At 57.8% G+C, this 70,281-nt stretch overlaps 1 protein-coding gene across 1 annotated transcript; it reads right to left on the bottom strand.

The window, feature by feature from the left end:
* Positions 1 to 1,533: 1,533 nt before the first annotated feature.
* On the bottom strand, positions 1,534 to 45,176 carry LPCAT1 (lysophosphatidylcholine acyltransferase 1; the record flags this gene model as incomplete). Its single annotated transcript, XM_080716195.1, has 14 exons — positions 1,534 to 1,718; positions 3,312 to 3,453; positions 5,418 to 5,516; positions 7,483 to 7,636; positions 8,038 to 8,163; positions 8,767 to 8,849; positions 11,020 to 11,074; positions 12,114 to 12,148; positions 14,163 to 14,221; positions 16,727 to 16,787; positions 18,130 to 18,242; positions 23,245 to 23,459; positions 27,446 to 27,588; positions 45,036 to 45,176. 14 exons carry the CDS (start codon positions 45,174 to 45,176, stop codon positions 1,534 to 1,536), a joined length of 1,611 nt encoding a protein of 536 aa, XP_080572321.1.
* Between the last annotated feature and the right edge of the window lie 25,105 nt (positions 45,177 to 70,281).

The following is a 70,281-nucleotide window of genomic DNA, read 5'->3' on the forward strand; positions in this document are numbered from 1 at the left end:
GAAGGCAATGTCTGGGCCCTCCCTCAGAATATCTTAGTTTATTAACCTCCGTCATTGGTCAACTGTAGACTTTTCTCTTGAAAAATCAATCTCTCTGCGCTCATAAAGGCGGCCCCTGCTGGCTACCAAGGCTGCATTGAATTTCTCCCGCCCCTGACAAGCCGAGCCCCAGCTTTGCAGAGCGCCTCCCCGGCCCACTGGCCGGCGGTGCAGCGCCGCGTGGCCAAGGCCGAAGGCTTTGCTTTTCAACGTCTCTGCCACGAACTGCTGAGGGCTAGTGATGGGCTCCTGTACTACTGGCCGAGGTCACGCTCTGTAGCAGCGCCCCAGTGCAACTCCAACTCATCTTAGGAACAAAAGCAAAATTCCAAATGAACCCGACCCATAGGCCGCGCTCAGGGGTAAACGAAACCACTGTGCCACAGAGCAGGCTTCTGTCGGAACCAACGGAGATGAGGAACGCTAGCGGCAGGGCCGCTGCCCGCTCGGACACTGGCAGGCACCGTGCTCAAAGCAGGACACGCCCTGTCCGTGGGGGGCACTCTCTCCACCCCATGTGTGCGGGTCTCCTACAGGTGAAAGGTGGCAGCCGGCTCTCCTGGCGGAAGGCCAGCCGGGCTCAGAGGGCGGCTGCTGTGCCATGTTACCATAGAAACCAAGGCAGAGAGGGAGGGGGCAGCCGCTGCCCTGCCTGCATGGGATGTGAGATGACAGTCACAGAAGCCACAGCGTCCAGCGTTTCCCTCTGACTCTTGACCAATGTTCAACGCTCGGATTGGAGTGAAAGCCACAATGAAGTAGATATGGTCATATTGAAACTGAAATACCAAACCGGTAATGTTTATAAAAAAGAGGTGTTTGAGAGGGTTAAGGAAGCAGAGAAGGTGCTCTGGGCTGGACGGGTCCCCGCGGCCCAGCCTCCTGTGGGCTGTCCTGGTGGAGAGGCCGCTAGAAGTGGACAGCAGAGCCCAGACCGCCTCGGTCTATCAAAAGGGGCCAATAAATAAATATCCTCTGACCCTAACAGGAAAAATGAAGTAGAAAACAATTTTCTCTTTTTTAAAAAAAATGTTGAGTGTTGTCCAAAGTACCCAAATGAGGTTTATAAAATACTCACGAGCTCCTGACAAAGATAGAAACATTTAAAAGTCAGGGGTGCTCCTGCCACGCTGCAGACGGCGGAGGTGGGCAGGGCTTTGCTGGCCCTGCAGCCCAGGGACATCCTTCCAGAGTGGGAAGAGCGCTCGCCGCCCAGCAGGGGCGGGAAAGGAATGTGGAGAAGACAGGACTGACAGAGCCCAAGCCGAGCAGGGCGGCAGCCTCACCGGGTGCGCCCCGACACCAACGCCGCACACCGCAGCCCGCACTGGGCCTGAGCCTCAGGCTCTTCACAGAGAAACAAATTAGCCACGACCCCAAGTCTTCTGGGACTCGGGCCTGAAGACCAGACGTTAGAGCACAGGGGACAGGGAGCCTGGTGTTGACAGCAACGGGCTGCGGGTGGGCGGCCTCGGCCCTCCGCAGTCTCCCGTCCTAGTCCAGTTTCTCACGGCACGGCTTCCTCCCAGAACCCGTGCTCTCGGGGCTGAAGTCAGTACAGAAGCCGTTGGGGGTCAGTGCTGGCGGGGTCGGTGTGCAGCTTTCAAACTGCGTCCGGTCGGGATACAGATACTCCTCTGCATAGTCGGGGTGCGCTTCTGCAAACCTGGAGAAGTCGGCTGCAAAGACAGAGCGCCGTGTTCAAGAAGCTCCGGGGGAGCCAGCCCCTAGAGCTGGGGCCTCGGCTCTGCTCTTCTGGGGAGGGGAGACCACTACGGGCAGCATGGCTGAGTCCAACACAAGGCCCCTGGCCCTCGGCAGCTGCACTTGCCGGTCCTGGCCGAGGGCACGTCGGGAGGAGCACGCTGGGCTCACGAGGCCTCGGCGCCAGGGACCTGGGGGCCTCCGACCCCTTCTGGTGAGGGAGCACCCTGGATCCTACCCGTCGCACCCAGAGAGGTCCGGAAACACCAGAAGGACTAACACAGGGTGCTGCGGACACCGCGGCTTGGTGGAACCTCACATCTCCATGGGGCACGGTCTACAGACTCAACCGTGAGGGGCCAAGCACGCCAAGAGCAGCGAAGCACTCACTGTGCACAAGCACTCGCAGTCACATGCCCACTCACGCACGCATACACAAGCACTCGCACACTGTGCACGGTCTCACACACACTTGCAGACACACTGGTACTCACCCACGGACACGTGCACACACAGAGCTACAGTGGCACATATGGACCCCACATAGTACTCATGCACCCAGGCTCACACGTGTGTACTCGCACACGGACAGGACATACACACGTACACACATTGATAGACTCCCACACCCTTGCAGATACACACTCACACATGCAGACAAAGACACACATTAGTTCCTGAAGCTAGGTATAATTTTCTGGACTGCTTCGGCTCCCTGAGCAAATGCCTTTTGTGTGTGGTGCTGGGGATGGAACCCAGGAGGCACTCTAACCCGGAGCTACACCCTCAGTCCTGGGTTGTTTTCTTTATTTTGAAACAGAGTCTCACAAGTTGCAGAGGGCCTAAGTAGCTGAGGCTGGCCATGAACTTGCGATCCTCCTGTCTCAGCCTCCCAAGGGCTGGGATTACAAGCGTGCACCACCACGCCCGACTTCAGCTTCCTTTTTTTAATTAGCAAAAACGCACATTAACTTGGACATGAAGGCTTCTCATGTCCCCTGGGGGCCTTCACGGTCACGCCGCTCCGGCCTCTCGCTGAGGAAGGGCTTTCCCGACTGGCTCCCCATCCTATAGTTCTGTCTGCGGCCCTGTACTTTTCCTTTCCTCCAGCTGGGATGGCTGTACCCTTTGGGAGGCGGCCCAGGGAGGGCCTCAGAAGGCTCGTGGGGCCTCTAGCAACTCTGCAGCGTCCGCCTGCCTCCTCAGCTGAGGAGCTGTGACCCGCTCTTCAGGACCTGCTCAGCCGCCACCGAGAGGCAGGTTTTGTGGGAGAAACACACAGTGCCTAGGACACCCGGAGGATCCTGGAATGCCCGCCTCCCTGCGCTCTTTCTCCATGGACCCCACGCTGGGCGAGACCCAGGGCCTGGCTGCCGCAGTGTCCCAGCAGGGACCCCAGCGGGTCGGCCGAGGGGCCAGGCACAGCTGTCCTCCCACGGGCTCTGTCAGCTGCCTGAGGAAATCAGCCCCTAGAGCCCATGGCCACCTGGAGGGTTCTAGAAGGACCCCCTTTCATGTGCTGGGGCCACTCCTTTTGTATGAGGCTGTCCGCTGCCCCCTCTACTTACCGAATGTGATGGCCCCCTTCTCTTCTTCATCGATGGCCTGGAACAGGTCAGTCACAGTCAGCTCAGCCACCCCCAGGGCAGTCCTGAGGATGCAGGACAGGGTGTCTTCCTCCAAGCTGCCGGCCTCTGGAGACCCATACATCTGCAAGGCAGATGGCGCCAGGTCTCAGATCGCAGCCCTCTGCAGCCCTGACCCCTCCGCCCCTGTGTGTCCTTGGGCCAGGAGGAGAGTGGATACGGAGCCCGAGGGGGCCCCGAGCCACAGGCTTGCTGGCCTCCGCCTTCTTAGCAAGGGACATTGAACACCTTGGCCCAGGACAAGGACTCTGCGGATTCCTGGCTGTGCCAATGGGCCAGGCCAATGGGCACAGCGCCAGGGCGACAGCTATGAGGGAACAACAGGACTCCAGCCCGGAAAAGCCAGGAGCCAGGCTGAGCAGCGCACCGCCCATGCCCCCTGGTGGCCACAGCACCAACTGCAGCATTCTCAGTGGGTGGTTGGTTGTGTGTGTGTGTGTGTGTGTGTGTGTGTGTGTGTGTGTGTGTGTGTGGTACTGGGGATGGAACTCAGGGGCTTTCTACTCCCAGGCTACACTCCAAGACCTATTTTATATTTTATTTGGAAACAGGGTCTCACTAAGTTGCTGAGAGCCTCACTAGGTAGCTGAGGCTGGCTATGAACCTGTGCAATCCTCCTGTCTGTCTCCCAAGTACCGGGATTACAAACAACAAGTACTGGGATTACAAACATACGCCACCTCACCCTGCTCTCAGAGGGTGGTTTTTAAAGATGAGAGAACTAGATACATGTTTCTGTGTTCAGGAGAGCAGCTACAGGCCATACAGGAAGATGCCGAGCAGGTGCGCAGGGTACAGCTGGCAGACGGGCTCGAGTGGTTTCCTCCCCACCTTTCTGAGCTTTGGGGAGTCTGCACCACACGCGTTAAGGTGTCTACATCAAGGAATGATGCCAAGATGGCACAAGCAGTGGCCCACACACGTGAACAAAGCTCTGGGGTCTTGTGAGGACCTGTGTGAGAGCGTGGCTATCTGGGTCTTAGGGCTGTCAAAAACGACGCCGTGTTTCCACAGCCTGAACTACGAAGGGAGGTGTGGCCCTGTCTGTTGTGAGGCCGCGGGCGGTGGACTGGGCGGCCTACGATAGGTGCAGGCTGCAGAAGGGAAGGTAGGCCCAGCGGGTGAGGAGCTGGAGAGGACGGGAGAGCCCAGACCTGTTAGACCAGGGCGCGCCACACCTGCAGGGCAGGGGGCGACCTTGGGGTAACGGTGGGGGCAGAGGCACCCCCAAGCAGGACAAATGTGCCGTATCTATAGCACGCCCAGCTGTGAACTGAGCCGGGAGCCTCGTGCGCCCACCAGTGGGCACCGTCCTCTCTAGAGCGTGTCCTGCTGCTCCGCGGTGTGGTGCCAGCCCCGAGGATCAGCCCTCGCTCGGCAGGAAGGCCGCTGAGCGCCCACCCGTCACCCGCTGCAGATGCTCCACGGGCCTCGGAGTGGAGGCCACCACCGTCCAAATGCCATGCCAACCAGTTCACCCCGCAGCACGGACTCAGAAGCTACCCCAGCACACAGGGTCGTGCCCCGACTGCCGTGAAGCATGCTGGGTCAGAAGGAAGCAGGGTTCTCAGAGAGTGGGACACAGCAGCTGCCCACTCACACTGGGTTCAATGGCGGGCCAACAGGAGTTGCTCCTGCTTTGAGTGCCCGACAGAATCCTGTCTCCAGACAGGCACAGCTGGCCCAGGGCCGTCCCAGCTGAAGTGCTGGCAACGCCAACCCCGAGCTGCTCCAGGGAGCCTGTGGGGGCTGGCTGGTCCTTAGCTCCTGAGCCCTGGTCTGTCGGCAACAGGCCGACGGGGCCAGGTGGGGAGACCGACGGGCGTGTGGGCTGCAGGTGTGGGGGCATGTGATGCCCCAGCCTGGCCAGGTGTCCGGGGTGCCCACTCCGCCCTCTGCTGTAGACTGCTAATGCCAGGAGAAGTAGACGGAGCTCTGGAGCACTTGGGCCGGCAAGGCCTCTGCAGAAGCAGCAACGGGCACAACCGGACGTCCTGTCTGGTGAGGACACGCGTGGCCGCACCTCACCTTAAAGGCCAGCTGGATGGTGTCCAGAGTCTGGGACGGCCTGCACACGACAGACAAGGCGACCACGTACTCCCGCACGTCCATCTCGCCATCTCCGCTCTGTGGAAGAGAAACACTTCAGCTGAGAGCTGGCCGCCTCGGCTGCCGGAGGCCTGTGCAGTCCCCAGGACAGCGCAGCGCACGTGGAGGGCAGGCGCAAGTGTGCCGAGCATCGCCGTCCCCCTCGCTGTCCCCTGCGGAGCACACACCAGCCTTGGCACACTCTGCCACAGTGGCCCCCGTCTGGCTCTCAAGGCCTCGGGTCCAGGGCCAGGCTCAGGAGCACAGGCACCAGGGACGCGAGCCCCCTAGATGCCTGGCTGTCATAGCACCCAGCCACTCAGACAGCCCGATCTGTGGGACAGCACCCCCTCAGGAGACCACAGCATCTGAAAGAACAGAAAATCAAAACCAACAACCCATGGGCTGCTGGGTCACCTCGGGAGGGACAGCTGACCACCAGCCACTGTCGCACACTTCAAAGCCACGCAGGGAAAGCCCTGGGTATAGGAGTCACCGCTGTGGCTGGTGGTCGGCTGTCCGGGAGCTGTGCTCTGCCGGGAGCACCACTGTGGTGCATGTGGGGTCTCATCAGCAGGGCTAGGCTGCAGGGACCTTCGCAGGGAACACACTCACGCGCTTGCCCTGGGTTCTGCCAAAGGCCACAGTACGGCTGCCCCTGCTGCCACACTGAATTCACCAAGTGTGCACACACGACAGGCTGTGGCTCAAGAGAGCACACGTGTTGTAACAAGACAGGCCACTTTTCCTCACAGAGTGTTGTCTACAGGACAGGTTGCGTTTTAATATGGGGCATGTGTCACCGCTTAGCACAGGCCACTTCTTCCCACAGCACACGCTGTGTCTTCCTTTGCACAGGCCGTGGTGTGTGTTCCAGACACGCCAGGGCAGTACATGGGACACTCAGGTGGAAGCTGCTCACTTCACACACACCTGCCATGTGAAGAGCTCTCACGCGGACACAATGGCCCAGGAAAGCCCAGGCGTGTGAGCTCCGGTGCGCAGGCAGCCCCTGCACGGCTCCCACCTACTGAGCCCCGGCACCCCACCTTCGAGGGGCTGCGCCACGCAGACGCAGGTGCGTGAGCATGGTGAGTGGTGGGAGGGGACTAGAGGCCATTTCTATTTGGCCAAAAGTAACCCGACTGAAAAACAAAACCACAAAGCTGGGCGTGGTGGCGCACGCTTGTAACTCCAACATTTGGGAGGCTGAGACAGGAGGATCACGGTTCATAGCCAGCCTCAGCTACTTAGTAAGGCCCTCTGCAATTCAGTGAGATCCTGTTTCAGAATAAAGAATAAAAAAATATGGCTGTGGGTGTAGCTCGGAGGTAAAATACCCCTGGGTTCCACCCCCAGTATCACAAAATAACAACAACAACAAAACAAATAAAAAACCCCCAAAAACAAAGCCACAGGCACAGTCCTGAGTGAAGAGAAATTCAAGTTACATTTCTGCTCTCAATGAGAAGCACAGGGGGAAGGCGCTTCACAATGAGAAGCGCCTTCACCCCGGGACGGCGCGGGGTGAAGGGCCGCTTTCAAAACTGTGTCAGCCAGTGTGGTGGTGCACATTTGTAATTCTGATTCAGGAGGATCGCAGGTTCATGGCCAGCCTCAGCAACACAAGGCCCACTGCAACTTACTGAAGGGCTGGGCGTGGTGGCGCACGCTTGTAATCTCAGCATTCGGGAGGCTGAGACTGGAGGATTGCAGTTCGCGGACAGCCTCAGCTACTTAGTAAGGCCCTTTGCAACTCAGTGAGACCCAGTTTCAAAATAAAGAATAAAAAATTGGGCAGGGGGTGTAGCTCGGAGGTCAAATGCCTCTGGGTTCCAGCCCGCAACAAAAAAAGAAAAAAAAACAATGAAAGAGGGCTGGGGGTTTAGGTTCAATCCCCAGTACCACACACACAAAAAGATTGTGTAAAGCATGTTCAAAACAGAGAATCCTTTATATTCTGAAAGTCAGAGAATTTGCCACCAAGAGCCCTCAAGCAGCCCACCTCATCAAACAGCGAGAACATGTCTTCCAGTGCCTCGGAGACGGGGACTTCCAGGTACGCGGCAAACTCGGCTAAGCCCATCTTTTCTCCCTGCTTCCTCCTGGCGCTCTCTGAGTATTTGTCCAGATCTTTCTCCAGTTTTTCTGGTTTCAGCCTAAATAAGTCGTAAGGGAGGGCAACATGTTTTAAGATCATAGAAGCTGAATGTAAGCGTTTTGCTGTCAGATTTTGAGCCTCACTGAAATAGTAATTGACACAGCGAGCAGCGAGTCAGTCTTCAAGTTGAAGAGCTCCTACTGGCAGGCAGGCGCACGACGCCTTTGGTCTAAGTGCCTGAAGAGGCGCCTGCCCTCACCTGGGCCACCCTCGGCCTTGGTTCCCAGGATGCTGACCCTCCCCTGGCAAGCATCGTGAAGGGTCTTTAAGGTCCTTCTATGTGGACTGAAGTTGGTATTTGGAACAATAGAATGAAGCCGGCATCAGCCTGTTAGGGACAGCTTGGCTGCGGCACACCCTGTCCCAATGGTCGTTCAGGAGAACACGGGGGTGGCTCACCCGAGGCCCCGCACGAGCCTGGCAAACTCCAGCAGGCAGGTGTCAGCAGGCAGACGAAGCTGCCCGTCGGCCAGGGCCAGCTGGCAGTCCTCGAACGTGTAGTCAGTTACGGAGACGCCCAGGGCCCTGCGAGAGAGGGTACCCGTGAGCGCCGCCCTGGTGGGTGGAGACTACACTGCACCCCACAGATCTCGCAGGAGGGCACCTAAAGGGCAGTGGAGGCACCTAACACCAAGGACCTGCTCTACGGTGTGTGGGGAAGGGACAGAGGGCACACAGGCGGCCAGAGAGAGGACGCTGGAGTACCGTCGCGCCATCCACGCCCCAGGACCTGCGTGAGAACAGAGGTAACTGCCAACAAGCTCGATGATCAAGCAGGCGCGTGACTCAGGAGATGAAACGTACAAATGCCATGCCTCATCCCGAAAGGTGGGTAAGGACTCTGCTGGATGCCGCGTGGGCAGGACAGAGGGAGCTCGAGGGCCTGGGCCCCGAGGGCAGAGCGTCAGCGCTGTGCTGGGCACGCTGGGAATGCGGCGCCGGTCACTGACTCCGACTCCGATGGGGGTGTGAAAGTTGGGAGAAGAGACAAAACGTCCCTGGGAGATGGGTGGGGACATCGCCAGATAAACAGCGCTGGAAAGCAGACGGCCAAGCACGTGCCGGCTGCTTCTCGCAGTCACTGGGCGGCACGAGTGCCCGCGCCGCGCCGGGACGCAGCTCACTCACTCGGCCATGACGCGCCGCACGTTGCTGGCGTAGAGCGCAGGGCTCCTCCTCTCCTCCTCCGAAGGGTGGTACACGGGAAGAAACTGGGGACGGAGAAGCTGCGTTACTTCAGGAACGCTACCAGACACCGGGAGTGACGACTCGAGTCTGACCAAGTGAAACCTCGGCTGTTAGGATCGCTCACGCCTGCACGCCCACACACATGCACCTGCAGCCCCAGGAGGCCTGCGCCCGAGCTGGAGGTCTAGCTCCTCAGCTGAGTCCTGAGGTGCACCAGAGCTGCACGGAGTGTGCTTCTAGAGCACTGAGCTTTGTGGCGGGACCGTGCAAAACTACACTTCTACGCTGCGTGCAAGCCGACTCATAGCAGCCTGTGGTCAGTGGCTACATCTTGAAAATAAAGCATCCGGGAGCCCTGTGTACAGCTTTAAGTGGCCGAGTCCACGTGCAGCTGCCCTCCACACAGGAAAAGGCAGCGCCAGCCCAGGTCCCTCCTCGTTAGTAAGGACTCGTACGGAGACAGGAGGCTCCCGAAACCCTACAGTTCTTACTGCACAAGCCTGCTCTGCCTCTCACTACCACAACATGTGTGTGTGTGCGCATGCACACGCGTGCACTGCTGGGGACTAAACCCCGGGGCATCCTACCTCCAAGTTACACCAGTCCTTTTCATTCTTGCTTTGAAACAGTCTCTCGAGTTTACTGAGAGTCCAAGTTTGCTGAGGCTGTCCTCAGACCTGCGATCCTCTTGTGTCAGCCTCCCAAGCCCTGGGATTATGTGTATGCGCCCCACGCCCGGCTTCTGCGATGGAATCATGATGCAGCTGTAGGTTTGCTGGCTCTTCACTTTAGCACAAGGATCGCGTGTAAGCAACATGAGCAGAGGCAAAATTTTTCTTCTTCTTTTTTCTCTTAAAATGAGAAACCAGGTCTGAAAGAACGGTTTAAACCTGGGCAGCCCGGCCAGTGCCAGTGGCAGGCATGTGCTAGCCTGGGCTACGGAAGCGCCGTGCCGGGCACAGCGGGCACCTCCACGGAAGTCAGGGGCCTGGCTGGAAGCAGGCTTCCACACTCCACTCAGTGCTGTTCCGCCATGTTTGTGGGACGGGGCAAACTGTTTCCTCACACGTGTAGGCTGCCCTTGACTCCAGGTGTATCATACCCGATCAGTTCACTTTTAAGAAGAGAGCACATATCTCATCCATGCAGATAAGAATCCTGCAGGCTGTACACAAGCAACCCTATTCAGCTTAGCCAAAGAGATGGGTGCACATTAGGGCCTCTTCAGGCCGAAAACTGCGATACAGGTCACATTCCTAAGTCCTGAGCAAGACGGTGTAGGCCAAATTCAGCAAGATGAATTCAGTGTCAGGTTAAATTAAGAGCCAAAAAGAAAAAAAGAAGGAAGGAAGGGCATGCTCTTAAGCTACAAGAACTAGAGCCGGGCATGGTGGCGCACACTTGTAATCCTAGTATTTGGGAGGCTGAGACAGGAGGATCACAGCTTTCTAGCCAGCCTCAGCTACTCGGGTGAGGCCCTCTGCAGCTGAGTAAGACCCTATTTCAAAATAAAAAACAAAGAAATAGGGCTGGGGATGTAGCTCAGAGATAGAATGCCTCTGGGTTCAATTCCCAGTATATATCTATCTATCTATCTATCTATCTCTCTCTCTCTCTCTCTCTCTCTCTCTCTCTCTCACACACACACACACACACACACACACACGCACACACATACACACACACAGAGAGATAAGAACTAAAATAAAAACATAAATTTACTTCTGTATTTATTTTTAAAATTTTGTCCAATGGTTCAAGAGATAGTCATTGACACAAAGTAACCCAGAAACCCCACTATGAAGCCTTGAGAAATTGAAATGGAGCTAAAGACAGATGATGTATAACTCAGTGTAGAGACCAGAAGATAACACTGTAACACTGTTCTAACATTATCTGTTTATAGATCTGGACAGACCCAACAAGACACTGAGCAACACTGTATCTAGTACAGCCAAAGATAGATGACGCTAGCCGGGTGTAGAGACCAGAAGATAACACTGTGTAAGGCTTCTCTAGCATCATCTGTTTAGAGATCTACAGAGCCCACACAACCTGAGCTGCTATCCTTGTATCTACCTCCTTCACTAGTGCATCCAGGCAGACCCGCAGGCGCCCAGCCTCACTGCAGCCGCCTGGTGCCCGGCGCCGCGCCCGCAGCTGCCCGCCGCCCTCTACCGTGGCTCTACTCACCTCAATCTCCACTCGATTGTGAAGCTGGCACAGCGTGCGCCACAGAATCTCCAACCTTTAAGACAACATGGAACAGATTGAGGACGCTGGTTAGAGGTTCTCCGGGGCTGCTCCCAGCTCTGGAGCAGTGTGCAGAGGCTTCCTCTCCAGAGGGCCCTGCGGGGCCCAAACCCAAACGTTAGGACAGGGCCCACAAAGAGGCGACTTTGACTCAGGAGTGCTCTTCACTTTTGTTTGGTTTTTAATGAAATACCTGCTTTGTTTTTTGGTTTGTCCAGTAAGCCAGCCTCTCCCATCCGCCCTCTGACCGACCCAGGGAACCTTGTCTCAGGACACTATCCAGCCCCGGCCTGGCAGCAGACTCACAAGCCCGAAGCCATGTCCCTCCCCACCCTGCCGGGCTCTCAGAGTCCCTGACCTAAGTGGCATGGCCACCGCTGTCTGTGGAGTGGGAGCAGGGAGCCATCCGGAGTCCCAGGCCACGGGCCCAGCCACTCCCACCAACAGCCCACCTCCTGACTGCGTGGACTCTGCCCACCATGCTCCTGTGGCGTCCAAGCCAGAACAGGGCCCCGCAGGAGCCCGTTCCCAGCCCCTCTCCGAGCCCACTCTCCAGACCTGCCAGCCTCATGGCTCCCTTCTCAGCAGCCTGCCCCCCAGGCACGGTGAGGCCTGCGTCCACACGCGGCCTCCTGAAGGCCCCATGGAAGGGCCCCGTGCCTGCCCTGAGGCAACGCTCATTCTGCAGGGCTGCTCGTCACAGCGTGCCGGGGACGGACATGCACTGAGCCCCACGTCCAAGCAGAAGCCCCCAGCCTGACACCAGGGACCGCCAGGTGGACCGTGCCACTGGCTCAGCCGACAGGCTGATGGGCATGCAGAGCTCAGTTATCTCCCGCTGGTGTGGATGACCAGGAACCCAAGTCCCCGCGACCCAGCAGCCTTACAATGCTGGCACGCCGTCTCCACGGCGGGCGAACCCAACCACCGCCAAAGGGCAGTGTTCAGATTTGGAAAGGTAAGAGGGCATGGGGTCGCCTGCAGCCCTCGCTTCCGCGGACAGGACAAACAAGACGGAACGGCATCTGACTTACGCTCCAGGGCCCTGCCACGTCCACGTGATGGTGTCCTGGAGAGAGCAGAGGAGACTCGGTTACGCTAGAGCCAGGCTCCGTGCCCTACCTACCTGTGGCAGAGGTGGGTCCGTCCTCCCACCTCGACCGCCAGGGAGGAGGGTGCTCACCCCGCCCCTGCCCGAGGTCCTCAACTCCCTAGCCTCGGCTCCAGCCTGCCCCTCCCCTGCCTTGTTGTCAGCAGGTGTGTGCGGCTCTGTGTTGGTCTGTGCACGCTGACACGCTGACGAGTCGACAGCTTCATTCCAATGCTGTGCCCAGGACCTGTACCCCAACATCCATGCTGTGACTGCCAGACACGTTCCCGCAGGGTCAGCCCCAGGCTGGGAGGAAAGCCCTGTGACTAGCAGCCCCACACAGGCCAGGGTCGTTTCAGAGGCCCCTCCCCACCTGCCTCACTGGCTGCCTGCCCGGGGTGCCTGGCCAGATGCCCCATTTCACCCAGACACCAGCCACCTCGCGGGCCTCTTTCCTCTGTCCCTGGGGTGCGGCCACCCAGCGCTCCTGCCTCCCTCCACTCAGGAGGTGCTCAGACTGCTGGCGCCAGCTTCCTGCAGCCGGGCATAAGGCACCGCCATGCTCCTCTGATGACGGAGCTGTGTGCTCCGGGATACAGCTGCTTCAAACACCGTGACCAGACAGCCCTAGGGCACGAGATCTGGCCGGCCGTGCATGGGGTGCACTCTCAGGAGAGGTAGGGAGGTGAGTGCTCGCCCGAGAGCAGGCAGGCCGGCGTGCATGGGCAAGCCCGGGGCTGCAGCTGCCTGCACGGTGCCACACTTCAGCCCCAGAGCCACGACTTCCAAACGTTCCCCTCCTGTGAACTTTCCTCTGTTGCCATAAGGACAAACTGTCCTGAACAGAGGGAAGCCGCCGGGACAAGCGGTCCTCTGCTCCTCCAGAAGCCGCTCCACGGGGCAGTGGGAGGGGAGCCGACCCGGCTCCAGGACTAGATGCCTCTGGGACAGAGGGCGCTGGCCCCAGGACTGCTGCGGGGGGTGAGGCGTGGCTGGTGTGGAGTGGATGTCCAAGGGTGTGCTGGGGCCTGAGCAATGGCTGACTGCCCCTAACCTGTGCGGAGCGTCCACAGGGGCAGAACCTGCTCTGAGACCTTGTCCAGGCTCTCCCTGGGTGGGCATGGTGACACACACCTATAATCCTGGTACCTGGGAGGCTGAGCTAGGAGGCTCACAGGTTCAAGGCCATCATGGGCAACTAAGCAGGCCCTCAGCAACTTATTGAGATGTTAATTCAAAATAAAAAGGGCTAGAGGTTATTATTATTATTGTTTTTTTTTGGTGGTACTGGGGGTGGAACCCAGTGTTTTTCTACCTCCGGGCTACACTCCCAGACCTATTTTTTTTATACTTTATTTGGAAACAGGGTCTCAGTTGCTGAGAGCCTCACTAAGTAGCTGAGGCTGGCTTCAAACCTGTGCGATCCTCCTGTCTCAGCCTCCCAATCACGGGGATTACAAGTGTGCGCCACCACGCCCGGCTAAGGGCTAGAGGTTTTTAAAAATGGTTGTAGCTCAGAGGTAGAATGCCCTGGGATCAATCTCTAGTACCGAGAAAGCAAACCCAAGCCCTCTGTGCTGAACAAAGGCAGCTGGTAACAGCACCTTGCCCGACAGCCCCCACCTTCCAGGAGGGAAACGTTCTTGGTTGAAAATCTCCTGGAGTGTGACCAGGCACTGTGAGCTGTGGACTTTGGGGAGAAGGGTCATCTATTACCAAACCTCCAGGGCTGGCTGCAGAGAAACAAGGGGCCCCTGCTGCACGGCCTGTGACCCCGGTACCGTGCGTACCAACACTAGGGACAATTCCAGAACCACGGGCTTCGTTAGCTATGCCCCTGCAGAATGGGCGGTCATCTGGAAAGCCCAGGCTCGCCCTGCAATGGCGCCTACTGGGCTAGGCCCACTCCTGCCCTCTGGGCAGAGGCCGCAGTGACACGCGCAGCGACCGCTCCACATAGCTGGCTCAGTGCTGCCCCGACAACACGACTCACCAGTTTGTTAGGGTATCGGAGCACCACAGGCTGCACAGGAACTCCGGGGATGAAGGCGCCTGCGTAGAGAGGAAGAGCCAACTCACTGCCCGACCGCAGGTGGCACGGCGAGGCGCACCCTGCCAGCTTTGCTCCCGAGCGCCTAAGCCAGTCAAAGGGGACTCTATACAGCCAACAGAAACATCTGGACCAGGACCTACGCCGCCTGTGAATGCCCAGGGAGGCCATGTCCCGGCACCAACCAGCACTGGGCCGAGGAGCTCTCTAGAAGTGTGGAGACTGTGCGGCACTGGGGACGCGAGTGCCCACACCTTGGGTCCCTGGCACCTGCATGTGCCGTATACAACGTGGGCTGGTGTCTGCTCCTGCTGCACACTGTCCACCTCGGGTCTCCGCCTGCTGTCCTCAGCATTTGGGTGAGACAGCTCGGTGGAGGCGGGGGACTGCCCGCCCTGGACCTGTGTCTGAGGACTTGGGAAGAACCATCAGCCAAGGGGCCTTGGGATGTCAGCTCCCACAGCTGGTGGACACTCCACCTGCCCAGTCCACTTTCTACAGTGGCCGTGCACTGCTCCCTGGCGGTACAACAAGGCTCCACAAATTGTTATACGTCTATTTTTAGTTTCTGCCCAAACAGCTTAAACACCCCAGGAAAACAGAGATGTCCCAAGTACTCAGACTTAAGGTGCAGATGGACTGCCCATAGCGAGATATCAGGCATTTTCCCAGGCTGCTCAGGGGTCCAGCGCCTGCTCTGGGGAGGGGAGTGAAGTTTTCTTGTGGTTTCTGGGACCCCTCGGTCTTCAGTTTGGGAATTTGGGGTTGGTCCTGCACGGCTCTGGGAGGTGGCCCGGTTTGCTCACACCCTACCTCACGCAGGCCGTCCACATAGAGCCTCAGTGCCTGCCTTCACCTGTGGGGCCCTGGCCTGCAAGCCGGGCCAGACCTTCCCTCTGTGTGTGGCATAGCAGGCGGGGGCCTCCTCTGCTGCCCCAGCTCAGCTGGTCATCCACAGTGCCGTCCTTGAAACCCAACAGTAATAAAAGAAGGCTTTTTTGCTTCAAGTTTCACATGTCCAATGTTGGAACCTGGGTGAAATGTTCATCTGTACTTGGGCATCAGGAGGTGGCAGGTGAGCCATGAAGACACAGCCCCGGGGCTGCCTCAGGCTGTTGGGGAGGAGCCAGCTGAGCGCCCTGCAGCATGGTGGCGCGCCTAGCGACTTCAGAACAAAGAGGACTCCCGCCTGCTCCGCGCCTGCGCGGCCCGTGTCTCCTGCCTCAGCCCTGGGCAACACTGGAGACACTGCTTGCGGAGGGGCTGTGGCTCCAGGTGCGGCGGCTCCTGTGGATGCTGGGTCTGGTCCCCAACCACAGAGCTCTTGCACCAAAGCCAAAGCACAGACCCTTCGTGAGACTCCAAGAAGCTGGCATGGGCTTGGAGGGAGTGCAGCTGGGCACTGCTGGCCCAGGCCCCTAGCGGGACAGCAGCAGGTCCGAATGCAGGATGTCGGTGAGGTGGCTCACCGTGGGTACTCAGGCAGACCACCCACCCCTGTGGACTCCTAGGGACGGGTCAAAGCCTGGCCGCCTGGGGGTGAGCTGGCCACCCTCACAGAGCACCAACAGCAAGCTCCTGCCCGGCACGTGACTTCTGTCCTGCGACACGTCAAGACCTTGCTGGGTTCTGCGTGCCCCCTCCATTTCTAGACTCTTCACTTGATGGGTGAATTCGAGTGTGAGGCTGGTGGTCCACCCCAAGGAGCCACCTCTCAGATACTCTTTCCAAAACCCAGGACTGTCTGTCCTGGCGACCAGCAGCCCTGTCCCTTTGCACACGCCCTTCATGGGTCAAGACCTGAAGGGCACTTGTAGGTCGCTGTCTGCAGGGCCCTCGGGGACGTGGCCAGTGTCAGCCATCATGGGATGTGCCATGACTCGGCCCTGCTCACCGGCGTGCTTCCTGCTAGGCTGCACCCACCCTCACTTCTGGACCCACCCTCTGCCCACAGTGTGCGAGGCCCACCTGAGCGTGGGCCACAGGAGCCACAGTGGCACAGGGAAGGGAGGACTCTGCCCACCACCCTGGGGCTTGGAAGCTGGGAGGCAGGGCAGCAGAACGCAGCCCAGCCCCAAGCAGGACGCTGGCACCTCCGCACAGACAGGCTTGCACACCGTGCAAACACACTTCACAAGACCCACCCACCCACCAGCGTGCAAGGGCGTAAGGCGAGCGGCACCCAGGAAGACATCCCTGGGAGCCCGCAGCCTGCGCCCCGCGGCCAGGGGGCCTCCTGCACTCTAGGTCCTCACCACCGTGACCCTGAGCGAGGGTGACATCTCTGCCCCATCATGAACACTGGCCGCCGCACTGTCTCACCTCCTGCCCTGCCAGGCTGTCGCGGATGCTAAGGTGACCCCACAACTCTTCTTAGGAACATCGCTAAGAGCCCCAGCGTACGTGAGAACAAGACATTTCTACTGCCAACACACAGTACTGAACACACCACTTTAATATTTCCCCCTTCTAGAGGAGAAAAATAAGTAATAAAGAAAGCAACATACCAGGCTTGAAGGTAATTAGGCAGGTCCTGTTTGTACAGGTTCCTTCTGGGAAAATCATTATCTTGAAAGTAAAAAAAGAAAGTCAGCATTAAACGGCACAGTCATCGTTTGGAGGTCAGAGCTGCCAATCCTTCCAATACACACTCGATCCTAAAGCCGTCATTTGGCTCTTTCATCACGCAGGAGAGGCTCGGACGCACTGGCAGCACGTGCTCCACCCAACTGGCTTGCACAACCCACAAGCCTTAGAAATACACCAAGCCCGTGTCTTCCCACACCGTAGCGCCCGGGAAGTGGGGTGACCATGGCCCCCGCCCCCAGGTACCAGGGAACCAGGTGCAATGAAACACAATACTACAACACTAGCACCTACGGAAAGCTGGAGTCATTCTCAATAAGAAAGAAACGCAGGAGAGGTCCAGGCATGCGGCGGAAGAGTGCCGGGCTGAGCCCGCATAGGAGGGCCCGGCCCCGGGGAGTGGGCCTCAGGGACTGTATGGGCAACAGGGACCACCTGCTAAATCAACAGTGAAGAAACCCTGTCCACACTGGCATTGAAACGTCTCTGAGTCATACTGACTTGCAGCAGTGTAAACTAAACAGAAGCTGCTCACCTGCTGGGAAGCACAGCTCCTGTGGCTGCCTTCCACCCTGGGCTCCTCGGGGAGGCAGGAGACCCCTGAGCATGCTGGGAGGCCAGCAGGTAAGCTCAGTGGAGGAGGGGTGTCCTGCACTTGGGGGGCAGCAGCTGGGGCGCCCTGGAAGTCACAAGTCCCAAGGGGCTGCCCATGACACCGTGCCTGAGCACCCCGAGTGCCAGACCCTGCCGCTTCCCAAGCAACCAGAAGCGGTGGGGGTGAGCTCCCTGCTTATAAATGTCTCAATTCAAAAGAACAAATTGGAGTGTGGGCCAGACAGACCCAAAGGACTTCAGCTAACGTGTGGGCTGTGCTGCAGCCCACAGCGAGCAGGCCAGGCCTCACGGACACACAGAACAAATTGGAGTGTGGGCCAGACAGACCCAAAGGACTTCAGCTAACGTGGGCTGTGCTGCAGCCCGCAGCGAGCAGGCCAGGCCTCAAGGACACACAGAAGGAAGCCTGTGGCTTTGCACCTCAGGCTAAGCGTTAACTCAGAAATGCAGCCGCACTCAGGAGGGTGGATCTGCTAGGCTCCAGCCAAGTAGGATGTAGAACCGTCTCCTTACTTCCTTTAATTTTAAATCCCAGACACCAAGAGCAAAAGGACCCAATGTTGAGCATATTCTTGAACTCACTCTCCAACAACATAGAGAATGAAAGAACCCCAACACCCAGAGTGCCCTGGCTCCTCGGCTCCTGGTCTCCCCGTTCTCAAAGCCACGCCTTTGGAGCCAGCACATCAACACAAGCAGTGCAGGTTACCTGTGGCCACCTTCCGCCCGACTGCGCCCGTCTCTTGATCTCCTCCACCGTTTTCCTGCGAGAATCCTGGTCCGACCGGGACACGAACACTGGCCGTATGTACCTTATCAGAGCTGCAAGAGGAGCCGAGGCTAGGTGTCGGCACGACAGCCTCGAGGCCGGGCCCTGGGCACTCGGCCCAGTGGGAGCCCCAGAGACACCACGGGCGGCATAGTGCCCGGCGGCCGCCCAGCCCCGAGTTCACCTGACAGTGTCAGAAAGTAACAGAAACGGAGGTTCCTGGGACCAAAGACCAGGGCAGAGCACAGAACAGAAGACCGAGACCCACCACGGGACATGCACGGCCACCGCGTAGGCAGGGTAGTGGACAGCGTCCCAGGGCTTGAGACGCACGGCTTGGGGCCTTGAAGCACTGTGGGTTGAAGTGCATCTCCTAAGACAGGGCAGAGCTGAGAACCCACGGTACCTGTGAACTTGAGCCTGCTTGCAACTGGTATCTGCAGAAAACCAAGTTAAAGGGAGCTCACCCTGGCTTGTGGGGCACTAAGCCAGTCAATGTGTCCTTATAAGCTAGGAAGAGAGGGGGCGTCGAGGCCGCGTGGCAGGGAAGCAGGGTTGTAGTGATGCGCCTGCAAGCCAGGAGGGCTACAGATGTGCGGCAGAGCTGGACGAGCCTTCTGCAGGGCCAGGCTGCCGCCAGCTGATTCTAGACTTCCAGCCTCCACAGTGGGAAGAGAACAGTCCTGTGCTCTGCCAGGCAGCCCGCCAGGTGCACACAGCCCAGCTCTAACCGCTGCACGGCGGGCCAGGTAGAGGAGCCTGCACTGCAGGGACCAAACGGCGGCCTCCGTGTCCTGAGGGCCAGGCAGCCACCAGAGCACCTGCTCTTCACAGGAGGACTTGGGAGTGGAAACAGGTCTGAAGAGGTATTAAAAGGAGCCATCTTCAGTGTGTGAGATGGCAGCGAGCAGGTGCCATGGGCTACTGCCCTCTGAGGCTGCCTGGCCGCACAACCTGCCCCATGAGGGCCCAGTGGCCGCACGCCCTGCCCCACCGAGGGCCCGCCTGTGCACTCAGCCTGCTGCACCCCACTTGGCTGTTCTCCTTGCCTTATTGGGCCACCTGGTCACTGGCCAGTCCTGCTTGGTTCCAGGCTTAGCTTTGCCTAGCACTTCTAAGAATATTTCTCCCTCCCCCCAGGTCTTCCCAAGAGCAAGGAGGAAGCTTTTGAAGGAAGCAGAGAACACCCCTTGATCTCATAGTCATCCATGGGATCCAGTGCCTGCCATAAGGTGGGACACAGGGCATCTGTCATCTTGTTTCCAGGTCTGAATCATCCCGCTGGGTTGACATCCCCGCAGCCTCTCATCCTCACGCACTGCCGACTCCTGACCACCAGGAACACTTGTGTGAGGCGGCAAGGGGAGCGGGATGGGGTGTGGAGGAGGGCCACGCAAGGGTAGAGGAGGGATGGGGCACGGAGGAGGGCCACGCAAGGCGAGGAGAGGAGCCGCTGGCTCCGCCTGCCCGCTCCCCAGGAATCCCACGGTCTTTCCAGAAGCAAGCTGCACATCCTGTCAGCGTCGGCTCCACTGGCCAGAGTGGAGGCCTCAGAATCCTCTGTCTATGGTGGCAAGATTAGGAAACTTGATACAAAGGCACCCCAGCTCTGAGTCCAAGGACGGGCGCAGGGAGGAGACAGCCGCCCTCGGGTTCTAAGACGAGGGTGTGACCATGTCCAACGACACACCAGGCTGTGGTGGACCTTGGCCCGAGGGATGTTGCTCCAGAGGGTAGGAGGAACGGTTCCTCTCCAGCAAGCCACGGCTGCGGCCTGCAGTCATGGCGGCACCATCTTGTCCCGTGGCTTTCCAGCCCCAAGCCTGACCCACATGGTGGGCAGGCGTGTGCACAAGTGCTGGGCAGGGTCCAACTGAGGCGTGGGAGCCGGTGGGTGGTCACTAGCTGGTGACAGGTCCAGAAACAAAAATACTGAGCTTCTTCTATGTTCATCACTTCAAGTTGTGAGCTGTCAAAGGGTCCAAAGAACGAGGATGTCCACAGGGACATTCGTGCCCAGGGGCACCCAGAGAGCAGCGACCTGGCACCCTACCTTCAGACAGCAGAGGGAGAAGCCCGGCTGTGCCGCGTTCAGTTCTAGGTAAGGAACTTCTACGATTTTGTTTGGTTTTGTTTCCTGAGCACAGCCCAGGCTGGCTCCAACCTCTGGGCTGAAGAGACCCTCCTGCCTCGGCCCCCGAGGGCACTGTGCCTGGCTGACCAAGGGTCCTAAGGAAGTTGTTTGCTGCCGTCTTTCACTCTTAGGCCTCTGGACTGTCCATAAAGTGACCGAGACGTCCACAGGCTGCAGGAAGAGCCTGGCACACGGCACACAGAGTACCGACCACTCTTCCTGGCAGCAGCAGGGTCAGGGCCCCGCCACCAGCTCTTCCTCAAACTGCTGACACCTGCAGCCAGAGACTCGACTCTGAACAGAACAAAGGCCACCTGAGCAAAGCCGGACGCAGCCTCCTGGCCCCTCACCCCGGCCAAACACCCACGACTCGGGTTCTGACCTTCCAGTCACCCAGGAAACTGCAAACTTGCCAGTCTCCACCTGACTCCTGCAATTTACCGTGACTTCCCAGCACATGGTGTACTGCCCTCACTTAGGAAGCCAGGCCCAGGCGCTGGTTGTGTCCTGGTCTCCAGAGTTGTGGACCCGCTCCAGGCTCACCCAATGGGCTGCCCTGCTTGTCATCTGTGCTCCTGGCTGGTGTCCTGGAGGTAGCCACATCACCCCACTGTCCACCTTCCTGCTGGCCTCTCTGCTAGGTTCTGGTGGCCTGGGATGAGCGTAAGCAAGATATGACACCTGTCACATTGGGTGTAGACCACAGACCCCCATGCTGGTGCAAGCCTGTCTCCATGGTGTACAACACTGAGTGCCTGGTGTCTCATCCTGCATCCACGCGGCCGCCACCTGATCCCAGGTCCATGTGTGAAGACCCGCCATCGCCATGACAAAGGCTACACTGCACCTTCCAGGTGGGCTCACCGAGAGGTGGAAGGCGGTGGCCAGGGCAGGCGCTGTGTCTTGGGTGTGCTTTGCTGTAGTGTGAGGGTTCCAAACCCCTTGGGCAGCTGCCTGCCACCGGCGTGGGGCTCAGATGGCGTACCAACCGCGAGCCTGTCCCTACGCGGCCACGGTTTCCTTGAGGGGACCCGCTGTCTGTGGTTCACCCCGGCAGGCAGGTGAGCTGCAGCAACTTGCTCAGTAGGGCACCAATGGAATGACCTTCAGGCCTGTCTTCTGCCCCGTCCCGCACTGCCAAATCAGAGTCTTCGAGGCTCTAGCCCAGCCTGGCCTCACCCTCCAGGCCACCCTGAATCACTGGCATGGCAAGATGTGACCTCTCCCCTCCTCAGCCACTCTCAGGCAGACACTGCCAAGGACAGCACCCAGTCTCTAGAAGGGACGTGGCTCTGCACCCGGAGCTGAGGTCTACTCAGGCCACCCAAGACCGGTCTCCGTGACACACTGGTGACATCAACACCAGCACGCAGCAGCGCTGGAGGACAGAGGACAAGACCCCTTTCCCATTCTCTTCCGTGTGCTGTCTATTCACGCAAACACTCATTCACCCGGATGCTGTTTTTAATCCCGGCGGGGCCTGTGAGACATGGGGTCTCCAGTCATAGGGAAGACCCTCTCCTTTTCCACATCCCTCTGGGAAGGCAGACCACTGTGTCCAGCAATTCCCCCAACACACACCTGGAAACACCTGCTCAGAGGCACCCAGGGGCAGCAGGGGCCCCTGGTGTGGAACGTACAGAGCCGCGGAGCCCGGCACCCTCACGGGCTGGCTGGGCCCGCGCTCCCCCCAGGAGGGACAGTGGCCCACCCTCAGAGCCTCCTGTGGTTTCCAACAGCCCCGAGGGACACGTGGCTTCAGAAGCAAAACCCCTGGCAGATGGTGGGGGATCGAGGTGCTTGCAGTGCTGGAGGTGCACATGGGGTCACTCTGGCAGGAGAGGCGAGGCTGAGCTGGGGGCTGTGGCACATCGGGTCACTGGGGTCAGCCCCCAAGTCAGGACCGGGCTTCACAGGTTGCTCATCCATCTGTCCTGCGGGGGACCACTCGGGTTGTCCAGAGCCGCCAGCTCTGAGTGGTGATGCTGTGGGCTCCAGGTGGCCCTTGAAGATATGTTCGTGCCCTAACCCCAGAAGCTGGGGATGTACCGTGTGTGTGTGTGTGTGTGTGTGTGTGTGTGTGTGTGTGTGTGGTTGTCTTTGCAGCTGTAATTAGTGAAGGATCTCCAGACAAGATCTTCCTGGATTATCCAGCAACAAGTGTCCATTTGAGAGACACACAGTGGGAAGAGAGGGGTAAAAGCCACGTGACCACAGGCAGACTGAGGCCAGGCTCGAGCACAGGGATGCCTGCAGTCCCACAGCTGGAAGAGGCTGGAGCCCGGGGTGGGCGTGGCACAGCCTGCCATACCCTGATGCTGCACTTGTCTCCAGATGTGACAGAAAACTTCTGCTGGGTTGAGGCCCAGCTTCGGGGATGTGTGTGACAGTCCCAGGGCCCTGGCGCTCCTGCTTCCAGGTGCCACCCTGAGCTGCTAAGCTCCACCTGATGGAGACCTGCAGCTAGGCAGGCTCCCGCCCACGGGTGCCCGGGGAGCCCAGTGCTAAAACAAGACAACCCGCGGGCAGCTCAGGTCGAGGAAAACAGCAGTGAGCATGGGCGCAGCGCCCGTGAGGGCCTGCGGGATGGTGCGGGCACTGGCCAGGGCCCTCCATCTGAGGCCTGTGCGCAGGGAGGGGCGGGCATGGGCGCTCTCCCGAGGAGCAGGCCCCGACGCAGGCTCCCTCTTCCAGGGCCCTCCATCTGAGGCCTGTGCGCAGGGAGGGGCAGGCATGGGCGCTCTCCCGAGGAGCAGGCCCCGACGCAGGCCCCCTCGTCCAGGGCCCTCCATCTGAGGCCTGTGCGCAGGGGGGGTGGGCACGGCGCGGGCGCGCTCCAGGGCCTGCTCCTCGGGGAGATCTGGCGCAGGCCCCCTCCCTCCGGCCCCCAGCCCCGCCAGCCCCTGCAGCAGGAAACTCACTTCCCCAGATCGGGATGTCTCTACTCTCCGCCTTCATCACGATGGAGGACATGGTCATGGTGACGGGGATGGCATCGAAGTAGGAGGAATGCGGTGCCAGCGTGAGGATGGCGGCCTCGGTGGGCAGCGCCTGGCGGCCCTTCACGGCCACGTGGTGGAAGCCGCCCGCGAACCACATGGTGCGCATGATGGCCTTCAGCAGGAAGTCCACGACCCTGCAAGAGAGGCGCTGTGGTCAGCGGGGCGGTGGGGTGCGCCCTCCCAGCCTCCCTCATCACCAGAGGGCTCAGTGCGCACACCTCAGTGGCTTCAGACAAGTTCCACCAGGACCAAACGCCCCCTCAACGCTAGCAGGTTTCCCACTTGCGTTCTGGTGTGTTCAAATGGAAAAAGCCCTCAAAGTCACTGGGATGCGCCTTAACACATGGTCAGCCTAGAGCGGGTCAGGCCGTGGGTGCCCTCCCTCACCACTCAGAGTCAGTCCCGTCGTCCACGGGAGCAGCTTCTGGAGGGCTGGACGGAGGTGATGGCAACCTTGCTCGAAGCCAGCCTAGACCTGCAGGCTCATGTCCTTTTGGACATACGAGGACTTAGGCCCTCTAATCAGTCCATCCTCCTTCCTGTTCACCTGACAAGCTGCCTGCTAGCCCTTGCTGAGCACATCCCTGCGGCCACACTCCAGGTTCAGGGCTCTCTCAGAAAGAGCCAGGCTAGCCGGGTCGCAGGCTCCGGGGGCAGAGTAGGTGAGAGATGCCTCCCAGCACGCAGGGCCTAAGACCTGAGCGAGTGGTCCTTCAGGGGCTTCAGAGCCCTCGCAGCACCTTGGAGGCCAGTCCCTGTGGTCCGAGCATGGCAGCCGCCGGTGGCCCGGAGCCCCTGAGAGGCGCCTGGAGAAGACCTGTGCTGACCAGAGGGTGAACAGTCACTGTGCTGACACGCTGAGACACTGGGGACAGGACCTGGATGCACTTTCTCTACTGCAGCTGAGCGCTTCTGAACACACTTTCTCTATGTGGATGTCATTTTCACAATACAAACGCATACAAAAGTAAGAGTCAGCAGACACAAGTCAGTGCTAAGGAGGGCAAAGAGAGGCCATGGGGAGGAGCCAGTCCGGGGGCAGGAGTCCCGGGGAGGAGCCTGGGAGGAGACACAGGACGAGCAGGAGAAAGCAACTGAGGGCAGACAGGAAGAAAAGGCGCACACGGAGCACTCGGGAGGGAGTCCTTCCAATGAGGGCAGCACCTGGGGACCTGACTGTCTGCCCCGCCCTGGTCCTGCTCAGGATGGCGCTGGGTGGCTGAGGAGCCAGCCCGAGCTGGGTCTCACAGGAAGACGCTGAGGCTTTTACAGCACTCTGGATTTCCAAAGTAACTTAATTAGCCGCCTTTAGTGAAACTGTCATCCTCTCACTGAAAGTCTAACATTTTATTCTAGGGAGGTCTGAATGACACGGACTTCATTCCGCACACTGCTCCGTAACAACAGTGATCTGTTCGAGGCTGCATCGGAGGAGCCCTGACTCGCTGTGTCCTGTGAACTCAGCAAAACGCTTCTTCCCGGGTCCTGTTACTTCAAATACGGGTTTTCCTAACCCTTATATCTCTAGCCAAGGCATTCTGACTCCATCTCCTTCCAGGAGGGGGCGTTTCCTCTGCTTCCCTGGAGCACCACCGAGCCTGGGGCCACTGTGCTGAGCAGAGATGCCCCGGTGGCCCCTGCAGGTGCAGCAGACACAGTGTGCACCACGCGTACCCCCACATGCACTTAGGCACCTACACACCTGCACACACAGGTACACACACATTCTCATACATGTACACGCAGAATGATACTTAATTCTCCACAAAGACACCCAAAGCTCTCATGAAACTGGCTGCAGAAGGCTCTCACTGCAGTGGGGCTCTGCACACACAGATTTGACACATACAAGAGCATCTTGGCAGCACGGCTGTCAGAATTAAAGATGATCGTAGCCCATCTACACCTGCTAAAACCAAGAAAGTTATGTGCATGGATAAGCAGAGTCACTGGGCTCACGTGGGGAACCTGGAGAGCCACCAGAGGCTTTTGCTCTAAAGAGAGCCTGCTGCCCAGACGTGGAGAGGGAAGAGAGGAAGGGGGCCCGGTGCAAGACTGGGGGGCTGGCATCTGGGAAGAGTGCGGGGAGGCATCCTGGGCCCCTGCTGCCGACCCCACTCCTCTCAGGAAAGCACCTGTGCGTGTCTGCACCACACAGCCTCCGCCGGCCAGCGAGGGGTCTCGCCCAGCAAGTGCAGAGCTGTCTATGATTCGCTCTCAATTTGCTTTGCTCCATTATATTTGATGCCAATTCATATCTCTGGTGAAAACCCTTCTAAAAGGCTGTCATGCTGGGTGTGGCAGGGCGTGCCTGTGATCCTGGCACTCCTAAGACAGGAGGATCGCAGGTTCAGGCCAGCCTGTGGTAACTAAACAAGACTCTATTTCAAAATAAAAAAATAAAAGAGCTGAGGGTGGAGTTCTGTGGTAGAACACCTCTGGACTCAGCTCACAGTATCAAAAAACACAAAATGTCAAAGTAAAATGTGCTCTTCAAAGAGGGTTTAGAAAAGCCGGAAAAGCAAAATTAAGAACTGGAAGCCTGCGACGATCCCACCGCCCTGGGATGGCCCCATTAGCACAGCTGAAGAGCACGCCTCCATGGGCCAGGGCACGCCTCCATGGGCCAGAGCACGCCTCCATGGGCCTGGGAGGCACTGCCTGGCCGCCCTGCCCATGTCTCTGCTCGCTGGGATCACGGCACAGGGGAACGCAGAGGATGCGGGATGGAGGCCAGCCTCAGAGGCCGGAGAGAATGCAAGTGGGCAGAGTGGCCGTGTGCCAGGGAGACGCATCACGAGGCAGGCAGCAGCCAGACTGGGCCTTGAGCTTTTGGCCATCACCCCCTGATCTACAGCTATTTCTATCTCTGAACAACTGGTGGAGGACCCCATGACCGTGTACAGGCGTTATTAACACACAGGACGGCCAGAACTCCAGGTCATGAGGAAAACCGTGAACAGTCCTGACAGCCGGACACTCACCAATGGCACGCACTCCAGCTACAGCACAGCCCAGGGTGTGAACCAACAAGGAAATGTGGGGACGTGGCTCATTCCACGGTCCCTGCCAGGTCTTTACTGAAGGCACCCACCTACCTCAGGTTCACATCTATCCTGTGCTTAAAGATGTCTTTAAGTCCCAGTTCAGGTCTACACAACAGACGACTCCACCCGCAGACGGCACCCTAGGTGCAGTTCCTGGCCCTGGGCTGGCTCGGGGTCTTGTCTAGGGCAGTGTGTCCCTGGCTGATGGGGCCAGAGCATCTGCTTTGGCGACACCAGCCAGAAACCGGGATTTTGACTGGACCTTCAATATGTGGCAACTTCTTTACACCGAGCCCACCTTCATTTCTCTTTCTGGGGATTGAACCCAGAGGCATTCTACCTCTGAGCTATATGCCAGGCTTTTCTTTATTTTTTAAGTGGGTCTTGCTAAGTTGCTGAGACCAGTCTTGAAATGCGCTCCTCCTGTCTCAGCCTCTCAAACACTGGGATTATAGGCGTGCGCCACCTCGCCTGGCCCCAGCCCAGGCCTGTCTGCCTCCTGGAGCCTCACACTTGGAAGATAGCCCTGGGGGATCCAGGCACCTAGATGGGGGCTGTTCAAGCAGTGGCCCGCCTGGGAGGAGACCTGCGTCACCGTGGCCAGCTCCGCTCCCGGGCTGTCCACTCAGGACCTGAAGGCCCAGAAAGAGACCCCCACTGGCAGAAGCAAGTCAGACGAGGGTGGCCCCAGAAGTGCTGATTTCAGTCTGTGGGCCGCAGGAGCCACAGCAGGCTCTCAGCACAGGAGCCCACACAGCGCTGGTGGAGGACTTTGCTCAGAGACGTGCAATGGTCTGTCACGTGGCCCACCGGCCCTGCTAACAAGGTCTGAGAACTGAGAGCGGGACCCGGTAGGTGGGGTGTGCCAGGACCGGCCTATTTGAAAGGGAGTAGCAGGGCGCCTGCAGCAGCTTCCAGGACGAGGGCTCAGGGGGCAGGGCCAGGTCACACGGGATGGGGAACACTGACCCTCAACGTGCAGCCCAGGGACACGGGCTCGAGGAGGGGGACCAGGTCCCCGTGGGATGGAGGCCACCAACCCGGACGTGCAACAACCCGCCCAGTCCACTTACTTCCGCCACAAGGCCAGCGGCTGCTCGGGCTCCTTCTCGGGGGGTCCCAGTGAGGCCACAAGCGCCAGGGGCCAGGCCAGAAGCATCATGAAGGCAGCGAAAAGGAGCCGGACAGGGAACAGCGTCAGTGTCATGATGGCCACCTGGGGAGATAAGAGATGGCATTCTAGACCACCACCAGGAGCCAGGCCCGCCAGGCCCCTGCATCCTGCATCGCCACAGTCCACTGCGCCGTCTGCACCTGTGGCCCCACCTCCGCTCCTGCCTGACCCCGGGGATGAGGAAGGACATGCAGGGGCTCTGCCCACGTAGCAGCCGCACCGAGCCTGGCAGCCCAGCAGGAAGCCCTCCCCCACAACCGAGCACAGCACTCTGCCTGCTTAGCTGCTCCCGAAATCCACGTGGATGAGAAGGCACTCATGGCCCTAGCCATCTGTGAAGCAGTAAGGGGCTGGCACGGAGCTCACGACCACAGAGGGTGGACCAGAGAAGATGAAGGACGAGGGAGACTCCAGCACGAGGACAGGCTGAAGGCCAGAGCCCGGGAAGAGGCGCAAGCTCACTCAGCCAGGCCCCGACTGGGACAGCAGCAGGCCGTCCCTGGGTTGGGAAGACGCTGGTGTGGAGGGCCAGTGGGCTTGGAGACCCTGCGTGTGCTCGCAACCTGGAGATCAGCGTGCCGCACACTTACAGAACCTGTCCATGGCCCTGTGCTGTGGCTCCGCAGCCCCACACGGGCGGCTGACTGGACAGCGCGGGGCAGACGCTGTCGGGCTGTGAACGATGGCAGCTCCAAGTCACCCCCGCCACCCTCACTGATGTGGTGTCCCGCTGTCACAGGCACCAGGAACCTCTCACAGGAGCATGCGCCTGTGCCTCCTGAGTCCGGGCGCCTCCACCTGCCGGGAGCTTCTCCAGCTCCAGCCATGCACGCTACCTCCCTGCGGTCAGGCCCCAGCCTGGGCGGCCCCCTCCTGCCGTGGCCCAGCTTCTGCTTCTCCCCACCTTTCTGTCCAGGAGGGGGCCCTTCCCACGACCTCACGGCTCCCCATGTCTGTGCAGACGCACAGAGCCCGTGCCCGAGGGGCGTTCTCACTCCCTCCAGCCACCTGCAGCCCAAGGGTACTCTGGGCAATTCCGGAATAAACGATTCCTAGGTTCTTAAGTGTTGCGACTCTGAGCAGTGTGCGGACCTGGGTGGTGTGGGTCACCAGTGCCCCCAGTCTACACGGCGTGTCCTGCCTGCCCTCATCACGGAGCGGCCACTCCGACCCTGGAGGGCGGGCGTGTGTCCCAGGGCAGCCTTCAAGTGGCCTCTGCAGCAGCCCGCCCGCCCGCCACACCCCGTGTGCCACTTGCCTCAGGCCGTGACGCTGTGGCAGCGCTTCACCCCGTCCTCAGTGGAGAGGGGCAGAGGGTGACGACGGGGACTGTGTCCGTGCGACCTCCATCACAGCACGCTGCTGTAACTGTGTCCTCATCGTTGAGTTCGCACTAACTCGTCACTAAACCTCATCACTGCTACTAGCCCAGGACGGCCACGGCACACCGAGGCTGGCACTGCTGTGACTTGAGGTGTCCTGCAGGGGAGGGGCGGGGACTGTGGTCACCCTCGCCATCCTCCGTGACGACACCGACCGACCTACAGACTTTCAGTATTTTAAAACCGTTCAGCCCGTGTTTTTTGTCAGTCTGCTCCCAGAACCAGTTTTATTTGTCTACGCTCTCCACTGAGACCCACTTGGCTCTTCTGAGACCCCTCTGCTTCCAGTTTACGCTAGTATTATTTTTATCTGCTTGGGACACCCACATCATTATTTTTAGACACACCTTATTTCTGAACAAACATTTAGAACATTTAGACACACGGCCTCCTCTAAGCCCCACTTTGATCTAAGCCCACAAGGTTAAAAGGTAGCATCCCCTGTCTCTTCATTTTAGCCCCAGACACCATGTCCTTCCCACCCTTTTTATGATGTGGTGTCTGCTGAGGGGGCAACAGGGTGCAGCTAGTGAGTGGGGATGCTTTTCCTGAGACCTTGCCCCCCACCCCGCCCCGCCCCTCAGAGCTGCTGAGTCAAGGTCCAGGGCTCTCAGGACTCCTGAATCATCGTCAGGGGCTCCTGAATCACCGTCTCTCGGGACTGCTGAATCACCGTCCGTCAGGGGCTCCTGCACACTCCCCTGGCGGCCCACCTCTCATGGCAGCCGGTCAGCAGCCTGAGCTCCCATCATGCCCAGCATAGCCATCTCTCCCCGAGGGCTGTATGACCCCCCCCCCCCACCTTGAGAATCAAGTACTCGTCCCATCGGGATGCCTGCCAGGGAGAGGCAGGAGTCATTCTCCATGCCATGCCTGTGCTGGACTCTGGCTGCTGGTGCAGCTCAGCCATCCCCCTCCGAGCTTACCCACCCGGCAGACGGCGCCCTGGCCAGGTAGTGGGCAGGTGAGGGGCCGACCTGGGCCAGCGCAGGGAAGGAGGCAGAGGACATTTCCCACGCTCCCAGGTGACAGCAGGCTGGGGCTCAAGGCTGCAGGTCCACAAGAGGCTGTGCCCTGGAGGCCAACACCACCCTGGCCAAAGCCAGCTGTGCACAGCGGGGTCACACCATCATTGAAGCCCTGCCTCCCTCAAAGGTGCTCGATCAAACAGGTTATGTGGTCCCCATCCTGGGAGCGGTAAACTAGGTTCACGATACACTGCTGTGAGGAACGATGTTTCCTCTGAGACTCTTATCATCTGAATTTCTGAAAGTTGACTATGATAAACCTTCCCATAAAAGGGACTCAACACACGTAGGCAAAGACAGCACACTCACAGCACAGCACGGCACCAGCTGGTTAGACTGGGGGTGTTCCTAGCCTAACCAGACAATCTCACCCTTGGGTGAAACGCGCCTGGCTGACACTTCTGCGTCAGCAAGAACAACTGATGCCAGGACTGAAGACTGGAAACACCAAGGACCAGGCATCCAGGAGCACGTGTACACACACAGATACACGCAGACAGACTCTCACACGATATGCCCGCACGGGTACAAATTCACAGATATACCACACACGCACACTGACACATTTACAACATGACACACTCACACTGACACTGTGCACTCACTGATCAACCTCCACACCACTGATACACGTTCACAGATACACAGACTCACACTCACAGTGATCTGCACAGATGCATTCACACCGACATGCACTCCGGCCTCAGTGTCCCCTTGGTGCAAAGCTAGCTGCACGGGAAGCATGTGGCCAAGCCTCTGCTCCTGTGAGGACCTCCTGGGCAGCCTCTGTGGGCCTGGGCCTCACAGAGACCAGCCGCGGCCTGGCCTACGTGAGGAAGCTGAGCACAGGTGGGTGAGAGTCCGGCCCCAGGGACCCCGCCCTCCGAGGCTGCAGGGCTCTCGGCAGCCCACTGCTGGCTGGCTCTGGGCATCAGCCTCCTGCGCCTGAGGACCATCTCTGGGTTTGTGAAGAGCCAGGCCACTACTGTGTGCGCTCCAGGGCCCAAGAGTGTGGAGAGCAGTGCACCTGGACCCCACGCTGTGGTGACCGGAGGCCTCCTGAGGGGCCAGGGCTCGCGGCGCTCCCTCCACCGTGACGCTAGGGCTGGACAGGCCCTCCAGGGCCCCATGACACAGCTGGACTTGGAGACAGGACTCTAAAGAGGGGATTGAGTAGAAGGAGATCCACTTGGGTGGCCCTAATCCAATCTGACCTGAGTCCTCCTAAGGAGATCAGGAGACGGACACTCGAGGGGTGACCTGTGAGAGCAGGGAAAGGCCTCAGGGGGGCCGCCTGCCTCACCTGGGTCCTCCAGCCTCCAGCACAGGGACAGTGGTGGCTGTGGTGCTTGGCTATAGTGGCCTGAGCTCACTCGCATGCTGGACACGAGTTTGAAGCTTCCCAGGACAGCAGCGTAAGCCGCAGGATTCTTGTTCTGAATGTAAACAGGCCGCCCCACACTGTCCAGGCCACGGGGTGTGGACACCTGTGGCCGTGGTGCCCAGGCTTGAACACCTGTGGACATGGTGCCCCGTGTTCCTGACCCTGCGGAGGCGACATCTCTGGAGGACACACATCTCGCACGTGTCCATCTGTGCTGCCATGGGCCGGCAGGGACGCTGTGGTCAGATCCACCTCCCTAGGACAGGTGGACACACACGGCCCCCAGGCCTGCACGCTGGGTGACACCGTGCCACGGGCCTAGCCACAGCGAGACTGGCAGAGCTGCTCGAGGACACCAGGAGCAACTTGCAGCCGAAGGGCAGGCAGCCCCACAGCTCCAGCAGCCGCCGCACAGCCCTAGAGCAGCGGCCTCCGCCCCTCAGGATGCTGCCCGGAAGGCGTTCGGACACCAGGCATTCTGCGTGTGGGGAGCAGCCACGCTGCAGCCTGGCTCTAAGCTGGAAGCACCTCTCGGACAGCTTCTGAGAGTGACAGGAGTTGAGCCGCCACCTGCCTGCAGCGGCTGCAAGTCACCATGGAGGCTGCTGGGTATGAACAAGCCCAGCAAAGCACATGCTGGCTGTTAGGAGGCATCAGACTGATGCTCCGTGGCCACCGAGCCCAGATGCTGTGGCTGCCAGTCCACAGCCCCGCTGGCTCCCGCAGGTTCCACGTGCTCCTGAGTTTCTGGGAGCCAAGAGATGACCAGGAGGGACCAGGTGACCATCCCGTGTCCAGGATGAACCCTGAGGCTGGCCAGAGCACCACATGGCACCCTGCAGCCCACACATGGCAGGAGTGTCCTGCCTGGCTCCTGGTATGAGGCTTCCAATGCCTGCTGACCAAAGCTCTTGGGCCACCACGCAGCCCCACCTGCTTTCCCAGGGCTGCATAGGACCCTGAATCCTCGAGCCGCAGCACACAGCGCAGCCCAGGCCAGGTGCCAGAGGATGGTGCGCTGGGACTCGTCAGCTCCGAGCGCGGCTTCTGCTTCCTGATGCTCATCCCTGGATGCCGTGCAGAACTCTCAAGCCCACTTCAGAAGGGCCTCGTGGAGACCCAGAGGGAACACAGCTCCAATTCTGTGGTCAGCCCCTGCCCAAGAGCCTGGGCAGTAAACTCAGACGGCACATCAAAACTGGGGCTCACTGCTCACATCCTCTGGGAGGCTGCTAGGCTCCTGGGTGTAGGGGGAAGACAGGACCTGAGCCCCCGAGACCCAGGGGCTGGGCAGCAGGTCGGACAGCATGAGAACAGGAGGAAAGGTGTGCTAGAGGTGTGGGCAGGCAGGAGGGCTGCTGGTACCAGGGAGCAAACAAAGGCAGGGTGCCCTGCTTCCTGAGTGATCTGCCCCAGCCCCCTGTCTCCCAGTGCAACACATCGATTCTAGGGCCTCACCACCAGAGGCACCATGCCCAGCTTGGCCCCAGCCCCACTGCCAGCCAAGGCCTGGCCATGCCCTGCTCTGCCCACCAGGGCCTGGGTGATGTTTCAGGGTCCCATCATTATCCTGAATCCCCAGGTATCCAAGCCAAGCACCTCTACTGGGCTCTGAGCACTCTCTGGGCTATGTGTGGCCATGTTCCCTGCTATACGTAGGGCAGAGTGCTGACTGAGGCCCCATGAGCCACCAGTGTAGCCCCTCTTCAAGTCTCACCGAGGGGCTCCCAGAGCCCCTTGTGATGCTCTGGGATCCTTTGTGCACCGGGTACAGGTGCTTGTTCCTCCCGCCTCACTCTGCCTGTGCAAGTTACCACCCTTTTACACACACTAGGGCCACCAGAGACACCAACCCATGAGGGATGTTGCGGGCTCTCACTGGGCTGCTGCTGCCCTGACAGCCTGGGAGAAGGGCTCAGAATGTCCTAGGTCAAGTGTGTGCTCAGCCACTGTGGGTGCACACAGCTCACCGTGCAAGGCGCTTGGGGCCCTGGTGGGGTCAGGAGGGGGTTGGTGCAGTGCCCACCTGGGTGCACCAGTAGCAGTCCCGGCAGCTCCGCCCGGCTGCTGTGTGCACAGCCTGGGTGATCGCAAGCGTGTGAGGTTGCTGGCCAGGGCGTTGCTGTGGCAGCAGAGCTGGACGCCACCCAGGGTGCCACCAGGGGACAAGCAGGTGGAAGGATCTCTGCTTGACAGTCAAGGGCGGAGCTACAAGCCCCGTGAGCACCAGGGCGGATCCTGAGGTCACAGTGCAGGGGGTAAGACACAAAGTGGGCTATGGCCAGGTGGCCTAGAGAAACTCCAGTGCTCCTGGGGACCAAGCAGGGCCACAGGCCTAGGGGAGAGTGCAGCTCACGGGTGCAGGCCTGGCCTGGGGATGCACAGAGACTGGGACGGGGCAGCAACACGGACACTCAAAGCCTCGTGGGGAGCTGGCACTGAGCCAGCATCCAGGCAGGCCCAGACCAAGACGGAGCACCTGGGATCCAGGGATAGAGAACTACCAGGGCGTCTGACCTGCAGTCTCCTGCCCAGGGTTGAGATCCCTGCAGTGGAGTGGCCATGCCCCATCCAAGACCTGCACGAGCATAGCCACATCCTACGGGACCCCCAATCCAATCCCAAGGCAAGGGCAGCCAAAGCAGCCAGGCCCCACCTGAGCCCCTGGCCAGCAAGGCCAGGCCCACCTTAGCCCCTTCCCCAGCAATGCCAGGCCCACCTTAGCCCCCTCCCCAGCAATGCCAGGCCCACCTTAGCCCCCTCCCCAGCAAGGCCAGACACACCTTAGCCCCCTCCCCAGCAAGGCCAGACGCACCTTAGCCCCCTCCCCAACAAGGCCAGGCCCCAGGCCCTGCCTGAGTCCCTGGCCAGCAAGGCCATGCCCTGCCCGAGCCCCCCCCCCAACATGCCCACACCAGTGCAGCCATGCCTCAAGAGCCCCCGCCCCACCCCCAGCACAGCCATGTTCCACTGAAGCCCAAAGCCAGCAGCCAGGGCAGCCACGCCCCACCTGGCCACCCACTCCCAGCCACATGCACCTGAGCCTTGCCCCAGTGCCACCATGCCCCCATGGGTCCTGCCCCAGCAAGAGCCACACCCCACCTGAGCACCTGCTAGCACAGGCACACCTGTCCCTCAGCTCCCATCCCATGGGATAGTCACAACTGCTGTCTCTGGCACCAGCTCCTCCAAAACAAATCCAGAACCAAGGCGAAGACAGGCCTCGCAGTCTTGGCGTGGCTGAGCAGCTGTGGAGAGCTAAAGAGAAGGGCTCCAGGCTTCGTGTACCCCGAGTCTGTGTGGCCCCCAAGGGTGCCCGGCACAGAGCCAGGTCTCAGGGCTTCACGTGGAGCAGAAGCAGCCCTACTGGGCACCAGGGCTCCCTCTGAAAGCGCCTGGACGCCTGCAGCTCCGGGAGCTGGGTCCTGCATGGTTCTCAGAGGCTTCCTGGTCGCCCGCAAATTCTGAGGCCAAAGGGTGGGCTTCAAAGGAGATTAGAGGGAGAGCTCAAAACCATGCCGAGACCTTCCCATGGTGTCGGGCGACTCAGGAAAATGGCCAAGAATCAACCTTTTCTCCTTTTACTATAAATAAATATAGAGAGCTATTTTTGAGAGTCCTGATTTCGACTGGACTCGATACTCAAAAGCTGGAAGCTAAGGAATGATGCCCCGGGGCAGGCGTGGCCCTCCCGGAGGTGTCCAGCAGAGCTGAGGATATGAGGATGGCCACCAGGGCCACAGCCTGATAGGGCAGGACAGGAGGAAATTTTAATTCCACCTTTTCCTTTGAAAGCAGGAATGGTTTTTAAATCAGTGACTCTAGCCGGGTGTGGTGGCACACGTTTATAATCCTGGCGCTTAGGAGGCTGAGACAGGAGGATCACACAGGTTCGAAGCCAACCTCAGCTATTTAGTGAGGCTCTCAGCAACTTAGTGAGACCCTGTTTCCAAATAAAATATGAAATAGGTCCAGTATAGCCCAGAGTTTAGAAAGTCCCTGGGTTCCACCCCCAGTACTACAAAATAAATAAATCAATAAATAAAACAAAATAAAATCAGTGATTCTCACAAGCGTCAGTCTGGACAGCGAAGTCCCTTGGTCAGGGAAGCCCGCTGGCCCAGCCCTTCAAACTAACAACCCCGAGCCCTGGACAGCTCCCACTCTAGACCGGTGTCCCTGAGAGCACGAGGACATCCCCAGGCAGTGCCTCTGATGCCACCAAGGCTGTTTTGCGAGGGCAAGCAGTCACTCTCAGAACGACTCCTAGGAGTTGAAGGGCCGCAGCCACAAGAGGAAGAGAGCCTTGTAAGCTGTCTGCTCACAGCGTCTCACTCACACAGTGTCCTAACGGGCTCCTCTGCTGCCAGTCACCAGGGGGAGCGCGGGCCACTCCCAGGCAGCCCGCGAGAGGCAGGCCATGCCTGCGGCGGCTTTGGCCAGAGGTCCTGCTGGTTAGAGGGCATCTGCCCTTCCTTCCCGAGTTGCCGGCTTTCACACATCCTCCGCCCGACTTGGGGGCTTGTTTCCTGGCTCTCCCAGCTGAATGTCTGCCGTCTTTTGGCCTTGATCTCCACCTCACCAAGCTCCGTGGGTCCACGCCTCCCCTCAGGAACCTTCCCTGGGGCTTACTGCTAGCCACGAGCCACTTCTTAGCTCTCCCACTCACATCTAAAATTAAATATAGCTTTCCTAACACTGCACTATTTTTTCTCTCAAACCCTCAGCCAGCCCCAGCTCCCGAGCCAACTCCGAGACCTCACTGAAGCCGCGGCACACTTGGCTGATCTGGAGGCTCCTCCCCTGCAGAAGGAGACGGCTTTCCACCCTGCACCCGCAAACCTCCCCTCAGTCAGAGTGGGAAACGTCACCAGGGTGCTCTTCCTGGACGGCTACCTGCCGTCTCCAACCAGCTGCAGTTCACGTGACGGTGACACAGTCCTCGACCCCGAGGACCATGCGCCTTCCATGCCGGTCATCCAGCCAGCTTGCGCATCCCAGAGACCTCTGCATTGTGACCGGTGGGGGTCTGTGATGGGGCCTCGGCACTGACACGGGATGGCACTGCTGGAGGCATGCCCTGGGGTGATGCCAGCACGGGCTGCGGGCGCTGGTGTGTGAAAGGAGACTGTGGGTCAGGGGAGGCCCAGCGGTCCCGGGGCAGGTGGCACGCAGGGCTGATCTCCACACCATGCAGTCTGCCTGCCCCATCCCTACGCACCGCTGCGGGGCCTGTGGACCCAGAGCAGCAAGCAGCCGGTACCAAAGCCCCATCCAGAGCCAGCAAGGACACAGGGCATCACTGCGGTGCCATGCTCAGGTGGCAGCACCTTTCCTGGGCAACCACGTGCTGTGATGCCCACCACGACCCAGCTCCTGGCTCGGGGCAGACATCCCATGGGCAGCTGTCCATGTCTCCTGCTCACCGGGTCCTATGGCATGGGTGGCCTCAGAGGCCACGTCCCCTCCTGCGAGAAGGGGGTGTTCAGTGAGATGACGCCTGACCAGGCGCCTTGCAAGGACACAGCCCATCCCCTGGCAGGGAGGACCCTGGGCTGGACCCTAGCTTGCTCCGGTCGCAGACACGGGCCGCAGGAATGTGAGTGCTCAAGGCTTTCTTCAGCCTGAACACCCCACACACTCATTCTAAGTGAAGCTGAAATCAGGGGCGAGCCAGCCACCACACCTAGAGCAGGTAAAAAGCAACACCTGGGCTTGAGGCAATCCTCAGCGGCACTCCTGGGCCCAGGGAGCCCCTGGAGGGTGACAGGGGTCCTCTTCCCTGAGGCTGTGAGCCACCAGCTCACGGCCCCAGGCCTTCCCCGGGGCGGAGTCCTACCTGGGAAGCACAAGCTGTCAGTACTGTGGCTGGGGCTCAGGGAGGACAGGCCCGGGGGCAGAGCCTGTGCATGCCAGGGGCAGCACCTGTGGGTCTGCCAGAAGAGGTTAAGGCTGCCACGTGCCTCAGCCCTGTCCCCAACAGCGCAGCGGTGGCCATCCTCGGCCCAAGGGGTGAGGCAGGACGCAGCACCCATACAGCCCCTTCCTCCCGGACACTGCCTCACCCTAGGGCCAGACCCCTGGGCTGCACACCTGCAGCTGGGAGAGAACTCTCAGCAGAGCTGCTACTGGATGGACACCCGGAGCAGCACACTTGCGGACCCTCCCATGCCTTACTCATGCAGATTCCCAGGCTCTGAACAAATCTCTCCCTTGGGTTTTGGGACAACTTAGCTGAGGACCAGAGCTCATCCCTGTGGATTCCACGATTGCCACCTGCAGCCCTAGATGTGAAGTCTCACAACAAAGCCATACTGAGGCCCCAGCATGGCTGCCGGCCACCCCAAGGGCTCTGTGCCCAGCTCACGCAGGCACTCCGGAGGATCAGGGTGGGGTGGGGGGGGGAGGAAAAGCCTGGAAAGTGTTTGGGGGCTGGGCACACTCCCTCCAGGAACCAGGCACAGCTCCCAGAGCAGAAGTCGGCCGCAAATCCCCATTCAGAGCTCAGGACTCAGTTACATCTGACCTACTTCCACGGGCGTCCCACCCAGGGGCAGGGCACCCTGTAATTACCCTCCTCAGACAGGGAGCTCTCCAGGTGTGGAGCTGTGTGTAAACTGCCCAGAAGGTGGCCGGGCGTGTGGGGGCTTAGAGGGGGTGAGGTCCCGGGCAGCCCCTGGGGCACCTTCCAGCGCTGACCCTGCAGCAACACCCCAGGGTAGTGGCCTCTTCCTGGAGAACCGCCTAGGCCGGGCTGCCCTACCACGTTGGCAGAGGCCGCACACTCACGGGGTTGCGAGGCCACAAGGCCACCAAGCCTGGCACACTGCAAAGCTGCTGTCGTCTAAGAAGGGCTGTCTTGAGCTCCGGCCAGCAGAAGTGACCACCAGTTACCCTTTGTTTTGGGACAGCTCACTCCTGAGCCTCAGGCCATGTCTATGCAGGACCCCTGCCTCCAGCTGTGACCTGGAGGCCACTTGTTTCTCATTTTAACCGAGGTGGCCTGTGTCCCACCAGGAGAAAGCGGAGGTCCCATGAGCCCCATGGGGAGAGGGCCTTGAGAAACCAGGCGCTGAGGTTCACCCAGGAAGTCTGCAGGACCCACCCCCGCGCCGCAGGTGGCCGGCACCAAGGCTCGGTCCAGGCCAGGGGTCAGACCCGCCTATCCACTGCCTCCTGTGTCCAGGAATCCTGACACTCAAGACCTGCAGCTTCTCAGGCTGCTTCGCTGTTCAGCAAGCATCTGCAGAAGTGGTGGGTGGGCCCGGTCAAGAGATTACCCACACGCCCGGCACAGGCCCCCCAGCAAGGCCAGAGCACCCCGCTGCCACTGCGGGTGACCAAGAGCCCCCCAGCCCACTGCTCAGGCCATGGCCCCATAGCTACCGGGCACCCCGGGAAATCCTGGCCCTGCTCCCAGCCGTGCCCCCTCCCTGCTCATCAGGGGCCCAGCCCCAGGCAAGGGTGGCATTCCTTGTGTGGAGGGAAGGATGGCGGTGACCAGTGTGATGGGTGGGCCTGAGGGGCAGAAGGTGATGGCCTCCCTGGGGCCTCAGGACACTGACCAGCATGAAGAGCACCCCAGATGTGTGTCTCAGCAACAGCCCACACACCGGGATGGCTCCTCCTGCTGGCGAGACGGGGTGGGAGCAGAACCCACCGGAGCCTGGTCATGGCGCTGGCCAGCTCTCGTGGCCACTGCACTTGGCTGGCTCCAGCTTGGCTCTGCTGTGCAGAACTGGGCCATTGCTCGGTCCTCACCCTCCGGACTGGGCCAGCGTGAGGGCTTGAAATACTTAAACCTGCCGGGCGTGGTGGCGCACGCTTGTAATCCCCGCGCTTGGGAGGTGGAGACAGGAGGATCGCGCAGGTTCGAAGCCAGCCGCGCGCGCTGGCTTAGGAGACCCTGTTTCTAAATAAAAATATAAAAATAGGTCTGGGAGTGTAGCCCAGAGGTAGAAGGGCTTCCAGGAACCCCAGTACCACCAAAAAAAAAAAAAAAAAAAAAAAAAAAAAAAAACTTAAACCTGCCGGGCAGGGTGGTGCACGCTTGTAATCCCTGTGCTCGGGAGGGTCGCACAGGTTCGAAGCCAGCCTCAGCTGGCTTAAGAGACCCTGCTTCCAAATAAAATATAGAAAAGGTCTGGGAGTGTAGTCTGGAGGTAGAAGGCCCCTGGGTTCCATCCCCAGTACCACCAAAAAAGAAATACTTAAACCTGCCTCTTTTTTTTTTTTTTTTAAGGATGTATATGGAAAAATAGTTTTCAGGGAAAATAAGTCACTCTATGATGAACATATGAAAAACTGACTCAGGAAAGCCGCCCCAGCCCTCCGGCTGTGAGGCTGAGTCGGGTGGGGCCAGGCCGAGGCCTGCACAGCCCTGGCAGCACTCTGGTGGCCGCCAAACGTAGTGGCCAGAGGACCCGGCCCCAGGGAGTCACGGCGGGCAGGCTTCACGGGCATCTGAGAGCCGCAGAAGTGAACGCTAGCTGGTTGGTTTGAACTGGCAGCAAGGGCACGGCATGACAGGCTGGACAGGCACGTGGTCACAGTAAACAACCCGTGTTGACAAGCACACCTTGCATTCTGCTCAGCCCTCAGGAGTTCACAGCCAAAATCAAGGTTTGTGGAACTCCAGCTCAGGAATGGCAAGGACGCCCCGACACGTCTCAGCAGACCCCTGGAAATGGGCGAGGCTTGAGTGGGGCCCTGGCCACTGGGGCCAGTGGCGCTTTCAATCAGTGTCCAGCGAAGGGGCCTGAAACTGGGTGCTGGGGTCTTCGACAGGGTATTCCTGGGGCCTCTGGGTCGTGCGAGCAGATACCCGTCTTTCCGAGATGTGATCTGGTGGACACTTGCTTGGCTGTGCGCAGGCAGGGAAGCACAGGGGCCTTCTCAGATGCTGGCCCTGAAGGGGCTCCAGGGAGCTCTGGGGCAGCAGGTGGAGACGGCTGCGGGCTCCTGGCACAGCAGGCAGAACAGGCAGGCCTGGTGCCAGCTTCTGCAGGGGGCTCCTCACCACCCACGTCAGGCAGCAGCCCCATCTTTCAAAGAAGAGCTGTGTGCAGGTATCTGTTTGACACTCTGTACCCCAATAGGATGCAAAATTACTATGCGCCAAACAAAAAAATAAATACGTAAAAATGAGAAGTAGACAATTCAAGGGCAAAAACATATCACCAATGTTAGGCACAAAGAGTGGCACAAAGAGTGAAAAGTGAGCCAGGTGTGACCACAGCTCAACATGCCCTCGGCTGTGGCCAGGGGAGGACACTGCTGCGGGGCTGGCATGCGGGCACCCTCATGAGGGCAGCCTCAGCCCGCGGGGTGGGAACCAACGTCACGTTTGAGAAGTTTCAGGCTTCGGCTGCAGACCGTGTGTGAACTGCTGGCCAGGTGACGGGTTCCAGCTCAACTCCAGAGAGCAAGCCCCACAGCCTCCCTTGAGCTCGCCCGCTCCTGCCCACACGTCACACAGGGAGGCCAGGCCGCTGGCCCTTGTGAAAGGTGAAAGGCGTGGGCCGGGGGCCTGGACGGGTGTCCTGCAGAGAAAAGTCTCCACTAGGGAGGGCTGTAAAGCAGACAGGTGAGCACCCAAGGCACCCGCTCAGCTCTTATCCGTGGCGTGCTAACACCCAGTGCTTGCCAAGGAAATGCAACATGCGCGCTGTAGCCAGCACCGAGCCGGGGCCTGGGCGCTGGGCGGAGGTCGGGACAGGGTGGCAGAACTCCCACAGGAAGAGAGCAGATCCCAAGGTCAGCCAGGCTGAGGCCAGAGTCATACTTAAAATTTGTAAGAGTGTGGCCTTGATTATAAATCCAAGTAGAATTCTAGGGGCCAGGAAGCAGCCCAGGGGCAGGCTCCCAGGTGGGCTTTGGTCCGTGATGGGAGGTACCGCCCCACCTGGGCCTGTGCACACTATGAAGCACAGTCACACCGGGGCCAGGGCCAGCTCCAGCTGCTGACACTGACGGGTGCTGAGGCAAACGCGCCTCGGGCCCAGAGTGAAGATGCACCCGACAATCCGCAGAGCTCATTTCAAACACCAGCACAAGACTGTTGCTAACATTACTGTCACCTGCTCTTTCTCATGACGGAACATTAGCAGGAAGACATCCAGCCGACTACTTCTAGTAATTTTAGGATCCTGTGTTAGTTTGAGACAAGATCTGTGCCAGAATTACTGCTTAAAGCTGTGTTCTACTGCAGCTGTAAAACAAACTGTACATACTTATGCACATATGTGTGCGTGTGTACACACACACACATGCTCACCTTGAAAGTTACAATTTTGGAGTGGAAGACTATAAAAGATTAAAGTTAGGTCTTCCCCAACTGGAGCCCCCTTTCTAATGTCCAAGGTTACCACAGTGACATTTCACATGTGGGCCTTTCCAGGAAGGTTACAGAAGGCCTCCAGAGACTGCCAGTTCCCTGAGGGCAGGAGCTCCCGGCAAGCATGGGCAGGTGGCCACAGGAAGCCAGACCACATTGCCTGGGAAACAGGGACAGCACAGTCCTGGCCCACATACCCTCACCTGAGACACAGAGACACCGTGCCAGCCTTCCACTTCTCGGTGACTGCAGCTGACAGTCACTGGAGGGGAGGACACCGGGCAGCGGCCCCTGGGCCATGCATGTGCCAGCCTGGTGCCTACCCAGCCATCCCAGGAGGCACTGGACACAGTGTGGACTGGCGTCTCCACCTCAGAGTGTAATCATTCTTCAGTTGCTGTGATCGTGTAGGAGGGAGTGGGTGACCAGCTCCCTGTCCACGGGGCTCTCCTGCGGTCCTCCTGGAGGCGCCAGTCTGTGCTTGCCCCCGGGTCTGTTACTTGCCACCCTCTGCTGCACCAGATCTGGAACAGGGTTTATCCTGGTTGTCCCTCCAGACCCCAGTAGCCCGCTAGGGTTGTACATGGCAAGGAGCTGCTTCCCGCTAGGTGTCACACACGCTGCCCAGGTGCCCAGCAGGCAGCAGGTCAGGACAATGCTCCTGGTGTGTGGGAGCCTTGGATCCCAACAAAACCTAACACCCAGACCGTGTGACCAGCAGTATGACAGCTGGGAGGGAGCACCGAGGAGTCATCACTTCTCAAGGATTCGGACAAAAAGCCGGCCCCCTTGCAGGTAAATTCCACAGCAGACAGGGAGGAGTGGAATTGGGATCCTCCCTGGATCCATCCTCGGCAGGGATTAGATGGGAGGGCAGAGCCGGTCAGAGGCCCCAGCTTTGGGCCCCAGACACTGACCCAGGACTGGCTCCAGGTTAGAGGCAGTTCTTTTCCAGGAATAAACTCTCAGACACTGGCTATGAGTAGGAACTTCAGAAACGGGGAAATCCAGCAAGCTGTGGACGGGGACACACACATGCCACAAATCCCCGGGAAGTACCTCCAGAGCTCCAGGTCACAGAAAGAGTGCATAGCTGTGAAAGCTCTGGCTAGAGGCCCAGGATCCCTGCCCCGTCCTCATTGGACGGTCCCCAGTAGGCTTTACAGCCCCAGGGCATCCTGACCCCTCTTTCCAGAACTTCACGTGATGGTTTCTGCCCAGAGAGGCTTAAGCGCCTCACTAAACCTGTAAATGACAGATGGACGGCCACAGCAGCCTGGTGGCCTGGCTGCCCTTAATCCGAAGACACACAGCAGCCCTCCCAGCAGGGACGCCAAGGGCAAATGCCCCCCCTTATCTCCACTGGGCTCCAATGTCCCAGCTTCCAAGCAGCCCAGAGTTTGGGTAACGGTCATCTCTTCCCTTCTCTGGGGAAGCAGGCTTTGTTTAAAAGGTGAATCATTCAGCCGGGCATGGTGGCTCATGCTTGTAATCCCAGTACTTGGGAGGCTGAGACAGGAGGATCGCACAGGTTCGAAGCCAGCCTCAGCTACTTAGTGAGGCTCTCAGCAAATTAGTGAGACCGTGTTTCCAAATAAAATATAAAAAAATAGGTCTGGAAGTATAGTTTGGAGGTAGAAAGCCCCTGCTGGGTTCCACTCCCAGTACCACACACACACACACACACACACACACACACACGTGCATCATTCACCTGTAGAAACTGTTCAGCCACGCCACACCTAAAGGTGAGAGCGCCACAGCTCAGTGCCCGCCGGAAAGCAGACACCGCCACAGCGGAGGGCACTTAGCAGCTGCGTCCCCCCGCCACGTCCTCAGACACCTGAGCAGGACTGCGTCACAGATGTACCTGACAACCTTGAGCACAAGCTGTGGGCGCAGCCCTCCGTCTCTGAGGCCAGAGCATCCTGCCCACCTCTCCTTGTTCTCAATGTCAATGTCTCCGTGTGCTGCTGCCACCCACACCCAAGACCGGGCCATGCTGAAGCTCAGCCCTGGAGAAGCCCACTCCTGTGGCCACAGCTTCTCCGGGAGCCCTGCTGCTCCTGAGCTCCAGGGACAGAAAGCAGGCTGGGGTGGCACTCTGGCCTGGCCCTGACTTCACCCTCAGCTCAGATGTTCCCTGGTCCACTTTGTTGCTGCTAAGAGGGCTGTAACTCTGGCAGACCCTGGAAGGAGGGAGGGGCTAACTTCCAGGACAAGGCAAGGCTTTACCAAGACTGGAGGGAGAAGCAAGGGGACCAGAGAGAGAAGTCAGGACTAGAGCTCCCAGGCAGGATGGATGGCAGGGCGAGCAGGCGGGAGGGGGCCGGTGGCCAGGCCAAACAACAAGGTGTGCTCCAGGGGAGAGGGCTGGTGGCTGGGGGGGGGGGAATGAGGCAGTGGGAGGGCACTGGCACAGTGACACCGTCTAGAGCCAGGCGCCTACCTCCAGACAGGGGCAGGCCGGGGCAGTCTGGGGCCACCCTCACCCTCGCCCTCCTGCTGCGGGCCACTGCCTTCCACCCTGACAGCCATCAAGGGGCTCTGAGGATGTGTCCAGGGAAAATGGCAACTGTGGGCTGACTTAAGAACTTTTCATTTTAATGTAAGCAGTAAGTTTCTTTATACTTTATAAATCTCACTCTTTTGGTTAAAAAAAAAGTTTGCTCACAGTTGGAAACACGTTCCAGACTGTTCCAGACTCCCCATAAACCCAACAACTAGGTCTTGAAACCGTCTAGCGCCTACCAATTATTCTGAAGTCAAAGAAATGGTACTGTGCGCCCCCCCCCCCCAGGTAGGGCTGCCCCCTGGAGAGCCACCGACCCGCGCTCTCTGCCCCCGACCGGGTCCCCACTCAGCACTGCAGCCCCCTAAATGAGCCCGAGAAGCCACCGCACACCCTTCCCTCCCACGTGGGGCCGGGCTGTGTAAAGTTGATTCGGGCCAGAGACCCCAAGGGAGTGTCCCTCACCGCGGGAACGGAGCACCCTCCCCAGGAAACAGCCTGCAAACACAGAGGTGGAAGCCGCCGGCCGCCCATGCAGGCCCCCGCGCCGCGGGCTCGGGACTGACCTGATGGCCGGCGCACGAGGCCACGGGACAAAGTCGGCCTCCCGCGCTGCGCCCCGGGGTCCCCGCGGGGGCGGGAGCAGACGCCGGGCCGGGAACGTGGGGGTCCGGGGAAGGGGTGCGGAGCCAGCCCGGCGGGCGGCGGGCAGCCGACTGGGAGAGCCGGGGAGCGGCGCACTGCGGCGGGGCTGGGGAGCCGGCGACCACCCGCCCGCGCCGCAGCAGGGCCGCGCCCAGGACCCTCCCCGGCCTGCACCCGGGGTCCGCGCGCGCCGGGCACCCACCTGGGCCTTCTGCAGCGCGCTGAGCCGCAGCTCGTGCACGAAGGGGTTCCGCCCCGGGGGCGCCAGCCGTCGCGCGTCGCCGGCCCCTGCGCTGGGGCCGGAGGCCGGGGCGGCCCGCGGCCCGCGGGCCCGCAGCCTCATGGCCGCCGCCGAGGGGGCCGGCGCCGAGCGGGAGGCCGAGCGCGGCGCGGGCCGGCGGCGCAGGCGGAGGATGCGCGCGGGCGAGGATGCGCGGCGGGCGGCGCAGGCGCGGGGGCGGGCGTGACGCCGGGGCGGGGCCTCCGCAGACCCCGCCCACCGACGGCCCGCCCCCGGCGCCGCCCGCGCCTGCGCCGCCCGCCGTCGGCTCCCACGGCGCCGCCCTGCCGGCTCGGCCCGGCGGCGGAGGGCGCTGGCCGCGGTAGGGCCCGGGGCGCTGCGGGCTGGTGGGCCCGGTGGCAGAGGACCCCGCCGCGCCCCGCCCGGTAGCGCGGGGCCGGCACTTCGGCGCCGCCTCCCTTCCCTCCCGGTTCCCTCCCGCCCGCGGCCTGGAAGGCGGTTCCCCCACGCCGCGCCCCACTGTGCGGGGACTGTCCACGGGGCACTGACTGGGATCCAGGGGCTGGCAGGGGCCCCTAGAGACCAAGTGTTTCTTATCCCCCCCACTGCTCCCACTCTTGCAGCTACCTCCAAGGGCGAGGCAAGACGTTTTTGGGGAGTCCCTAATTTGTAACACGCTATTAACTAGAGCAAAATCAAAATAGCGTTCTGGTCGAAATTTATTACAGATATGAAGAATTCACAGCGTGCCTTCCATTGCAACCCGAGGAGCTGGATTTCTGTGCCCTCTGGTTGCAGGAGATGCCAGGCAGGAGGGCTGAAGGAGGCTCAGATCACTCCAGCCCTGGCGCTTATCCATGGTCCTGGGAAACAGGAGGAAGGGGCGGGAACCCCCCCCCCCCCCGGGCGGGAACCCCCCCCCCCACACCCGCACGGGGTTCCTGGCTGGCCTCTCCAAACCCTGCCCTGAGGATCCCAGGCCTGTCCTTTCCTGGGCACCAGGCGGGGCATCGGCCGGCCCCTCTGACACCCGAGCTGTGCAGCACAGATAAGTGGCCAAGCCAAGGGCCCTTCTGCCTTTCAAGATCTGGGTGGGGAGAGAGAGACAGACCAAAGGTGGTGGCCATCGACATCTTCCACATTCCAGTGGTCAGCGAGCAGGGCACCTGCCAGTCCAAACACTTGAGAGCCTTGTTCTTGACCTCCGCCACTGACCTCACCTTGGGACCTCTTGTCCCACCTGTAAAACACACCCGAAGCTGCACCAGCCTTCCCTCGATTGGTGCAGGGAGACGGGGATGAACCTTGGTGCTGGTGGACAGTGATGGGCTGTTTCATTTTCAGTGGCCGGGCCATCAGCATCCTGCTGACCTCGGGGCTCTTAGTGGCCACTCATTCCACTCCCAGACACAGGAGCCCAGCATTGGAAAATCGGCCCCTTGGCCAAACCTATGTCAAGAGAGTCCCAGGGCATGAAAGCCTTTCAGCCAGAGGGCTGTACTCTGCCCAGGGGCTGGCTGGGGTACTGGAGTTAGTCTGGGGCTTCCGCTGCAGAGGCCGGGGTGGAGTGAGATCTGCATGGCTGTGGGTTGGAGAGCAGGCCCCTTTCAGGGAAGTGTGGGGGGCTGGATTAGCCTGAGAGAGTGCTCAGTGAGTCCCAGGCTGAATCCCCCCAACAGGAGAGGCTGAAGTCCTCAGCTCCAGCACCTATAGGTGTGGCGGCATGTAGAAATAGTCTTTACTTATGGCCAAGCTAGATGAAACTGGATGGTCCCTATCTCATCTGGCTGGTGTTCTTAGGAAGAGGGGACTGGACAGGAACACTCCTGAGGGGAAGAGCAGAGGAAGACTGGCATTTTGCCGTCACAGGCATCCAGTGCCGGTTCTACAAGACCCCTCCCCTCAGCCTCAGAAGGGTCTGGGCTGGCTCTGCAGATGCCTTGACCCTGGACCTCTGGCCTTCAGGACTGGGAGGATAGGGCCCCACTGTCCATCCCAGCTGTGGGTGTTCTCAGCCCCAGGACCCTCACAGTGTAGCCAGGATGGAGAGGAGTCGGCACAGGGAAGCCCCCCCGGGCCCACAGCCCGAGGGGTCAAACGGCCAGGTCTCCTGTGGAGTCCATCTCCCAGGAAAGGACCTTCCTCAGCTACCTTCCCGCTCAGCCTTTGTGGGAGCCAGCCTGGGAAGCATTGCCGGGGCACAACCCAGCAGTGGGCCCTTGGGTCACTGAAGTGTCATTTGGAAGATGCGGGAGGCAGGCAAGTTGTTTCAGTTTGTCAGGGGTGGTGGGACACAGCCAGAGAAGTGACGTCACGAGGAAGACGCGGGTCCTCCTCGGATCCCCAGCCGCAGGGGCCACAGGGCCTGTTCTGAGGACCAGCCCTCTGTCGTAGTCCCTTCGGGCTGCTATGTCTTAGAGCGCACACTGAGATTATCATCTTGGACCAGCTCAGTTTAAATACACAGTATTTGGCTGGGTAGGATTTGTCAGCAAGTGGGCAAATTCCCAGGGACCTGGTGTAATCTCTGAGGTGCTGTCTCTGATGTTATCTGTACCTAGTAATGTCTAATCCCTCCTTCCTCCAAGCTTGGCACGTGCCTGCCTCACCGACCTTTATTGTGACCCTGACAATTGTTAGCGTCAGTGTTTGATTAACTTTTATGATGCCTCCTCTAAAGTTTCTATAAAAAGAAGGCCCTGAAGCCAGACATGGTGGCATGCGCTTGTAATCCCAGTACTTGAGAGGCTGAGACAGGAGGATCGCAGGTTCATGGCAAGCCTCAGCAACTTGTGAGGCCCTCTGCAAGCTAGTGAGACCCTGTTTCAAAATAAAGAATAAAATAGGGCTGGAGGTATACCGTGGAGGTAGAAAGCCTCTGGGTTCCATCCCCAGTACCACTAACTAGCTAGTAACTAAGTAAGTAAGACCTTGGCAACAGAAGGCTGGGAGAATTTGTCATCTATTTCCTCCTGACCCCCCCCAATTATTAATTCTCTTAAAATTATTATATCAGGCTTCATGTTGCTGTCGTGAGAGAAAGACTAGTGTCAGGGAACAGCAACCTTCTGTGGCAGGAACCACGGAACAATTATTAGGGAGTGCACGAAGCCAGCAGCCCTCCGTGGTGGGACCACAGAACAAGCAGCGTCCGCCAGAGCCACCAACACTGCTATCGCAAAATATCACAAGTTTATTCTCCCGCATTTCTGGAGCCTTGGGAAGCCCCAGGCCAGCGGGCTGGCAGGCTTAGGCACTAATGGGCGTCCAGTCCCTGCTTCCAAAGTGGCACTTTTGTTAAGTTCTTATTCTCTCCTTTCCCTCTAGTTTCTTCTGTGACTCAGGTGATATTTAGTTTTATGTTCATGTCCAAATATTTGAAGAAGTTCTAGGTCCATTTCTGTTATTAATTTGATACAGTTCCTTTGTGATCACAGCACACAGTTTTAGTGCAAACCTTTTATGGTCTATAATTATGAATGTTCATGTACATAGGATAAAAATACATACTCTATTTTTGGGTGGTATGCTCTATGAGCCAACCAGGTCCAATTGTTCGATTGCTTTGTTCAAGCCTTCTATATCTTTAATACATTTTGGTTACTCGTTCTGTTGCTAACAACTGAGGCCAACTCTAACTGTGGATTTGTCTATTGCACCTTATAATACTACTGGCCATCGCTTCGTATATTTTGAAGCTGTGTTGTTGGGAGTAGACACCCATGCTGTTGTGCGAATCAACCTTTTTATCATGATGGAAAGTCTCTGCCACCCTGGCCACATTTCTTATCCCGGAGCTGGCTTCGGCAGGTAGGAGGTTACCCCTTCAGCTTTTACGTGCTTAGTGTAACTGTGGCATATGTTTCCAATCGTGTTTTGCTTTTTGTCTTTCTATAGCTTTATATTTAAAGAGAATTTCTTGTTGATAGCGTACAGATGCATCTTGCTTTATTAGCCACTCTTAAAAAACTGTCCTTTTAGCCGGGCGTGGTGGCACACGCTTGTAATCCCCACGCTTGGGAGGTGGAGACAGGAGGATCACGCAGGTTCAAAGCCAGCCGCACTGACTTAAGAGACCCTGTTTCTCTGTTTCCAAATAAAAAAATATAAAATAGGTCTGGGAGTGTAGCCTGGAGGTAGAAGGGCTTCCAGGAACCCCAGTACCACTAAAAAAAAAAAAAAAAAAAAAAAAAAAAACAAACAACAAAAAAAAAAACCCTGTCCTTTTAATAGCAGTGTGTAGATCACCTACATTTGATGTCTCAATGCGGTTGGGTTTAAATATACAATCCAGTTTGTTTTCTGTTTGTCTTTTCTGGTCCTTCTTTATGTGTTTCTTACGTGCTGCATTCCTTTGGGCTAATCTGTATGTTATTACCTCACCATTGGCTTATTACTTTATTTTTTAGTATCTGCCTTAGGGACTATAGTATGTGCTGTATTGCTTAAAGCCATTTTAAATACATCTCTAGTACTTCGCAGAATAAAGGGATGGCAGTGTTATACTCTCCCACCCCTTCTCTCTGCTGTGTGTTCCTTTTATTTCCCCAGCAGTAATGGAACAGAACCCAGGGCCTCACATGTACTAGGCAAATGCTCTACTACTGAGCTACATCCCAGTACCCCCACCCCTTTTGGTAGTAGGGATGGAACCCGGGGGCTTTCCACCTCCGGGCTCCCAGACCTATTTTATATTTTAATTGGTTATCAGGGTCTCATGAAGTTGCTGAGAGCCTCACTAAGCAGCTGAGGCTGGCTTTGAACCTGCACGATCTTCCTGTCTCAGCCTTCCAAGTACTGGGATTACAAGTGTGTGCCACCACACCCGGCTTTATCCCAGTCCTTTTAAGTTTTATTTTTATTTTATGTATTTTTTATTTTATATTATTATTATTTTTTATTAATTTTTGGCGGGTCTGGGGATGGAACCCAGAGGCATTTGAGCTCCGAGCTACACCGCCTGCCCAATATTTTATTCTTTATTTTGAAACAGGGTCTCACTAAGTTGCAGAGGGCCTCACTAAGTAGCTGAGGCTGTCCACGAACCGCAATCCTCCAGTCTTAGCCTCCCAAATGCTGGGATTACAAGCGTGTGCCACCACGCCTGGCTTCAAGTTTTATTTTTAGATAGAGCCTAAGTTGCTGAGGCTGGCCTTGAACATGCGACCCTCCTGCCTCATCCTCTGGTACAGCTGGGATTATGGGCATGTACCACCATACCCAGCTACGGTGATGCTTTTGAATGTTTTGATTTTACATTTGTTAGGAGATCCACAATACAACGTTTTTATTTTTGCTTTAAACAGTCACTTATCTTTCTGAGAAATTAAACAAATTTTCTTAAGAATTTTTTTGTAGCCAGGCGTGATGGCACATGCTTGCAATCCCAGGACTTGGGAGACTGAAACAGGAGGATTGTCCTTGAACAGAAGGTTCAAGGACAGCCTCAGCAAATAATGAGATTCTTATCCATCTAGAGAGACCCTGTTTCAAAATAAAAATTAAAAAATAGGGCTGGAGGTGTAGATCAGAGGTTGAATGCCCCAGGCTTCAGTCCCCAGTGTCTCACACACACACACGCACATGCACACACACAATTATCTTGTATTTATCCACATATTTGCTATTTCATGCATGTTCATCTCTCTGTTTAAATCTAAGTTTTCTTCTTGTATTATTTTCCTTCCTCCCAAAGAAATTTCACTCATATTTTAAGAACAGAGCTGTTTGCAGCCAATCTTTCAGATTTTGGTTGTCTAGAAATATTTTAAATTTACCTTCGTCTCTTTAGGATTTTCCCTGGTGAATATAGAATTCTGACACAAGTCTTCCGTTGTTGTTTTTAGCCTCTGCAGTTTTTAATATCCTTGCCACTACCTGATAGGGTTAGACATGTTCATCCTTGACATTCTGACATACGCAGCGGCGTCTCTTGTGAGGTTAATCTGTGTCTCCCAGTGAATACTGACACAGAACATCTTTTCATGTCCCATTTGCCATCCATAAATTGTTAGGGATCTGCCGGGTGTGGTGGCACAGGCTTGTTGGGAGGCTGAGACGGGAGGATTTGTGGGCGGTTCGTGGGCAGCCTCAGCTACTACTTCGTGAGACCCTTTTCAACTCAGTGAGACCTGCCTCAAAATAAAGAATAAAAATAGGGCTGGGGGTGTAGCTTGGAGATACAATGCCCCTGGGTTCCATCCCCGGTACCACAAAAAAAAAAAAAAAAAATTAGGAATCTGTAGCAAATACTTTTTTTCATTTAATGAGAAAATTTAGAAATGTTATTTATTAGTGGGTCTAGAGAGTTTCTATATATTCTCTTTATATACGATTTGCAAATATTTTATTTCTTTGTGTGTGTGTGTTACTGGCCTGGTTTTCATTTTAATTTTGAAACAGGATCTCACTAAGTTGCAGAGGGCCTCACTGTTGCCAAGGCTGGCCATGAACCTGTGATCCTCCTGTCTCAGCCTCCCAAGTGCTGGGAGTACAAGTGTGCACCGCCACGCACAGCACAAATATCTTCTTCTGACTCTTAACAGAATTCTTTCCTTCTTTCCTTCCTTCCTTCCTTCCTTCCTTGTTCTTGTCAGGTATTTTAGTCACAGTGACCAAAAAACTAACACAGGCAGTATTGCTTCCTCTTTGAATTCCTTTTTTTTTTTTTTTTTCTTGTACTGGGGATAGAACCCAGGGGCTTTCTACCTCCAAGTTACACCCAGCTCTATTTTTTATTCTTTATTTTTCAAACAGGGTCTCACTGAGTTGCAGAGGGACTCACTAAGTGGCTGAGGCTGTCCGCGCCCCTGATCCTCCTGCCTCGGCCTCCTGAATGCTGGGATGACAAGGATGCACCACCACACCTGGCTGAATTCCTTCCTCTTACTGAATAGTTTGTATGGAATTGGTATGCTTTCTTTTATAAATTTTGGTAGAGTCTCCCAGCGAAGCCATCTGGGCATGCATATTTTGTAGGGCTTGTGATGATTTCTTCTTGAGTGAGGTTTAATGTTTATTTTGTTTTCTTTCGCATACTGAAGGTTAAACCTGGAGGCATTCTATCTCTGAGCTACACCCCCCGTCCTATTTTATTTCCTATTTTGAAACAGGATCTAGTTAAATTGCTGAAGGACCGCACTAAATCGCGGAGGCTGGTCTTGAACCTGTGGTCCTCCTGTCTCAGCCTCTCAAGTGCTAGGAGTACAAGCGTGCACCATCAGGCCTGGCTGTGTTTGTATCTCTGTAGGAATTTGTCCATCTCATGTAAGATGTCAAATGTATAGGTATATAATTGTCCATAAGTTCCACTATTTAAAAGACTACTTGTAGAGTGTGTGTTGATATCACCATTGTTACTTCTGATCTTGGCTTTGTGTTCTTTGGGTTTCTCTGTCATTTCTGTTTCTTTTAATCTATCTCTTTTCTAATCTTCACAGTTCCGTTTCTGCTTCGCGCTCTGGGTTTAATTTGCTCTTCTTCCTCTAGTTTGTGAAGGCGAAAGCAGTGGTCATTTGTTTGAGGCCTTTTTTCAGGTTCGTGTAGACTTGTTTTCTGAGTAGCACACGGTCTGTCCTAGTCAACGTCTTTCCTGAGGTTGTGCGGAGGACACACGGCACCCTTGTTTGGTGTCCTGTTCTGGAGCTTGGGCTGATTCCTCTTGGGCTCTGTGAGCGACGCTGTGTAGACCTGTCTTCAGTCCCCGCGCTCCGGGGCTCACAGATGCGCGGTGCTAGCCAGTCTGCTCCCTGCCCTGTGGCCTTCTCCCCTGCACTGTGGCCTTCAGTTACCCTCTCCATTCTCTCGTGAGAAAGCCTTGGGTTTTTCTTTTTCTTTCTTTTTTTTTTTTCAGTACTAGGGGTGGAACCCAAGGGCATTCTACCTTTGAGCTACACCCCAGCCCTATCTTTTATTCCTTTTATTTTGAAACAGGGTTTCACTGAGTTGCAAAGGGCCACACTAAGTAGCTGAGGCTGGCCGCAAATCGCGGCCATCCTCCTGTCTCAGCCTCCCGAATGCTGGGATTACAGGTGTGCGGCACCATCCAGGCAGAAAGTCTTGGACTTAAGGCCACTGTAAATCCAGCATGGTCACTCTTGAGACCCTCTCTTAATTATATCTGCAAAGACCCCATTTAAGTTCGCATTCCAAATAAGGTCACATTCACAAGTATAAGAGGTTAGGAGCTGGACATGTCTCTTTGTAAAACACAGTTCAACTGTAGCCATCAAATCTTGGACAGTTTAGTCCAGTCCACAGCGGATTTTAAGAATGAAACGCATCTTTTTTTGGCACGGATTCCCAGGCGAGCTGCGTGGCCACGTGCTCCTCAGTCTGCTTCCCGCTGGCACCAGGCCTCGTCTCACAGAGAGGCTCACGTCCTTACTCTGTGCCCACGATCCTGCTACGAATCGCACACTGCCACCTGAGCCATGAGATGCCCCGGAAGCCAGTTTGCTGCAGGTTCTTGGGATTCGGAGCTGTGGTCTCCTGAGTCAGGGATGCCACCCATTGGGGATTGGGCCATGCTGACCGCAGTGGTGCCCGGGAAGAGGCCCCGGTGCTCGGACACCTGGAGGAGGACAGTCCCCGGCTGTGGGGCTGGAGCCGCACACTCACACCCTCCTGGAACACACCACGGGTCAGGAGCCCCGCCCAATACACGCACAGAGCACGGCACGTCCAAGGAAAGTGAAATGGGCTCTGCTGTGCTGGCTTCTCCAGTCAACACTGATGCACTGTGGAGAAAGGAAGGAAGGGAGGGAGGGAGGGAGGGAGGAAGGAAGGAAGGAAGGGAGAAAGGAAGGAAGGGAGGAAGGAAGGAGGACCCACTTTGGTACTTTGAACCATTGTTAGCCAGTCAAAATTCACAATGTGTACAAGATTGACTTTCACAGATATATTGAGTCTATAGAGGGTCATTTTCTTTCTACTCAATTTAGTTATTGTGTGCGCCACCAGATAAGGACCCCTATTGTTCCTACACATTGAGGAAATGACGTTAAATCCGTAGCTCCCTAAAACGCTGAGCCTGAGTAGCCCCAGTCCGTAGCTGTCCTGAGCGGCGCCCACACTTGCTGATCCGAGGCACAGGTATTTGGACCAGCAACCCTCCTCAGGCTCTGCTTTCTTGTCCGAGGGCCCCGTGCTGGCGGGCCTCACCTCATAGCTTGCAAGCAGCTCCTTCACACTTGCAGGAAAGGACCTCTGGGCTGAGGAAAGGACCTCGCTGCACTGAGATGTCTGTGCTACAGGTGTCAGGCCTGTGGCACCAGCCTGCTGTCCCTGGGCCCTGGGAAGGACCCTGCGCTGTGTTCCTGTGCCTCTGAGCAGGGCTGTCTTCGCTCAGACATCTGGCAGCCGCCATTTGGGAAGGCTCGGCAGGGAGGGCACTCTCGGGTGGCAGCGCTCTCCCTGCTGGCCTTTCACCAGACTGGAGACTGCGGCTGCCATCCTCCACTCTCTGTTCCCTGCTTCACTGCTGCTGGCTCCTGGCCTCCTGGACTGTCTTCTGTGCTTGTAGGTGCCCCAGAGCCAGCCTCCCGGAGGCCGCCTCCCACTTCAGGAGCAGAGACAGAGCAAGCACAGTCTGCACCTTCCAGGACGTTCTCTAGGGCTCCTGAGGCCTGGCCCCTCTCCCCTGCACCTCCACCCTGGCACTGCAGTGCATCTTCACACACACACACACACACACACACACACACACACACACACACACACATTCTCCACGTGGCGACAGCCCGTGGCTGTCAGAGAAATTTCTTCTATCCGTGGGACGTTTGTCACCAAAGAAGCATCCAGGTATTTGGTGTGAGATTATGTTTACTAGGAAGCTTTGACTTCACTTAATACTCAAGTCAGTATTGACCACAGGTGTGGTGTAACGCTCGTCCCTGGTAGCTGGAGAACTCCTGCGGCAGCGTGGGTCTGTCCCCTCCTCCTCAGTAGCAAATGAAGGACGCCCAGCTACGTCACAGCAGAGGTGACACTTCTTCAGTGGTTTCTAAGCAAGATCAGAGAGACTTTTGAGACGCAAAGGCAGGAGCATTTCCACACTCAAGCGCAGCCTTCTTTACACTGTGGGTTTGCAGAACAAATGTTTGCTTTATTTTTGCCTCCTGAAATGTCAGGGAAAGCACAAACATGAAAACAAGTTCTCTCAAATAGCCGTCCAGCAGCAGCAGGGAGGGACTGCTCTGGGGGCTCTCCCCGGGCTCTGAGAAGTGCAGTGGCTGTGTCAGCGCTGCTCGGGGCTGGGGGCTCTTAGCGCCAGAGCCCCAGAGCCGTTGCTTCCCGACTTCCACCCCAGCCTCTGCTGAGTTAGGAGGGCGAGTCTGCTGTTTGAATGCATGTTTACCTTGATATTTTCTAAAAACCCAGTGTGGGTAATTAGAGTGCTCCTGTCATTTGTGAGGAACTCCGTGTATTAAGAAATTTCCCAGTGTTTCAGAGGCAGGAGTCCTGTCTCACTGGGAGGAAGCTGAGCTCTGGAAGGAAGAGGTTTGCTGCGAGGAGCCCAGCGGCTGGGCAGGTGGAGCCGGCTGGCGTCTACCGGCAGCATCCGCACCGTTTTCCCAGTCATGCAACCTGTGGTCCTGAGCAGAGCTCTGGCCACCAGGAGACTGTGTTTCCCAGCCTCCTGGCCTTCTAGGTGGCCAGAGGAAGGGACAGTGGCTAGAGCCATAGCACCCATCTTGGACCAGGACTTGCTGTGGGGAATGGAGAGTTCTCCATCCAGCAGAACAAACACAGACGAGTGTGGTCCTAGGGAGGCTGGACCGGCCACCCGGCCTCTTCATGAGACAGGCACTTCTACCTTGCCTGGATTACCAGTGCTCCAGACTCCTCCGCTACTCCTAGCGAACCTAATCCCAGTGAATGGAGAGGCAGCAGAGGTGCTGGGGCTGGGAGCCAAGCCATGCCATGCGGCGTTTGTCTCTGCATGTCGGGATAGACTGAGGAAATCCCTTCAGTCCCTCTGCATGCTCTTATCAGCAGCCCCCTTGCCCTGGTCGCCATTTCTCTCTGCAGCACCAGGACGCTCTGCAGCACTGGCACCCGCGCTGTGGTTGCTGGGCACTCTCAGGTGACCGGTAGAGGAGAAGTCTTGAGCAGTGCTCGGTCCGACGGCAGGCACTGAAGGCCACCGTTGTGCCTCTTCAACAGCGAGTGTTTGTCTAAGCAGGACCCTTGAGCATGTCTCAGGGTGACCTGAGGCCCAGGACTCTTCGTTCCGGGAAGCTTTTCTGTAAGCTCTTGATTTTAAAGATCTGCAAACAGGACGTCATTGTGACTGGTGAGACCTTAGGGCCTGCTGTTGAGGAGGGACACGTGAGCCAGAATTTATGAACACAGCTGTATGTAGATTACGTGCATGTGTGCGTGTGTGTACATGCATGCGTGTGTGTGTGTGTGTGTGTGTGTGTGTGTGTGTGCGCGCAGTGTTTCTGTGGATTGAACCCAGGGTGTTCTACCTCTGAACTATACCCCCCCAGTCCTTTTTATTTGATTTTGGGACAGGGTCTTATTTAGTTCCTGAGCCTGGCCTTAACCTGAGATCCTCTTGTCTCAGCCTCCCAAGTGCTGGGATTACAGGTGTGTGCAGTTTTTACTGCTCAGACTGTTGGTTTCAGGCAGAATTGAAGTGTGTATGTCTCACTTCACATCTGTGTGTTTGGAAGGATCCCCATTAAGGAAATGCTTGGCTAACCTGGAGTGAGTTCCTACGTGTCCAGCTGTACCAATCCCTTGGGCTCAGTACACAGTCTCAAATGGCTAAGTTGTTCTTTTTTCTTTTCTTTTGTGGCACTGGGGTTGGAAGAGAGGAGCATTCTGCCTATTTTTTATTCTTTGTTTTGAAACAGGGCCTCACTAAGTAGCTGAGGCTGTCTGCAAACCGCGATCCTCCTGTCTCAGCCTCCCGAATGCTGGGATTGCAAGCGTGCGCCTCCACGCCCGGTTTGCTAACTTGTTCTTTATGACAAATTGACAAATGTTTGTATGGATAACATTGTTTTCCAGAACTTTCTCTTTGCTCCATGATCAGAATTAAAGGATTAGCCCAGTGTGCCTATGACATGCCTATGACACCAGACAGGAGAATAGAAGGTTTGCAGCCAGCTTCAAACACTGAGATTCTCTGCAGCTTACTGAAACCCTGTTTTCCAATAAAAAGCAAAACAGGTCTGGGGGTACAGTTCAGAGGTAGAATACTCCTGGCTCTGATCCTCAGCACCAACACACACACGCATGCACACATGCACACACACATGCACACACGCACGCATGCACGCACACACACACTCATGCACACACACACGAATTATCCCAGATATTCATTTGGAGCCAAGAGTGATTCTAAAACCAGGGACACAACATGGTCCCAATTTTTATTTGGCCACGTGGCTGCCACTGCCCACAGGAATGGCCACAGGGCAGCCAGTGGCTCCTGGTCTCCTGTGGTAGGGGCCTCTGCCTCGCTTCCCTCGCCCTCTGTAACGCAGGCCTGGAGGCTCTGGGCTTGAAGGCTGCCCTGAAGCCCAGCGAATGCCAGGCGCACAGAAACGGCACAAAAGAGCGAGGTCGCCCGCCTGCACTTCCTGCCCGCACCGGCTCACAGTCTTCTCAGGAGCGAGGGAAGGAAGGGTGTGCTGACAGCGCTGTGCTGGGCTCTCAGGCCTGCTTGGCGGGCCAGCTGCGCAGTGGAGACTCTTTATAAAGGTGTCCGCTCCCCGGCCATTCCCGCAGCTGTTTCTTTTCTTCTTCTTCATTTAGTGGTCTGCAGAAGGGGTGCGTGCGAGCGGGCTCCCTGCACAGGAGCCCACAGCTGGAGATCAGATGGAGCCGCCCCAAAGGGGCACTGAATACCTCTCGGCGTCAATAATATGAGAAGTGCTTGCTTGTCTTGTAGAACTGGTTGCGTGTCGGGAAGGACCGTGGGGAGGGCTTTCAGCTTGCCCAGGTTAGTGGCTTAGAGAAACCCCCCTTAAGACCACCAGTTGGAATGAATCCCGAGGACCGTGCTGTGGGTTGGGCCTGGAATGTCCCCCACAGGCCCATGTGTAGGAGGCCTGGTCCCGGGGTGGCGCCAGGGAGAGGTGGGGCGGGCAGAGGGTTCAGGTCTCCCTGGCTCCTCCTCTCTCTCTCCTTCCCTGGCTGGAGAGAATGGCTTTGCTCTGCCAGGTGCCAAGCTCGGGGTGTGGCCCTGACAGGCCGAAGTCCAGAGCCTATGACCACAGACCCAAACCTCCCAAATGTAGACACATAGACCTTTCCTTTTTGCTTCCCCCCCTTTTCGTGTGTGTGTGTGTGTGTGTGTGTGTGTGTGTGTGTGTGTGACTCTTTCTCTTTTTTGGCACTGGGTATTTTACCTCTGTGCTATAATACCCTTAGCGCTTTTTATTTTGAAACAGGCTCTTTCTAAATTGCTGAAGGTCCTCTAAGTTGCTGAGGCTGGCCTTGAACATGCAATTCTCCTGTCTTAGCCTCTCAAGTGTTGGATAAACTTTTTCTTCTCCCTTCCTTCCTTCCTTTTTTTTTTTTTTTTCAGTACTAGGGATGGAACCCAGGGGCATTCTACCTCTGAGTTACACCCCCAGCCCTATTTATTGTTTATTTTGAAATAGGGTCTTACTGAGTTGCAAAGGACCTCACTAAATAGTATCTGAGGCTGGATGTGAACCGCAATCCTCCCATCTCAGCCTCCCATATGCTGGGATTACAAGCGTGTACCACCACAGCTATAAAGTTTCTTTAAAAAAATTTTTTTATGGTACAGGGGATGGAACCCAGGGGCTTTCTACCTCATGGCTACACTCCCAGACCTATTTTATATTTAATTTGAAACAGGGTCTCACTAAGTTGCTGAGAGCCTCACTAAGTAGCTGAGGCTGGCTTTGAACCTGTGAGATCCTCCTGTCTCAGCCTCCTAAGTGCTGGAATTACAAGCGTGTGCCACCACGCCCGGCTCTAACTATAAATTTTCTAATAAGCCGGACATTTGGGAGTATAGCCCAGGGGTGGAAAGCCCCTGGGTTCCACCCTTAGTACCACAGAAAAGTAAATAAATTAAAAATAAAAAGACTAAAAACTAGGTCTGGGGATGTGGCTCAGAGGTATAATGCCCCTGGGTTCCATCCCCAGTACCGCAAAAAAAAAAAAAAAAAAAAGTAAGTTTCTAATAGTAAACTATTCAGGAGAAAATCCAATATCGCTGTTGGGGTTTGTAAGTCGTCGCCTGCCGCAGGCCTTCTGGGGTCCATGTGTTCCGTACATTTAAATCGCAGTTGGCGCTGGAGCATCAACACCGTTTAATCTGTTACTGCTGGCAAACATTGTGATTTACCTGAATAGAGTTCCCTTCTAGATCCTTGATACTGGTTACTGTTTTTGTCCAACCAACACTCAGGGGACACAGGTGCTCAGGGATGGGGCAGGAGCGGGGCTGAGCTGGTCTCTGGGAGAGGAAACAGCAGGCAGAGCCCAGGAGCAAGGGACAGCACCACAGGGAGCCACGTTCAGGAGACTTCGCGAAGAGAAGGGGTGACAGGTGCTGCCGCAGCTCTGGAGGGGAGGGAGCCCAGCCGCTTAGCTGGGCAGAGCCATAAGGTCCTGCAATGGTGTCCAGGAGAACAGGGGCAGCCCAGGGGCCCAGGATCATCACAGCCAGGATTGAGGGCCTGGCAGCCAGTTTCTCGAACTACTCAGATGGTAAGAATATCAGCAAAAGTCAAAGCAAATTCCTGAGAAGTAAATTCTTTTTTTTTTTTTTTTTTTTTTTTGGTGGTACTGGGGTTCCTGGAAGCCCTTCTACCTCCGTGATACACTCCCATGGGCTACACTCCCAGACCTATTTTTTAAACTTTTTTATGTGGAAACAGGGTCTCTTAAGCCAGCGAGGCTGGCTCCGAACCAGCGCGATCCTCCTGTCTCTGCCTCCCAAGCGCGGAGATGACAAGCGTGCGCCACCATGCCTGGCAGAAGTAAATTCTTGTTCCTCCTCTTGGACAACTAAACTTGGAAGCCAGCCTGGACAGTCTGCCTCCCAGACCGGAGAAGACCTTGTGTGGGTGCTGCCCATTCACAGCAGGTGTTTGTGAAGCGTTTCTGTCTCTTAAGTCCAAAATAGACAGTCTTCCATCCGAGTGGACAGAGAGGCATGCTGCTTGATCACTGGCTGGTTATGAAGGATTTTGAAAGTCCCTTCCCATTCGGAGCATCCTCTCCTGATTGTGTCTAGGGAAAACGCCACACTGAGGTGCAGCGCCCTCTCTCCTTACCCAGGACCCCAACTGCCTCGCCTGGGCTTTCCAGGGCCTGCTCCTGGTCATAGGAGGCTGCTGCTCGGGCCTGGGATGACCCTTTCCCGGCGGATCCCTGTGAGTCGCCTCTATCTCGGTCAGCATTCTGGTCACTATGATTCAAGCACCTGACACGGCTCAGAGGAAGGAAGGCTCATCTGCGTAAGGCTCTGGAGCTGGCTGCCCAGGTAGGGAGAGTCCGCGTTACACCATGCCCGGGAGGAGGGGAAGCAACAGGGCAGAGAGACTGCTGCTGGGCTGGGCAGCTGGGACCCGCTGCACCGGCCACGCCCACATTAGGTCTGGGGGGCACCGAACCCAAGCTGCAGCGTCTCCATCCCCCACCCCAGTGCCACCTGCCACGTGGGCCTCCACACCGAAGGAGGAAGGCCCAAGTGTCGTGCTGTCCACTGCCGTGGTCGGGAGCCTTGACCAGCTGGGGGACTCAGAGGCTGGGGCAGGGGCTGCGGGGGCGATGAGGGTGCCATACAAAGCGGGACATCTAGGGCAAGGTAGGTAGGTCCTCCCCAAGGGCCCGCTGGCTGCAGAGCAGAAGGAAATGTCCCCAAATTCTCAAGCCCAGTAACCCACGTGCAAGTGAGCTGGAGGTGGGGCGGGGTGCCGGCCTCCTGCAGCCGTGGTGAGGATGGCCATAGAGCCAGCCCCAGCAGGAGGTCAGTGTCTGCAGCTGGTGCTGACTCCAAGTCAGAGGGCGACGCAGGCACGGTCAGGCACTATGGTGCAGCTGTGGGACATGCCCCATGCACTGCTGTTTCTCTCCTCAGGTGAATCCTGTCCAGTTCTGTTCCTGTGTGACATTTTAATTGTAAGCTGTTTTCCAGAGAGGAGCTGCCTGGGGCTAAGCTCCAGGCCCTGTGGGATGCGGCCCAGAGCTCTCGAGGACGGCCAGAACGACCTCCTTCTCCTAAACACTTTCTCCTTTAACTAGTTGGCATCGTTGGAAGGCGGAGAGCCCGAGGTGTATCCTGCAGAGGGACGCGGGGATGGCCCCTTCCCAAGGATGGGGCCTGCATAACATGGTGGACAGGGGGCCTACTCGCTGCCATGACTGGCCAGGACTGTGGGCTCCTTTCTCCGGGGCATTGAAAGTGCCCAGGTTGACTGGTGGCACATGCTTGTCATCCCAGTACTTGGGAGGCTGAGACAGGAGGATCGCGGTTCATGGACAGCCTCAGCTATTTAGTGAGGCCTCCACAACTTAGTGAGGCCCTGTTTCAAAATAAAGAATAAAAATCAGGCTGGGGGTGTAGCTCAGAGGCAGAGAATGCCTCTGGATTCAATCCCCAGCACACACACACACACACAAAAAAAAAAAAAAAAAAAAAGAAAGAAAGGAAGGAAGGAAGGAAGGAAGGAAGGAAGGAGGAAGGAAGAGAGTGCCAAGGCTGACTGGGTGTGACGGCTCATGCTTGATGCTTGCCGTTCCAGCGCTTGGGACACTGAGACCAGAGGATTGCAGGTTCTGAGCTAGCCTCAGCACCTTAGTGAGGCTCTTAGCAATGTAGTGAGTCTCTGTTTCCAGGTGAAAAATAAAACAGGTCTGAGGGTATAGCCTAGAGGTAGAAGGCCCTGGGTTCTATCTCCAGTACCACACACACACACAGAAAAAGTGCCAAGGTCGCAATGGAGAAAAGAGACAGCCCTGCGGCGTCCTGTGGGGCCAAGAGAATGCCCTGACCCTGGCCTCCCGTGTACACCCAAGGGCCCCTGCCCAGTCGGGCGTGTGTGGTATAGTCCTACTTCTGGAAGGGCTGGTGAGGGGGCGCTTTGGCTTCTCCAGCCACATGCTCTGCCGTGGGCATGCAGCCCGTCCAGTCGGACTCCGTTGCAGAACAGGCAGAGGATACCACGTGGCATGGTCCTCCTCACCCACACGCCTCCCACCTCCTCGGCTCTGAGGCATCTTCCCAGGGCTCAGGCCCTTGCCACTGCTACTGACCACTGATGACCCCTCGGGGATGCGGGAGTTCCAGGGCTCATTCCCCCTCTCAGGCCTGCTGCTCTGCTGGGCTGCTCCTGACTAGCCTTGTGATGGTCAGTGGTGAGGCGGGGCCAGCCAAGGAGTGGCAGCAGGTGAAAGCCTCGCAGTGGCCCTTGTGGCCATCAGGCATGCTCAGAGGGCTGGGACTGCCAACATCTGTGATGGGACAGATAATTGAGGAAATGCCAGGGCTGGGGCACACACAGGGGCCCCTGTCATGGCAGCCAGGGAACGAGGCTCTTCGTCAAGCAGAGAGCCAGAAGCACCCACGTATCCTAGAGAGAGGGGAGACCTGTCAGGGCAGCCCCTCCCCACCTTCCTTGATGGACATGTTCTCCGCCACTGATGTATCACCCTGAGCCTCCCACGGGCCTTGACAGATGCAGGGGCCCCTCCAGGAGGCCTCCAGGAAGTGGCCCCATCTGCTGAGGAGGTTGTAGCTGAAGACAGATAGGACTGGACCCTCACCATCAACATCCCCGGCATTCCGCAGGGTCCCAGAACCTTTGTGACTTCCTAGCATCATGGCCACAGGCTGGCCAGCCTTGGTTCTTGGGTCCTCGTCTGTGAGACAAGGTTGTAGGAGCTGTTCCAATGCACCTGCCCAGAGCCTGGTCCTCCCGACCAACTACTATTAGGAACGTGACCGCTGCCCTTGGCCTGCCGTGTCTGCTATCTGGCCCCCACTGCTCCCATGATGCCATCCACCCAGGTCCTGTGGGCTTGGATGGGCCTTGGGCTGGGACTTGGCAGTGAGAGCCTCTTCCTGGAGAGTGGAGAGCCGTGCGCACCGCAGGAGGCTGAGCCCCGCTGGACTGTCAGGCGCCAGCCCAGAGTGGGGCTGGCCAGACCTAGAGGGGAGTCGATGCTGGGGAAGTTTGCCAGCCTGTCGTTAATAGATTTAAACCTTAGGTGTGTGGTTTTATTTTATTTGACAGTGTGAGGATGATTTTATGCTTTCATTTTAATTTCAGGCTTTCAGTTGTATTTTATACTTGAGAATGGACAATCACGATAACAAATCACTTTTATCACCAGCAGTGTCGACTTGCCCCTGGCCAAGCACTCTTGTTCAGGGCTAGCGGCCGAGCTGGCTTCTCGCTGCCATGGCTCTGGGCCTGGAGGCGTTAGCACCTCTGCGGCAGAGGCCTTTCGCGGGTTTATAATGTCAGCAATGGATTATTTCAGGATGGCACTTGGCAGACAGTTCTCAGCCAGATGCACTTTTGAAGAGGAGGATTTTATTTCAATTATTCCATTCAGCTTTGTTAAAGGAGAGAGAGAGAGAGAGAGAGAGAGTTAGCCAAGCCCCTGGTTCTGATATTTTTATTTAAAATCTAAACGCAGTCCCGGGCAGGTGGCCAGGGCTGGGCACACATGGATGTGGTAGCTACTTTGGGAAAAGCCAACTTCATTCAGACAAGCGGGAGCTTCATAAACGGCCGCCCCACTTTCCCGCCCTGGCTGTGCTGTGATGCTGACCCAACACCACACACACAGGTCCCTCTGTCCCCACTGGACACTGGCCAGGCCCCTCGTCAATGGAGTGAGAGCCAGCTCAGCCCTGGAAATCTCAGCCACAAAAGCCCTCTGTTCCTGGCCGATGAACTTCGGACTAAAGGGGCCCCGCCTGGGCTGTGGGTGATGGACTCGCGGACAGGCGCCCGGGGAGCAGGCTTTTTAACGGGGCCAGCCTGCGCACGGAGTGCACCCCACCAACTCAGCAGCTGACTGAGGGAGGGAGCCTATGGGCGGGGGCGAGAGCCCTGGGCAGCCTCCCTGACTCGCCACGGCAGCCTTTGCCTTCACTTCTGGAGGACAGTGAGCCCATTTTCCTTCTCGCCTTGGCCCCAGTCACAGCGAAGGGCTCCCTGGGCTGGAGCCTGGCGCCAGTGCAGCAGGCGAGGGACCGGCCTGCTCGGTGCTGAGCCTCGTCCTTTGGGCTGAGCCCGAGCCACTTGGCTGGTCCCCAAGCAGAAAACCCACTGAGAATATCGATGGGGTCCCCCTGAAGTCCATGATGGGAGAAGCCCTGTCCAGTGCAGCTCTCAGCTGTCCTGGAAGCTGGGCCCCCTGGACCCAAAGACTCTGACCACTGCCTCGTCACACTGTGACAGGCAGGACGGGGAATCCCTGCCCCCTGGCCCCGATGCTGACAGATGCGGTGGACAGCAGGTGCTGTGTGAGGTGGAAGACAGCGCTCACCACCACAGGGTGCGGGGGATGCACTGGGACCAAGTGGGGAGGGAGGTGCATGGCCCCTGGCTCCTGTGGGAGCACATGACTTGTTTGAACAATACTGCGGGCAAGTGGGGGCCTGGGGGATGGGTGGGGGGGCGGCTGCTTTGTTGGCAGGAACCCCAGATGGGCTTCCCTTGAGGCAGGCCCTGTGGGAGGGGCCATCAAGGCCTGTGAGAAGCCATGGCCAGGGCGGGCAGGCGGCACTTGATGGCCTCACGCCGCAGGCTGTGCCTGCCACGCTGGCTCTTGGTAACTGGGCCGGCTGTCCACTAGTGCACCTATGCTCCCACCAGGTGACGCCGAGTCTCCCTGTGAGGACCCTGCTGGGCTTTGTTGGCAGAAATTGGCAATGCAGGAGAAATGGGGTGCATTTCCCTACCCTCCTTCCTGGACACTGTCCTCCAGCTGACTTTGGCCCTGACTCCAGGTGGAGGGAGGCCCGGCTGGCGGTGGAGCGCTGGCCACCCCTTCGGCCTGCCTCCTCCACTCCCCTCTCCCACTGGTGTTTAGAAGTCTGTCCGTCCACCCCTCCCTCCCTTTCTGCTAGAGACTGAACCCAGAGCCTTGTGCCTGCTGGGCAGGTTCTCTAGCACTGAGCGGCATTCCAGACGAGCTGTGTTTGTGTGGTCGAGTGTCCCTTCTAAGTAATGGTGTTGGGGTGGCAAAGCCTCTGATGTCTTGGGGATACATGCTACTGCCCATGTCAGCTTTCTGCATCTTTTTTTTTTGGGGGGGGTCTGAGGATGGAACTCAGGGGCATTCAACCTCCGAGATATACTCCTGCCCTATTTTTTATTCTTTAATTTGAAGCAGGGTCTCACTAAGTTGTGGAGGGCCTCACTAAGTAGCTGAGGCTGTCTGCGAACCACAATCCTCCAGTCTCAGCCTCCCAAATGCTGGGATTACAAGTGTGCGCCACCACGCCCGGCTGCTTTCTGAACCTTTAATGCCAGCCTTGGGGATGGGTCCCGGATTCCCAGCAGAGACCCTGGCTCCATCGTGGGCTTGGTCAGCAAAGAGCGAGGGACAGAAGCTCCGAGCTGTCCTTGAGTGGGACAGGGTGGCAAGCCTGTGCTGCCCATGGAGGGAGGGCTGCTGGGTGCAGCGTGGGCCAGGCGCCCTCTCCAGGGGTGGAGATCAGGACCAAGTCCACACCCAACGTCGCCTCTCATCCAGTGCAGGAGTGCTTGTGCTGGGTAACACTGCTGAGCCCTTGCTCCTCACGCTCCTTCCTGGGAGCCCCTGTGTTCTGGACAATGGCGCTGTGTCCCCATGCCCTACTCGCCTCTCCCCCTCCTGCTCAGTAAACACCCTCAAGCTTCTGATAACACCTGTGGTTTCCCATAGAATCTTACCAATCTAAGCACACTTTTCCGGCTCTTATTCTTCATCTCCTCACAGTTGCTCAATCTATGATTTTTTTTTTTTTTTTTTTTTTTTTTTTTTAGTACTGGGGCTTGAACCCAGGGGTATGCTCCCTTATTTTTTATTTTTGTTTTGAAACAGGGTTTCACTCGGTTGACGAGCATCTCACTACTTGCTGAGGCTGTCCTTGAACCTTTAATCCTCCTATGTCAGCCTCCCAAGTACTGGGATTATAAGTGTGTACCACCCCTCCGGGCCAATTTGTGCTTTTGCTTGTTGAGAGGGTGCCAGGGCTCTCTCGGTGCAGGGGGAGGTGGAGGCAGCACCTGGCTATAAAGAGCTTTCTCTCTGAAGCTTCCCAGCTCGCCATTATTTCCAGCAGCTGTGCCTGCTGACCAGCCAGCTGTTTAGGATGAACACTGCATGCAGTGGCCTGGCCTGTCGGTTTAAAATACGAAGGAAGGAGGACACAAGAGTGTCACGCCACTGCCCAGACCCGGCCATGTCTGGGCCACTCGTGGCCCAGGGAGTATCGCCTCCGAGGATGTGGCGTGGGCTGCTTCCATTCTGCAGAGGGAAGCTGGAGGCAGAGACAGATGCGGTGGTGATCCCCAGAGAGGCAGGCAGCAGTCCTGAGCTCTGTGGCTCCCCTCCCTGGCCTCAGCTCAGCCTCTCACCCGCCCCCACTCAGCCCCGGAGTCTCTGTTTCTAGGACACGCTCCAGAAAGAGGATGGTGCTGGCTGAGAGCCTGGGGACTGGACGCCTGGCCGAGGACCCATCCACAGGAGGGGATGTGTCTCAGCGTGCTGCCCTGGCTGGGGGCCCCGGGACAGAGCCCAGCTGGCTGACCGGAGCACCCTGCTGAGTATTCACCCACACGCAGTGGTGGAACCGCCCCACACCTAGGCACGGTGCAGCCTGGTCGGTGCTGGAGGCAGGGCCACAGAGGCTGCTGCTGGCTCCCGCTTGCCCGCCCCAGCCTGGGCCCCCACTGCTGGCTATGAGACCATGTCCCTCTCTGGGAGATGCCAGAGGGGTCATGAGCCCCATCTGTAGTAGACACAAGCCAGGGACCAACAGTGCTGGGTGGACAGCTGGCCATCGGCCTTATCGTGACCGCATCTAGGAAGCAGTTCACACCAGGACCGGGGCCTGGCTGATGCTGGACTTCCCCTGATTCCCAGCCTGTCCTTTCCCCTGCCCTTGGGCTTCTCCCACACCCCCTCCTCAGTCAGCGCCAGCCAGCGTCCCCATGCCCGGCTGGGGCAGGCCAGGGCCTTCCTGCTGAGGATAGAGGGCCCGTGGGGCCCAGGGATGGGAGGCCACAGAGGGGACAGCTGAGCAGAGCCCTGTGATGCGTGAGGATGGAGTGGGTGTCGAAGTGGGGAAACCAATACAGTGGGACGTGTGGCCTTGATTGGTTAGAAGCAGATGTGTATTTCTCAACAACCTATTTCCATTTTGCTGCAGTCTCTGCAGAAGATCAGCCTCCGCCTGCTGTGCGCTTGACCAGCTCCGCCCCGGGCCTTAGTGCTGGGAGTGCAGTGGTCTCCAGGGACCAGCCGACGCTCCAGTCTCCAGTAGGGACCCGCCGATCATGGCGGGCCTCTGCAGCACGGAAAGGCACGTGTAACCCTTAAAACTGCGTCTGCAGAACTTACGACACGGAAAATTCTTAACCTCTAATACTTCATGGAAACAGAAGACGTGGAACTGGACAGCTCCCCCAAGTGTGGGCCAGCATGTGGAGAGCCGCCCGGAGGGCCAGCGGCGGGAGCTAACTGCCTTCCTTCCATCCTCCCGCCTCCTCCATGTTCTGGGGACTTAGCGCATCCTTGGTCCACAGTCCCAGACAGTCCTGTCTGTTGTAGGGCAGGGTTTGGCCTTCTGAAGCACAGCGCTCCAGGCCCTGCCTGGCTCCTGATGTGCTCGGCAGCTCTTTCCTGGTGTTTCCTGAGGACGGTGCCCAGGAAGCTGCTGCTCAGAACCCCGGCAGGGCCTGCGGTGGAGCTGTGTTCTCCCCAAGGAGGGAGGATCCTCTGGGCACCGTGGCATCACCGTGGCTCATTTTCGGACACACACCTCCACCTCACGCAGATGGCAGGTGGGCCCTTCCTGGCAGAACCACCTTCTGCCAGGCCTGAGTAGGTCTGTGGACCAAAGCCGGCTCCTTCCTGTGCACTGACCGGGGCCGCCTGCCTTGTGCTGTGGCTGTCTGCTGCACCTTCATGGACCCTGGGTAGCTAGGCTGGGTGGCCAGGGGCTGGGTGGTTCAGCGGAGTCAGCAGCAGCCCCCTCACCTCAGTGGGGCTCCCAGAGGACTTCTGCTTATCAGCTCTGAGGAGCAGTGGCCAGGAAATGGAAGATTTGAAAAGCTCCTTTTTACTAGTATCGACCATGGGGAACGTGCATGTGTGGGTGCATGTGTGCATGCGCGTGTACACATGTGTGCAGGATACCCCCAGTGGGTGGTTTTTCCTTCATACTTGAGACAATCCAAATAACAAGCCAGTCAAGGCCACACTCACCTAAGGCTGCTCCTGCCTCCCACCTCAGAGCAGCCAGGTCGAAACCCGACAGTGAGCACGCCCACAGCAAGCTCACAAACTTGCCAGTGTAAACGCAGCAGGTCGCAATGCTGCCCTTCTTAGACACAGACTCCCCAGGAAGAAGGCACAATTCTAAGATCATTCCCTTGTAGTACACATTCAAGAACTCGCCCTGCAAAATAACGTTCCTGCACCGTGCTGAGTTAAGAGCCAGAGTCCAGATTCCAAAGCAGATTCGTGCCCCTGAATCCTTGCTGCTGTTTGGTCACCAGGTCGCTGGGCCTGGGGCTTTGTCTCCGTGGAGGTGGCCTTCAAGGCTGAGTCTGCCGGGTGGTGTGACCCTGTGTGTGCAGGTCTCCTCCCAGGCCCTGGGGCAGGCTTCCTGGTGGCTCCTATGCCTGAGTGGCGGGGGCTGTGGCAGGGCTGGGTGAGGGGTCTTGGGAAACTCCCTGGACTGGGGTACTCCACACAGGGCCCGTGTGTGAGTGCCCTGGGGCTTAAATCATGTCCTCATGGGTGGGTCAGGAAGTTCCTCCTGTGGCTCTGGGGAGAACAGGTCCCGGGTCAGCCGGGGTCCTGTGCTCCTTGCAGACACACCACCTGTCTCTCCAGGAGTGTCCCACCTCCACCCTGCAGTACAGAGCTGCTCCGCCGGCGTCTCGCCTGTGAGGTGGAACTGGCCTCTCCCAGCGCATGTGTGCCTCCCTGTTCTGGAGGGCCCCTCTTCACCCCCTCTGGGAATCCCTCCTGACTTCCCCCACTCCAGCTCTCATGACAACGGCGCTACAATGCCCGTGGGCTTAGGTTTTAATATACTACATTTGGCAGAAAAAGAAAACTGCTGGCTTTGACTTGCTATGTGCAAAACCTCTGCATCCGGGCTCCCCTGGAAGACAGCATTCCCTGGGGGAAACGGGGAAAGCCCTGGAGGCCAGCGAAGGAGGTCCGGGGGCCAGGAAAGCAGGCGCCGCTCACACCCCAGTTGTCTGAGGATGCCTGGTCCAGCCCTGGGTGGGCTGCAGTCCCACCTCGGCCTGGCTCAGAGCTGTCTGTGGGGAGGTGTGGAGGGAGCTGTGGAGACCCAGGACAGCCCCAGCTCCCTGGCTGCCCTCTGTGCAGCTCCTCCCTCCTGAGAACGTCTTTGTCCTGTGTATGCTGAGAATTCACCAGTGACTGCGGAGCTGCCTTCCCAGGCGGCAGAAGCCGCTCTCTGGGGCACACTGCCAGGCTCAGGCACAGGGTGCCTATTTCCTTGGATGCTAATCAGGGGCACATCGCGAGTCTTGTCCCGCATGCAGGGTCCTGTGAGCGGGCCAGGGACGTGCGGCAGTCCTCCCAGACACTGCAAAGCGGCTGAGGCCTCCAGGGGACCCCACAGCATTGGGAGGTCTCCTGATGCCCCACAGCACCAGGCTGGCATTTCTGCTCGTGGGAACCTGACGGAAGGCAGTGAGAAGCTGGAGACCAGTGTCCACATGGGCTGCGGGCCCAGAGCCCAGCTGCCAGGCCCCACTGTGTGCTGGCTTGTTGCCCTGGGAGCTTGTGGGAAGCGGTGGGCTGAGGGGAGGCTGGGAGACTCTTGGCACTGGGGTGGTGTCTCTGGTGGGAAGTGGGCAGCCCCGGAGCCCAGGTTCTGGGCCTTCCCCTTAGATGGGCGCATGGACCCCGGCCCCCTGTTCTGTGTCCCAAATGTGCAAGGAAGGGGAAGCCACCGCAGGGTCTTCCAGGGTTCCCAAGCCAGGACGGCTGC

This window comes from Muscardinus avellanarius (genome assembly GCF_963383645.1).
Source record: "Muscardinus avellanarius genome assembly, chromosome: 1".
Taxonomy (NCBI): Eukaryota; Metazoa; Chordata; class Mammalia; order Rodentia; family Gliridae; genus Muscardinus; species Muscardinus avellanarius.